Below are 72,089 nucleotides of genomic sequence, written 5' to 3'. Positions count from 1 at the left end.
AATCAAACATATTTTATTCAACTTAGATCACTAGTAAAAAAAAAATGGAGCCCTCATGGGGAACTTTACAAGATGCAACGCTGGTACATATTATATTGTAAAGGTATGCCAATCTTATCCCACAGTACGTCTTAAGGATTGAAACCCTTTAACCTGTCCTCGGCTTTACATAGCAAGGCTTCTTCCAGAGTGACCTTTCAAATTTGCCTTTCTATTTAACTGCTGAATTCAGCTCATTTATTTCAGAATTGATTTCATATCACCTAGAATCATTACCATCATCATCATCATCATTTCAGCCACAGGGCGTCAACTACTGACATAGTCATCCCCCAATAATTTCCACATCGCCCGGCTGGTAGCAGCCTGCATCCAATACCTAGTTAGAATGTATTTTAGTTCTAACAACTAAAATACATTCGCACCCAGAAATATGCCAGTTTAATCTAGTCACACCCTTACGCACAAAATGTATGTAAATAACTCAAATTATTTTGAGTTAGGTATCCCAATTATTGCGGTGTCTTAAATATTAAGAGTTCATGTTTTTAAATTAGTTTATTAATATAAATAAAGTAAAATTCCTTTACCTCTTTCATAATCTAAAATCTTTTATCAAGTCAAATTCCAAATCACCTAGGCTAAAGCAACGAGTAAAAATATAGCGCTCGCGTTGAATTCCAAAATCCCCAAATTAAAAATAAATACCTCTTTCATATGTAATCCATGAGTAGTAGATATTTGAAATGTGCAATGGAAAATAATAATTCCTGACCAAGATAAAAATAAAAATTTTATGTCATTAAATTGCATATTACATAATTATAAATTCAATTAAGATATAAATCGATACAGAGCAATATACTACATTAAAAAAGTTAAAATATGATAGACTTTCTGTTGATAATACTAGGTTGTATTTTATGTAATAGTCCTGGGTTCAAGCTAGCCATACTATCCACATTTTTATTAAGATAACTCTTCCAGTCCTGTTAACCAAATTATAATAGACTAGCGGCCGCCCGCGACTTCGTACGCGTGAATCCCGTTTTTCCCGCTAATTCCCGTTCCCGTGGGAATTTCGGAAATTCCTTTCTTAGTGCACCTCTACGGTACCTAAGCTACGTCCCTTCCAAATTTCAAGTGCCTACGTTTAGCCGTTTAGGCTGTGCGTTGATCTGTCAGTCAGTCAGTCAGTTTCTCCTTTTATATTATAAAATAATAGATGACCAAATGCAAAAGACTATAAGGACCAAAATTGCGTGCAAAATAATGTCACGCTACCAACTAATAGTGCAAAAACATCTGCTCTGCTCCTTACAACAATCTACCGTACTACCGTAACGTGAGAATGATGAGTTATGAAAGATTTTTACTCCCAGCCTAAGTGGTTATTTGTAAGTAGTCATTGCCCAAACATAATGACAATAATTGATTCTGAATATGAACTTATTACTGTGAAGTAATAGGTTTCAATTTGACGTGAGAGCTTTTTGTATTGTGTAGATTTTGAGTAGTTTTTGAGGTGTATTAAAGTTGTAATTAAATTGACCTTAATAAGTAGCTACCTACGTGTTTGGTTTGGTTGATTGTATGTTTGTGAGATGTTTTCAGTCAGTTTCCTACCTTCTGAAATCACTATTAACCATGAAAGTGTTTGGTTGATATTAGGTACTAACATGTTTTCTTCTCATTAATTTCGTTGTGGGTCCAATGACAGTATTTACAAACTTGTTGTTGTTGACAAACTTGACCTTCACTGGTTGGGTTTTTATGGCGGTCAAGCTGTAGATCCTGGCTACACAGGAGTTGCAGCGGTGGGAACGAGAGGTGGGAATAGTCCCATTACATGTTTTCTGTCAGTTTCTTGCCTGCTGAAATTATTCGAGTCTTCAAATACTTATATCCACAACTGGGATTTTTTTGGTTAGCTTCTTACCTGAGAAAGATATGATCAGGCCCAAAGATGAAAGCAAGCTTAAACTGGAAGTCTCAATCACATGAATTATGTTTGCTAGGAGGAATTATTTTAAATCAAATGACAATTTGAGCAGTAGCATTCTTGGAATTAGTTTTAAATAATAGATACCTACTCTTTTCTTTAATTTTATAGAGTATACTTTTTATTCCCGAATATTCACCAGTTTTAAGAGGTTCAATGATTAAATAAAATTATTTGATTTGAATGTACAAAACAATATTCTACCAATATCCTGAAACATGCTCAAATCCACGAGGAAATCCTCAGACAGAAGGCACTTTACAATTACATACATAAATCACATTACATAAAGTAGAACAATAAATAATATACTGACATTTGATCCATTTCTGAAATATTCACGCTTCGCCTTGAGCTTATACATTCCATCACGACTGCCTAAAACTTAGACAAATAAGTACCGAATTTCATCGATTGGCCCGCGGGGGAGTCGAACCTCTGACCTTTGAAGAATACCATAGAACTTACTGAATGGATGGGAGGATTTTTAATTGAAGATTGCTGTAATAGAGCACCATAGAGCTTACTTGCAAATGTATTGCTTGCGACTACGTGTAAAGGTGCAGTTACATGATGAGAAACCTTTCATTATACATATTATATTGTTTAAAAATTTAGTAATTACTTTGTGTAGGTAAGCCCTCATCAAACAACCCAAGTCACAAAAACCATCAAGTCGCATTCAAAACGTTTTCCAGTACCTCCCAAGTTCCCAACCCCACATGTGATGTTGAGGTTAGTGATTTAAAAATTACGATGTGTAGGTATTGCCAATGGTAAGCAACCTGCCATTCATAAGCCGCTATACAGGGTGTTAGGTAAATGGGTATATGAGCCGACACTTGCCCATGTTAACATGGGCATATAAATTGTATGGTGAAGTCAGAAATTTGATATCAGCATTTTATTTTTTTTAATTTTCATTCAAAATTAATTTTATAAAATCCGATTTGTATGAAAATTAAAATAATTAAAATGAAGATATCAATTTCCTGACTTCACCATACTATTTATGTGCCCATGTTAACATGGGCTAGTGTCGGCTCATATACCCATTTACCTAACACCCTGTATACCGCTACATATTTTATTTACTGCCAAGAATTTGAAACTAGTGATGCATGCCCCTGGGCAAGCTTGCTCCACCATAGATCACATCTGCACTCTACTAACCCTAGGGTGAATTTTTTCGGGTCATCATCATCATCATTTCAGCCATAGGACATCCATCTCTGAACATAGGCCTGCCAAGAGTCCCCATCAATGATTTCTACAAAGGCCGGTTGGAGGCGGCCTGCATCCAGCGCCTTCCTGCTACCTTCATGAGGTCGTCGGTCCACCTTGTGGGTGGATTTTTTCTGGTACTTAAATATTATATTTCATGCTAGTAGGTACTAGTGAACAATAGTTCAATTTTTATGAAGAATCGACTGATACTAAATCGGTGTCGACCTGTAGTCCTGTAATCTGCGGGGTCTCTTAGTTGCACCACCTAACTTTAACCGCTACTTTAAGGTAACCGGTGTTTTGTGTATGGAGTTTCACAGATTTTTGACGTTTGTCAAAGTTAAAGTAAGATGATGCAACCCAGCCTTAGGGAACTAGTCTGTAGTTGAAAATTACCAAGCTTTAGAAAATTAATTCCTTACCGCAACTAAATGATTCAAGTTGATTCGATCCGTCAAATCAGGTGCTAAATGCACTTGCAAATGCTAGAAATGATGACAGAGGTCGCGTCAATCATCCAACGAGCCTATTATCATTCTTATAGTTCAGCTCACTGACGGATGTAATAATCATAACGATTCGCTTCTCTGTTGGAGAGGTATTTATCTACCTGGTGTGCTAGTTTGTGTATTGTTATAGAATTATAACTTGTGTTGCAGGTTCGGATTCCAAGGTCAATTCTTAGTGTAATGAGCGTAAGATTTTATGCACTTTATTATGGGTCTCAGTGTATTATGGGTTAAGTGGCGACCACGAGCCGGAAGACGTAGCGTGAACAGGTCTCCCACTAGGTGGGACCGACGATCTGGTGAAGGTCGCGGGAGGTGCCTGGATGCGAGCGGCGCAGGACCGATATTTATGAAAATCCTTGGGGGAGGCTTTTGTCCAGCAGTGGAGGTCTTTTGGCTTAAACTAACGTTCGTTCGTTAGTTTAAGCCAAAAGATTATGGGTCTCATAATACTTCAGATTTATTTGTATTTCCTCAAGATTTCAATTCAACCATTATGATTAACATTTTATCATCATTTAAGCCCTTGCTAAACATAGGCCTCCCTCAATGATTTCCAGATTGGCCGGTTGGCAGCGGCCTGCATTCAGCGCCCTTCTGGAGTCTTGTAACTTCCTACAAATAATTTTCAAGCTGAAGTTTCATTGAGCAAGAAAAAACCAAACGCAGAACTGAGAACTGGCGGTTGATTGACAAATAAATTACATTTTGATTTTACCTAATAAATTGGGAACAAAAGTTTGTTAAATCTTCATGTAACGACGTCGAAAACTCATTTCTGTGTTTCTAATGAATGACCTAGGCTTCCAATTACGTTGACATATTATAGTTCGTTCATTATTCACTATACATTCATTTACATACAAAGTCCAGTTTGTAAACAAACTACCTAATACGTAAAGCGCTATTAGTTAGGCATTTAAGATGCAGCGACTGTCTAAGAAGAACTACTTTATGTCAACCGCTGAACAGTCGTGACTGCTCCGACAAAGACAAATACAGGTGGATTAGCGGATAAAAACATGCCAAGTTTAATATTATTTCGTACTCAACTGCAGGAGGACGAATCTACTTTCGTTCGTTCATTCGTTTCAGCCAAATGACGTGAACTCACTGCTGGACAAGGGCCTCCCCCAAGGCCAAATCAAGTGGCAGTGGGCGGGGCACATAGCTCGTAAAGACGATGGCCGTTAGGGCAGAAAAGTTCTCGAGTGGCGACAACGGGTTGGAAGACGTGGTGTGGGCAGGCCTCCTACTAGGTGGACCGACGATCTGGCACAGGTCGCGGGAAGAACCTGGATGCGGGCAGCCTAGGACCGTTCAATGTGGAAAACCTTGGGGGTGACTCTACTTTACCTGAAGCAAATGGGAAAAAAATCTTTATAGTTTCCCATTTGGGGAGACCGAGGTGAGTTGTAACAGAAGAGACTTTATGACATTGTCGATTTTTTGGAACTCATTAACTACTAGCGAGCTCGTAACAGTGCGGCTTTTTAGTTCAAGTCTCGAGCTAGCAAAATATACGCGCTGTTGCGAGCTCACTAAAAGTTAAATTACCGTGTAAGATAGCTTACCTACAATATTATCTAAAACTGATTTGAATAGCAAGAAATAAAACTATTTTCTATTTTCCTTTCGCGTAATTTTGGTCTTGATTGTACCTTTTAGAGATTGTCGATTTATGGAAATAAAAACAATGAAATAAATAAATTGCGTATTACATATGTACGAGTACTTACTACTTTCTTATTATTACTACTTACCTAAGTCAACAAAGTAACTTTTTTTTCAGACCTTGGCTTGTCACTACCGTGCGCCGGATTAGTAATTATAATCCACGGACTAAGTGCAACACACATTAACCTTCTTCTGTCTGCATTTGAGTAAACGTTTCTCATTTAGCAGTTAGTTGGAAGCTACTTGATTAATCTGAAAACGCAAAACACCTATATAATAGTACTGAAAGGGTTGAATTATTCTTTAAAACTTTTTTCAAAGGAATATAAAAAATACAATTACTAACTAATAACCCCGATAACCCCTCGTGGTAAATAACAGCTTGTGTTACGAGTGGGTGGCGGGGATCGAACCCGTGTTCCTCGGATCACGAGTCGGCCAGTCCGACACCTTCACCATTCGGCTATCGACGCTTCTTTTATTATTTAAATGTTGTGTTAATTTGATATGTAAGTACTATTCTTCACATAAACAAACATTCTCCTGAAAAAGTGTCAATAATATGAAATACCGAAAGTATAACGCTGTATCCCACTAGGTGGACCGACGATCTGGTGAAGGTCGCGGGAAGTACCTGGATGTGGTCAGTGCAGAATCGGTCGATATGGAAATCCTTGGGGGTGACTTTTGTCCAGCAGCGGACGTCATTTGGCTGAAGCGGTGATGATGATGATGTTAACCGATTAGGTTGCTGTTTACCGATGAACGTTTCTCTGCCAGGCCCTTCTATGGCGTCAAAAGTGTTAATATGAAAAGTTTATGACCAAGATCATCATGAAATAAATGAGAGATGAAATTGTAAATTATTACTCAACTTATGTTCATATTAGTACTCGTACTTATTAAGTTGTTAAAGTAAGTACGCAACTAACTACTTTTAAACAATAGACACAAATTACTTAACATAGAGTTTAGACGTTTTGTTTCTTAATCATATTAAAACTAACGGTTTCCCGCTACTTTGCGTGAAGTTAAAAACTCTAATTTATAATGCTCTATTTATTTTCCTTTTTATTTTGATAACTAATAAATATATAAGTTTAAAATTACATTATTATTACAAAACGTGTAAAAATTATCCTCTTTGTTTTTAAAGACTTGTCAATGATTAAATAAACGACAATCATTATCATCAGAAATAGGCATTATAAATGTAATAAAACAACATTGTTTAGGTATGTAACACATTTACTATGATTTCAATAAAACGTAAATACGTTATACTTATTTTAATAGTTTATACTCGTCGTATTTACTCGCTAGGTTAATCCCGTGGCTCTGTCTGTTCAATCTCGAATTTCCTAGAAATATAAAAATATTATAAACCATATTCCGCCGCTACCAACCGGGTAACATGGAAAGCATTGGGGGAGGCCCATGTTCAGCAGGGGACGTCCTATGGCTGAGATGATGATGATGATGATGATGATAAACCATATTTACCATGGCAAAGTAAATCTTATTCTAAATACATTATAACGTAGATACTAAAAACACTTAAGAAGAAAAAGAGGGAACTGATAAGCGCCAATTGCAGTTTTCCGCCCCAACCAATATTACAGGACACATTCATGCACTCATGTTTGTTTTATACGGGAATCAAACGCTCTACTCCGTAGCAGCTGATTTCTCAACCACTGCGCCAACTGTCTACATTATTACATACGCACAAAACCAAATATATTTACTGTAGACAAATAAGATTATGGTCAATTATTTATTATGAATGTCCAACGCACTTTAGTGTCCATACACAGTAATAATCTTATAAGTGAATATGTATGTTATATCCATATAAACAGATGATGCTTAGTCAAAAACCTGAATCATCCAATTAAGTATGATAGTCGACAAAAAGCAGATTCCTCGAGTTTTATTCTTGACCCTAGAACTTCACTACTTAGACGAGTAAATGATTGAACTTGGTTCTTTCCACTATGAATAAAGATTAGGTTTACTATCAAGATGGACGGACTGGTTTTGACGACACTCTTAAGTATTTTAGCTCCATGAAACTACACAAGCTGAATAGAAACTTAGAAAGCTATTTCCAAATGACATTAACGAATTCAATATTTTGGAATACACTGGACATTATTTTCATATTTTCTACCTAGTTAATGTAATACATAATAGTTGTTGCAATTTTTTTTTTTTTNTTTTTTTTTAAAAAAGATTATTAGTAATTTGTTATTACACAAATTACTAATACTCCCGTTAGCCCCTCGTACTAAGCTAAATATGCTTGTGTCACGAGTGAGCTCACCACAATAGTCGAGCGGCGGCGGGGACCGAACCCGCGTTCCCCGGATCACGAGTCGGCCAGTCCGACCCCTTCACCGTTCGGCTATCGTGGCTTCAATTCACGAAGGCGAGTGAGCTTCACATGTGTGGTGACTCGCTACAGAGGGCTGAGTGTGAGTTTACATAATTAAAAAATGTATGAAAATTTTAGTTCTTGAATATTTCCGCTAGGGGCGCTGTAAAATCCGTCATACATTTAATGTCATTTTTTTACGCGTTCACGTAAACTCACACTCAGTCCTCTGTTTGTTTTTCAAAAGTTTTGATAGACATTACACTAGCGCTATGTGCTTGTCTACCTACACGTACATACATAAGTAAAGCTCACTCGCCTTTGTGAGTTGCAAGAACTATAACTACATTTTATTTCAAATAGATAAAAATAGAGCAGCTATTAATGATCTTTATAAACTGCCACAGTGGGAGAGTTTTTTGGTTCATCTCTTAAAACGATTCACTAAATACCAAGACTGGAGAATGGCGTAGCGAATAGCCTTGTCCATGGGGAGCCTTGTCTCATCATGATTTCAAATACCATCTTTAAAAAAAGTAGGTCAATAATGTCCATCTCAAAATCATTTCAGTCTTCTTTCAGCACAAAGCAACAATAACTGACCTTTAATACAGGGCGTTACCAAAAGAAACATTTCAAACCTCGGTCCATTAAATCATTGATGATTACTCAAGATCAATATAGCACATGTTACTATAATTATCTTGGATCAAGACATCTGCTTACTTTATATGGGCACTCATCTTCAATAGGCAGATACGATCTACATTACGCTGCGCGGGCGGCGGTCTAATGACATTTGAGCTAGTGATGGGAAAACATCGATAGATTGATCGACAGAGACTTTTACTCGTACTTATAAACGACTAGTTGAAGAAACATAATATTAATATGTAAACGCCGGTGTTTAAGAGGTATAGAAGAATCACTATTTGATGTGATTGAGATAGTTATTAATCTTCTTAGATATAATTTTCAGACTCTTATTAATACTCAGTATTACTCAGCTCAAAAAATAAAAAAAAAAACATTTTGCATCTACACATGGAAAGCGCAGGATCGTTTTCTGGAAATTTTGGGTTTAAACAAGAATTACTTAAGTTTCCGGCCCGAATAATATACATATTATAATAAAGTAAAATACTCGAGGACATTTAAATAATCACAAAGGACACCGTTTTAGCCTACCCAATAGATAATGAAAGGCAATTTACTTTAAGTATAGCGTTGATTAAAGAAACCAGGCATAAATTGCTATTCGTGACTATTTCAATGATAGGTCTTAGCAAATGTCTTGTTTAGCTAATAACTTCATAACCTACCACTTTTTACTGCTTCATTACAGGTCTAATAGAGCCAAATCTGCACCGTGATCGCTAAGGCCGACTTGAGTGTGAGAACTTTGAACTGTCATGGGAATACTTCAGTTTTTTAACACAAATACACAGTATTTTATATTTTAGGTAATAATGTGTAAGATATTACAATTTTGATTCCAGAGAGACTCTTATGAATCTGCACAGCATAGTACTGAAGAAAGAAGATTCAATGTAACTTCGTAAGTAATATTTCTTAATGACTCTGTCCCTGATCGATTTATATTCAAGCCCTAACGGACCATTTGGATTGATTTAAGCCTGAAATACTTAGGTTTGTAACGATTTGATTATCAATCGCAGATTTAGGCCCAGAACAGACGGTAAAACGCAACTGCAACGAAACTGCAACTTTGTGATGATTCTGATGAATGAAACTAAAACTGAAAGTTTCAAACTGGTCGCGTCATGTGTGGTCTCCAACGGACGCTATGGCAGAAACTTTGATGCAACTCAAAAGTAACTAGCAGTTGCAGTTTCGTTGCAGTTGCGTTTCACCTTCTGTTCTGGGCCTTAGTCTTTCAAAGAGATCCCAAATATCGACTTTTCTAAATTTAAACAGTGACAAAACTATCGATATCGCATCTATTCCATTTGTTACATCACTAATCGAAGTACATTCCCGTGGTGAATGCAACGCGTAAATGTATCAAAGTTGCAGATGCCAAAGTTAAAAGTAAGGTCAGTCTATGCGGTTTGGAAGGCAGAACAACTGGTATGATACATCATTAGGGAGTGGAAAGGCGTAGAAGTGATGTTGGACTGATGGTCTGAAACCTAGACTAGATTTGGAAGGTCAAATGTCAACCGGACTATCTGCGAAGGATGCTAAAAATGTAATTTTAATAAAAGCGTGTATTTTTGATTATTTTATTTTGTTTTTATTTTATCCACAACGAGAAAGCTCTTGGCTTGTATCTCAACTGATGGTAAGTGATGATTTTTATGGACTGATGAAAGAGATGGAGTTATGGGTTCTCGAATGAATATTATATCTCAGTAAGATGATTCCCTTCTTTGTTCGATGAACTGACGGACGAGGCCGATGCCGATGAGATGTTCTCTAGGTGGTGGATAAACGAAAAACTCAGGCAGTGGACTGCTATAGGCTGAAATGACAATAATTATGATTGTTACAGTTTTAAAAATTACCAAGACTGCAAGATCGCAAAATTATACAAACATTAAAATGGTATTGACAGATGCCGTTTGATTATGATAAGTAATGGTTTGTAATGCATCATTAATCATCATAGCAGCTGCTGACATAGACATTGAACGTCTCAGATATCTCAAATTATAATTATTCGCAATCCAAAATAGGTTTATGCATAACACTTGACCTTTTCAGCAACAATTAGAGTTAATTTTCAATATTCTGCAGACGTGTGTGGGCGTAGACATTCGGATTGCTAGTTATTGGGCAACTAAGAGCTTTTAGTTAGGTGGACAGATGACCTCATAAAGGTAACATGAAGGCGCTGGATGCAGGCCGCTACCAACTGGGCAAAGTGGGCAAAGTGGAAATCATTAGGGGAGGCTTATGTTTGGCAGTGGACGTCCTGTAACTGAACTGATGGTGATGATACTAATAGCTTCAAATTCAAATTATTTTAATACAAGTCACATGAATAAGGGTTGACAGAAAGCATTAGTATTGAAACATGTGACGCCCATGAAGGCGTAAAGCTTTATAACTCAGAAATTATGAAAATTAAGTAGTCTTTTTATTAACGATTTCAGTGTCACTTTTATGATCACTATGAACTGAATTCAAATCGGATGGGTGTTTACTTCTATGCTTTTTTCTGTTTACTACTACGTGTATCCTGGTAAGTAATACGAGTGCAATTAATTTAATGTGTATTACTACTATTATTTATTACTAGCGTAATTATTTCCTGGGAATCTAGATTGGCGACTGTCTGATTAATTTGAACCTATTTGAGTTGGACAAGTATTTGAGATAAAATGTCCTTGGGTCACCTTTATAAATAAAAATGCAACTTGTAATTAAGATAAGGCAATTTATTATCAGATGGGATCTAAATAGTAAAAGTCAGCTAAGAATGGGGTCACATGACCTTTTTAACAACATAATAAATTAGGTTGGTGACAGTGTTCTTTAAAATCACTTCTAAATTAAGTAGGTAATGTCCCCAAAACGTATTCAAAAAAGTTATTTTTATTTCTATTTTTATTTATTTTTCTATTCATCCATTTTAACGAATCATAGGAACAATGTGGATTATTTTTACTCCAGTTAAAAATAGTTATTGTTAATAGGTTATTTTCTCAAAAGCTTGACTTATGGTCTTATGTCCCCTAGATGGAGCAGAGGGTGTCCACAACAGTCCTCCATCTCGTTCGGTCTTGAGCTTCTCGCTTGATCTCGCTCCAGGTCTTGCCGATCTTCTTCGCCTCGAAGGCTTCTTCTCAAAGGCTATGTGACTTTTTTGTCACCGTGACAGAATATCTTTCTCTTTTATAAAGAGAGAAAAAGAGTGACAACTTTGTACTTATTTTTCTATGGAGAGACAGACTGTCACGGTGTCACGGTGACAAAAATTATTTCATTTTCCAACTCCATCAATTTTTACAACTATTTTAATTAACTTTTTATTGACAATATCCTGAAACATGATCTCTTTATAGAGTAGAAAACCTTAAAGTCATTCCACTGGTCACGAACTGGGAATCCAAGGGAAATGTCTGTATAATAATGCAATGATGTAAATCGCTTCCCAGTCATTGCTGAGTCATATTATTAACCATTAGACTATTAGTTACGGTAAATGATATCATATGTTAACCTTTATGTGTAAATAAAGACACGGTAATAGATATTTAAGTATAGTTGAAAGTGTTGTATCTTTATTTATTTACTAGCTTTCCGCCCGAGGCTTCGCCCGCGTGTAATTTTGTCTGTCACAGAAAAACTTTATCGCGAGCGTCCCTGTTTCAAAAACCGAGATAAAAACTATCCTATGTCTTTTCCCGGGACTCAAACTATCTTTATGCTAAATTCCATGGTCTCAAATTCCATGGTCTTGGTTCCAAAATCGGTTCAATGGTTTAGGCGTGAAAGCAAGACAGACAGACAGACAGGCAGAGTTACTTTCGTATTTATAGATATAAGTATAGATTTACAAGTTAAGTACAATAAGAATGAGTGCCTGACATTAAAGTTGTAAGCTTACATGACTGAAAGTCTTGTACTATTTCCATTCTATTCAAATATCAAGTAGGTAGGTATTTAGATCGGAAACATTATGTAAATGTCAATCAGACTAGAATCAAATCAGACCACATAAAGGTCCTATCTATGTTTACATAAAATTGAAGTGTCAATTATATTAAATAGTAGCATTAAAACGTAAACAAGGTCAAGTATGAAACGATGTCATGTCGATCCGGCAGTGTAGATTATGTAGGACTATCTCACTCTTACCGTAAGAGGCGATAGAGGGACAAATATGCGAATATCGAGTCTGCCCAACCCGTCTGGCCAGCAAGGGGGACTTAGGCCAAATCCTTCATTTGTTTTTTGAAAATAGGTTGAGTCGTGCTCCTACAGTGGAGACCAAAATGACTTATGATGACACACGATGGGTGGATTTCAACGATAATTTTGACTGAACTTCTAGTTTAGTTCAGTTTCAAGACAGCAAGGTTGTAGTGTGGGTGGATTATCATAAACGTCTATCACACTTAAAATCCTCAAACACGTCTTTAAAAAATGTTTTGACATCAATATAGTTGGCATAATGCCTTTCATTGACAGTTGTTTGGCCTTAGCCCACGCTTCTTTTGGCATCAGATGTGCAGTGTAGATGTCTAGTGATCTGAGTCATTCATTAATAGTAAGGATATGCAGCTTGTAGGGTTCGTGTGTGATTAATGTTCGTCTGTAACATTAATGAATGAGCTTTACTCAAAATATGATAACAAAACAAATCCTTAAAAGTATCACCCCGAAGAATGGCCGTGTTTTTCAATATGAGAGATTTTGTGCGTGGTATTTGTTACCATATTTATAATCTCATTAATGGTAAATGATGGTCAAATCTAAGATCGAATACGCATAAAACCTTAGAAAGCTTCGTTCGTTCGTTCATTTGTTTCAGCCAAATGACGTCCACTGCTGGACAAAGGCCTCCTCCAAGGTTTTCCACAATGCACGGTCCTACGCTGCCCTCATCCAGGCTCTTCCCGCGACCTTTACCAGATCATCGGTCCACCTAGTAGGAGGCCTTACAAAGCTTAATAGAAAAAATGTCTTAAAGACACTCAAGTTGTTGAAGAGCTTAGTAGGTTTGTGGACAAATTTTCCAAATTCTCAAATAAATAAAAGTACTTTCTAAGCACTCGCTCCCACCGCTGTGGCTTTGGCGTAGCTAGGATCTATAGCAAGCGTAAAATTACTTTTTAAAGAATTATTGAATATGACTAAAATATTGGGAAATATAAAGTAAATGGCGAAAAAAGTGCAGCAGTGTACTTTTCTATGGCTTTGTCTGCGAGCCGTCCTCCGGAAAATCGACCTGAGTGCTAAAAGCACACAATATCTACCTATTTGTTGCGTTGTAGTACACGCATACCTACACGTAATAAACTTTACACGTCACGTGTACATACATTACTCTTAGGCCCAGAACAGACGGTGAAACGCAACTGCAACGATACTGCAACTTTTGAGTTGCATCTAAGTTTCTGCCATAGCGTCCGTTGAGAGACCACACATGACGCGACCAGTTTGAAACTTTCAGTTTCAGTTTCATTCATCAGTATCATCACAAAGTTGCAGTTTCGTTGCAGTTGCGTTTCATCGTCTGTTCTGGGCCTTACTCGACAATCTCAATAATAATTATATCTACATTCAGCTGTTTGTACGCGATTGAATACGATCCCTTGTAAAACTGTCACCGCTGAGCGAGTGGCAGCCGCGCTGATCTTTGACACACACTATTAGTGGTAAGGCTGGGTTTACATGGATTTGGATTGAATTAAATATGTCTTTACGAAGCAATTTATTGATACTAAATTATACTGTGTTAGGGCCGTAACACAGTGGAGACACACTTAAGGATATAGAGAATAGTAGTTTTTAGTTTTGGGAATACATGCTGCGTAGCTATTTATTGGTTTTATAGGCACAATTCATGTTTTGGAATGCGGATATTTAATGGTAGGGTCGTCAAGTTTTCTCATTAAAATTTGTACCCAGTCTGTTTAAAAATGGCATTTGTGTCAAACCCTATTTTTAGCACTTCGCCTTTAAGTGATTTATAACTTTGCTAAGCCATCACAAAATAGGATCTGCCATAAATATTATTTTTTCTACAATAACCCCAAAACCAAGAGTGTTCGATAAGAGTATATCAAGTCATCCACAAAAATACGCAACACTCAAGCATTTGAATCGACATTTCTCATTCAGAATGCCTCAACCGTATTGTATGCCATAAATTTCCCCACAGTTAAAACTTATAACGTTCTCGTACGCGCACTGAAACGCTAACACATTATAAATCTAGTATTACAATGGTTTAGCCAGGAGGCGCACATTATAGCGTGAATTGCTCAAACTGTAATAAGTGGTGACGCCTCGAGCCACAGAACACTTACTTAAGGTGCACGCCAACTATCGTACCAAAAACTTTTTTCACATACCTTACACATACGTTCAACTCAGTAAAAGTAGTAAAATGATCTGCCATGATCTATTTTTCCGATCGAATACAACATAGACTTAAAATGCGTACATTAAAAATTGTACTCATTTTTAATTTTGTGCATAAATATTTGCTCTATCATCATCAACAGCCCTTTACAGTCCACTGCTGGACTATGAGCCTCCTCCACTATAGTGGAGGGTTTTGCCATAATCTCCACGCTTGGCAGGCGGGTTGGAGATCGCAGTTTAAAAGATTGATGTTTTTCAGAGAGCGCTGCTGCCCATTCTCTGTTTGATGTGTAGTCCCTAAGTCGCCTCTTACGACACCCGCGGGAAGAGTAGGGGTTGGTGACAAAATGTATTCTACTCTGCCNACTCTGCCATCACCACACGGCAAATTTGATGATTTGCTCTATATTGCAAATGAATTCTGCCCTGAAAAATCCAAAATTCATCCCAAAATAAAAAAAATCATGTATGAAAGCTCTATTTTCATAATCGTAATTTAATCTCTCTAATTAACGTAATTAAGTTGTTTACTTTGGGGCTAGCTGGCGCTGTGTGAAAGTGTCCAAAGATTTATTTATTTATTTATTTTATCTTCGTGTCCAAGTTTTTATTTTTATGAATATGTATTACCGCAAATAAACGAGCTGCTCAAATCAAATGAGTTCTTTTAGACAATTAAACACTTTCTATCTTTAATTTCAGTTTAACAATTTTTTTTTGTTTTAAAAGATTTTATGACTTTTTGTTCACAATTTTAAGATGTCTTGTTAATCCGTCAGCGCAGTGTATAGCAGCCCTTACACATTGCACAAGTGAGAATCTGTGCAAATATCCAAATAACCATATTACAATTGCTGTGCATCGTTAGAGCGATCAGGACCGGTGTTGTAAACCACGAGCAGCCCTTTATTAGAGATGGTTTGATTTTAGACCTAGGCATAACCTTAGACAGCAAGCTACATCTTGATTTACACGTCGATAAAATAATTAACAAAGCTTTCAAAATGTACGGCTTTGTTATGAGATCCAGTAAAAAATTTACACAACCTTACACATTTCTTTGCCTCTATAATGCCCTCGTCAGATCCCAATTAGAGTATGCCGTGCCCATTTGGAATCCTTACTATAGTAAATATATTGAAAGTCTGGAAATGGTACAAAAGAAATTTCTACGTGCACTACAGATGTTTTCATAATCGTTTGCCCTATACTCAACTATTGGAGAAATATAAAATTCTTAAGCTTGAGGATAGACGCAAACAACTTGAAGCAATGATGTTATACGATATATGCAATAATAGATACGATTGTATCCCCATTGTGAACAGTCTGTATTATAATGTTCCTACTAGAACTCATAGCCGATATATTTGCTGATTATTTGCCACATCCCGATGTCGTACAAACGCTGGTAGACGATCACCAATGTATCGTCTAGCTCACTCTTATTACAATACATACTTTAACTCAATTGATATTATGACACTTCGGCCTTATGCTTATAAAAAATTATTGCTGGAAGCACTGCGCAGTGATTAGTGTTTCCTAAAGTCCGATTTTTAATTCGACGGAATTCTGACAGCTGTCATTTTTTGACAATTCAGATGTAATAAGCCTTTTTTGCTTTGAATTAATAATAAATAATATGAAATTAAATTTCATCAAGTACAACTTTTAAGAATGAACTATTGTTTGTTTTGTGAATTCATAGTTCACTAATTATTATGTACATTTTAAAGACTAAATAGAAAAAAACGTGTTTTTAACACAGAAAAACGACATATTAACCCTTAAGTAACATCCTTATTTTTGGTTACACTTTGAACACCCTGGGGCAAAAAATTACCCCAAACGGAAATTGAAAAATTTTAAGTAAATATTTAAAATCAATTTAATTTTGTGATTTACAATGTATTAATGGACTCACTGAATTATTCGATTGCCTTAAAAGAACGTCTATCTAGCGTAAAGAAACACCTTAAATCAATAATAACAAAAAACAAATAATTTGTCATTGGCGACTAATAGTCTCCACAATGGTCTTCTAGAAAAATCTTGGAAAGTTATTGTGGGAACCAAAAACTTACACTAATTGGACATTAAATAGATGTTTTATGCATATTTTAAACACAAATTGAAATAAAACGAAAATTTCTGGCTTTATAATAAATCAAAATAAAAAAAACTTATTTTTTTATAAAATTATGAAAAAATATTTTTTATTTATTGTATTCCTAATTATTTTTTTCAAAACACATCAGAAACGCTGAATTACTACGTAATTATCACTTTTGAGCCCTATTTCTGTGTCGAATTTATGAACGCTCTGTTCTGAAGGGATGTCTTCAAAGTTCGAAAAGTATCATGTAAATCAAGCTCTAATTATCTCTCTGCATTCTAGAGACAATGTGCTACATAATCGTCATATAAATATTTACTCATTTTGTTTCAACGTTGTAAAAATCTATTAATAACATGTTAGGTGATGATAAATTAAAGTATGCGTAACTAACACCCTGGGGTAAATTTCTGCCCCACCTACCTGTACAAGCCAAACGGATGATTTTTTTCACATCCCGCATCTACGAGCTTAAAGCGCACACTCTGGATTGAGAATACACAAAATGACATTGCACTAGCTACGCTAGAAAAAAAGATATGTCAATTTTTATGCGCCTGGGGTAAAAAATTACCCCACGGTGTTACTTAAGGGTTAACATAAACGAAAATATATATTAATCATCAATCATCATTATCGTCATCTTAATCAACTTGGATTATAAAATTGGCATCTTGTTAAATTGATTATTTTATGAAGCTAAATTTTATTAACAAAAGGATTTTCATAAAAAAGGTTTGTAACCCATGGATTATTGGCCAGGGAGTCCAGTAATAGAAAAATAATTTCCCATTTTTTTTTGTAACTTCAAAAATATGATAATAAAAATTCAAATGACCATTTTGAAAGGATCAGTACATTTTTAAGCCTTAGTTTTTCAAGTGAAACCTTAAATTCAAGAAAGGATTATTTTTTTATTGGTGAAAATGCTCTCCATTCTTAGTGGGAATGTTTCAATGTTGACAACACTGAAATGTCAAAATTCCGTCGAATTAAAAATCAGAGTATAGTTTACATTATTATTAATTTACGTAGTTTAATGCATGGGCCTGCGGAGGTAGGTGCCGCACCGTTGGGACTTCAATTTTTTTTTCTCTTTCCCCTTTTTTTGTCTGTTTTTTGTTTTACACAAGATGTACCTACTCGTATTACTTTTGTAATATGCGAGTAAAGCATTTTTTTTTAAGGTGTGATGCTTGGTTTTGCAGGCCACTGTATATTTAGGTTAATAAATAATATCATCCTAATGTGTGATCCTTCTAAGTAAAGTCTGTTGCAGTTTTTATCACTCTCAATGACTTATGTTATAATATAAAGTAAGTAAGCTGTGGTAAATGATGCTGATGTTGAATTTACTGATTTTTTGCAATTCGGTTTCTTAAGCAACATTGTATTCAACATTGTTTTTTTACCCTAATAAAGTAAAAAAAAAAAAATGGTTTAGGAAATATTAATTATGTAGAAGTATGGGAGAAAGGTGTTCTCAGATCTTTGCTAATGTCTAGTAAAAATAGGTTAGTTCACTGATGGTGCAAACAATGTCACCTGACTTCCAATCTTTATTCATCATCATCATTTCAGCTATATGACGTCCAGTGCTGAACATAATAATATGCCTCCACAATGATTTGATTAACCGTTCTTCATGTTCTTTCCGTGTTGACAACAAACCTACACAGTGTCAGCCCAAAACTCTGCCACAAGAGTGGCGTTTTCAGTACCTAGCCTTCATTAAAATAATCTTCCTGCGTGCAGTTGCTTGGGCACTCAGGGCACGACATCATGTGCTTCGTCGACTTGGGAACTAAATCACACTTGATGAATAGCGGCCTGCATTTAGCTATTTTCAACTACATTTATGTCGTGGGTCCACCTTCTGGGTGAAAGTCTTAATTTTGTACTGCCAAAAAGATAATCTCAGTATGGATAGATTATACATATATTATTATCTTCGCCAATTCGGTACAGACTACATAATATTATATTAAATCTTAAAGCTGAATAAAGTGCAAAAGCATAATTTTAGTCTCCCTAGAGCATCGTGTTAACGGATGACATGGGGCGTCCAGTTACACGAATAAGCTCGCCGATTTATTGCCTCTAGCTGTCTCTTTCATACGTCCCAATACTATTATGTGTGAGTGAGGGACAGATGTATTGCAATGATTTGTAGTCACATAACCGCCGGGTGCCCGCGTGATCTAAAACCACGACGTGTTAACTGGATTGTCAAACGAAACCCATTAATAAATAATTTGTTATTATACGTGTGAGATTAATATTACATTATTTATTTCAAACAATAGGTATTTCAATCGTTACACCGCAAATACACTAAAGATTCAACAATTTATTACAGATCATAAAAAAGTTACCAAACAATTATGATCTCTTTCTTTTTCTAAACAAACCACACACTTCTTGCTTTCTTCGTGCCTTTTTTTATGCTTTCTTGGACTCTACTTTTTCTCAGTGGTTGAGATTTGCGTAGGTTATTGATTTTATGCAATAAAATAAAGTAATACACATTCCGTCATCTGACATAGACCTAATGAAAGGTGAAGTGGAGTTCTCTATTGAAGACATCGCCAAGAGACCACGATATGGTTACTCAATAGACTAACGACCTAACTGGCAATACTAAATGAGAAAAGAGGAAACCTACTACGCCCATCAGACTAAAATCATTATTAACATTGCTTGCTACTTTTTTATCTACACTAATATTATAAAGAGGAAAACTTTGTTTGTTTGTTTGGTTGTAATGAATAGGCTCAAAAACTACTGGACCGTTTTTAAAAATTCTTTCACCATTCGAAAGCTACATTACTCACGAGTAACATAGGCTACATTTTATTTTGGAAAAAAATATGAAGTCCACGCGGGCGAAGCCGCGGGCGGAAAGCTAGTGTCGAAATAAAATTATAATAATGCAAATTAGTTATTTGGACATGGTATACCTACTCGTATCATAGCAGTAATGTAACAGTTGGTAAACTTTCATTATTCCCATCAATCAGCGAACAGGCTCATCAGTCATGGAGTCATTATACAGGTCCTTAGGCACATGATGACAGTGAGTTACAAAATTAATATCGGTAACGGTACAGCATTATACAGGGTGGAAAAGTTCAGTGATCTCATTCGATTATTTCTAAACTATACAAGATATCGGAAATATGGTTACTGATCTTGAAAGTGCTTCACGAGCTCTATCCAACGGTACCAATAATAGGTTACAGAATTAACTGGATCTATCCGAAAATTAAGTGTTTTTAGCCTTCATATTAAATGTATGCCAGCCAAACAATATTAGAAGTATTTTTTTTAATTAATAATAAACACTGAAAATGAACTCGTAAATTACATTCCTATTCAAAATTATTCATGGAAAACATTGGTTTTAGGCTTTACTTGCTATAATTTAGCAAGACTTGAGTGCCATGACTGTGGCTGTACTAAATGCATGGAAGCTGGAAACATTGAATTTTTGGATGGATCCAGTTTATTTTGTAACCTATTATTAGTATCGTTGGATAGAGCTCGTGAAGCACTAAGGATTAGTAACCAGTTTTTGAATATCTTGTATAGTTTTTAATATTTTGTGGTTTTACTAAATGTATGGAAGCTGGAAACATTGAATTTTTGGATGGATCCAGTTTATTTTGTAACCTATTATTGGTATCGTTGGATAGAGCTCGTGAAGCACTTTCAGGATCAGTAACCAGTTTTTGAATATCTTGTATAGTTTTTAATATTTTGTGGTTTTACTAAATGTATGGAAGCTGGAAACATTGAATTTTCGGATAGATCCAGTTTATTTTTAACCTATTATTGGTACCGTCTGAAAGAGCTTGTGAAGCACTTTCAGAATCAGTAATCAGTTTTTAGATATCTTGTATAGTTTAGAAATAATCGCGTGAGATCACTTAACGTTTCCACCCTGTATTTGCTGTGGTGGTGTTATGAAAGAGTGCAATTTTGGGTCAAATTGTTGAAAATGTTTGATGGCGAAGACTAATAAGAGATGGAATACAGGGCTAGTAATTTAATATTAATTTCTAGAACTAGATTTTTACTTATTTTAAATTAATGTCTCCATAATTATAGTCCTGAGTACAAAAGGGCTGACCACAGACAGATAAACAAAGACAGGACAAAGGATAGAATAGGTCGCTGTCTCTGTCACTTTTCTATTAGAGGTACAAATTCTTATGAAACATACAAACAAACTACTCCACGTACGTTAATACCACCAGACACGTATTAGTTTGTATTGCTCGATGATTTGTTATAAACCAATATCTTCAACAAAACTAGCTGGGTATCTATCTCACGGTGCGATTCCTACCTATCAGTTTAAATTGTCTGTTACAAATCAATTTACCATTACAAAATTGATACCTAACTCGACCCAACTACAGAAAATCTTCTTTCCAATATTCATCATTCTATTAAACTACTTCATTTAGTTCATTAATTATATGGTACGGTACTAAAAAAGCTCTGAACTTTTGCAACTTGACCGCACGCAAAAACGCCTCTATAACACTAATCATCGGTAAATTGGCGAGTTTGGCAACCGATATGCGATCACGCCCTAGCACTGCAGTAGAAAGTAACGTAAGAGCTACAACGTTGGCGTATGAAATCTAAATATAAAATATATAACTCAAAAGTGGCTGACTGACTGACAGTGATCTATCAACACACAGCCCAAACCACTGGACGGATCGGGCTGAAATTTGGCATGCAGATAGATGTTAATATGACATAGGCATCCGCTAAGAAAGGATTTTACGAAACTCCACCCCCAAGGGGGTAAAACGGGAACCACGCGTACAGTAAAGAAAAATGTTGCAAAAACGAATTATTCAAACTACAGAATTATTTTCACGCGTTTCACGAAGTCGCGGGCACTAGTAATTTTACTGTTCAGTTCGTTTCATCTTCACCCTGATCACCATTTTCCATCAGGTGAGATGCCAGCCAAAAGCTACTTCATTGATAACGATAACCACGGTTGTAAATTCAGTTAAGTAATAAATTTAAAGTATTTTTATTCTTTATCTAGTCACAAACATACAATTAATAATTGAAATTTTTAATCTCAAATAAATTATTTATATATCCTAAAACTGTCCATGATAGGGCCCTCCCACGCTACAACTCGTGAGTTTTAACTGTAGAAGGGACCACTCAAGGATGCCACTCGTAAAGATTTCAATTTACGCTAATTACTACCTCAAGAGCTTCTTGATAATGAATGTGGACTGGTTGCACTATCCTGATGGGGTTCAGTTTATTTCTTAATCTATTACCACACTAACATAATATAAAAGCATAGAATAACCTAATAACGGCCCCAAAGAATTTATGAATCGCCATATTAATATGCATTTTAAAAGAACTTACATAAAGTGCCCTCCAATGGACTAACGTTAGGCACTAGAGAGTTCGCTGTGATTTTGGTGATTTTAATTGTAACTGTTATTTGGACGTTTTATCTTTTGTTATATTATTATGTACGAAATATAAGTGGACCGACGACATCATAAAGGTAGCAGGAAAGCGCTGGACGCAGGCCGCTACCAACCGGGCAACATGGGAAGCATTGGGGGAGGCCTATGTTCAGCAGTGGACGTCCTATGGCTGAGATGATGATGATGATGATCATGACGAAATATAGGCAAGATACTAAAAGCCATAGCACACGATGCGTTGCGGCGCCGGAGCGGTGTCGCTGCGTGTCGTCTCATAGAAATATCAGTGGCGGGCTCACGAGCGGTGCGACGCCGCAATCGTGTGCCTTGGCTCTAAGTAAGATTATTCGTGCGCAACAATTGATGTCGGCTTGACTTTTGCTGCAGGTGACAGCTTAAAATCTACTTTAAAATAGGTTCTGTACGATACGTGCCGTTGTATCACGCAACGCGCCGACGCGAGCGCATCTCAGCTTGACGTCTTGGAGGATTGACGTGACATTCTAACTTGACAGCTTCTGGTGCCTGCAGACATTTCAATCCAAATATTTAGAAGTCTTAGTCTACGTAACCTGTCAAGTGCCAACAAAAGGATATCTACTCAGTCCCATGCTGCAATCCAGGTCCCCATGCTTGATCACCAACTAAGGACTTTTCCCACCTCTCGTTCCCACTGCTGTGACTCCTGTGTAGCCAGGATCTCCACCGTCACTGTCACTAAAAACCCAATCAGTGAGGGCCAAGTTTGTCTCAGGCGAAGTTAGACTGGCATTCAACCCTTATTCAAACGCGAGCTGGTATGCATTTTTTTTACAAAGTTGAAGTGGATTTTGGGTAATTGTGGGTCACTTATTTCATATTTTTGATCAAAATTTATAAAAAAATAGGGGAAGGGGTAGTTTTTTGGGTGGTAAATAATTTACCATTATCCATTCATGACTACAAATTATTAGATGTTGGTGGTAAAATAGTTACCATTGTCCGTTTTGGTTTATTTTTGGTTCTTGACTAGTGAATTCCTCTTAGTTCTGCCTATATTTTATTAAATATTTTGGGAATGAAATAAATTTATTGTTTTTATAAAAAAAAATATTTATTAATATTAGTTATTATGCTTACAATTAGGATGCTTACCTTGAGTCTGAAACTAACAATTCACTAATTACGTAACGTCAAAACGTTACGTAAATAGTTATCAAAATAACTTAAAATTTCTCCAAATATTTATTTAGTTTTATTTGTGCACATACAAAAAACAACAGTTTTTTTTATATATCATCAGACTTTTGTCAAGACGGGATCGGACAATGGTAAACTATTTACCACTTCTTTAAAATGTCTATATTATATGAATAAATCAATTGCAGACGTTGCCTATAAGAGAGATTATACAATAAATGTTATAGTTTAGGAATTTGAATCGAAAAAACACTTACCAGAATTTTCGTTGAACAAAGTTTCAAAAATACTAAAAACGCGCGCTAAAAACTTGAAATTTTTCACACCAAAACCGTTTGGTTGACTTTGACATTATCTGACAGTGACAAATGACGTTGAAAAGTTGTAAAATGGCATAGATAAGTAAAAAAATATATTTAAAAATATAAATAAGTGACCAAGATATCTTTAAGTATTACCATATCGAAAATTAGGATCCTTTTTTAAAAGTAAACAAAGTGGTAATATATCTACCATTATTTGAATAAGGGTCAACTCACACAAAAATTAATTAGACGAACATAGAAGGAGTTTGACAACGACAACCTTATAAAGGTAGCAGGAAGGCACTGGATGCAAGCCGTTACCAACCGGGCTATGTGGAAATCATTGGGGAGGCCTATGGTCAGCAGTGGACGTTCTGTGGCTGAAATGATAAGAAGGAGTTTGAAGTTAAGGATATGTCTACTTCCTTCCAAGTAGAGGTTAGATACTTTCGCTTCTGTGTCGTCACTTCATCTTAATAAAGTACATATACAATAAGTATAACCAAGACAATAGTTCACACGGTCTCATACAATGTCAGTTGTCTACAAGTTAATTATTTATTCTAACACGATATTACTACTCATAATTAATAGAACGATACTAAAACTAATATTAAACAAGCTGTTAACCAATATTGATTCATTTTGTAACTGGATACATTCCGCGGGTCATTTTATAACCCTAGTGCCGTCCCTTCTAATTAAAATGACCAATTTATGGTCGCAGTATAAGCTTTAATTCGCAGATAAAATATTGTACGTACGTACTTCATCATATTCATCAACAGCCCTTTACAGTCCACTGCTGGACTATGAGCCTCCTCCACTATAGTGGAGGGTTTTGCCATAATCTCCACGCTTGGCAGGCGGGTTGGAGATCGCAGTTTAAAAGATTGATGTTTGTCAGAGAGCGCTGCTACCCGTTCTCTGTTTGATGTGTAGTCCCTAAGTCGCCTCTTACGACACCCGCGGGAAGAGTAGGGGTTGGTGACAAATGTATTCTACTCTGCCGTCACCACACGGCACCCTTCTAATTAAAATGACCAATTTATGGTCGCAGTATAAGCTTTAATTCGCAGATGAAATATTGTACGTACGTACAGTCACCATTAAATAGTTCTTGACACCCATAGCTCACAGAAAGGGAGATGTGACAAGGGGGCGGGGCCGGTGTCGCAGCAATATGCCCAAAAACAGCCCCCCTAGACAAAACGCACTTTTTGATCGAATCGAAAATCGAATCCGTCAAAACTCCATACAAAAAAGGGACTTTTCGACCACTTTTCGACTGGTTTGCGATTATAATTTGCACTTTGTCTAGACCCACAGAACAGACTGCTGCAGACGTCATTATGTAAACAGTTTACATTGCTTGCGTACCTAGTACTAAAGATTATTCGAACGTTGAGTACTGATACCGCAGTAGATAATGAGCACATATTTTTATTACTTTGTGTGTGTCAATTTGTAATGCGACACTGAGTTTCGAATTCAGCGCATTAGTCGGCATCTCTCTATATCTGTATGGTGACACCCAAAGTGGGAGAGAGATGAGGAGATCCATCTTTACGAACTGAAGTCGCTGACATAGCCCGACGGATTGGCAAGCTGAAGTGGCAATGGGCAGGGCACATAGTGCGCAGAACTGACGGCCGATGGGGCAGCAAGGTTCTGGATGGAGGCCGCGTACCGAACAACGCAGCGTGGGACGTCCACCCATTAGGTGGACCGACGACCTGATAAAGGTAGCAGGAAGGCGCTGGATGCAGGCCGCTACCAACCGTGCGATGTGGAAGTCATTGGGGGAGGCCTATGTTCAGCAGTGGACGTCCTGTGGCTGAGATGATGATGATGATGACTAAACGGGCTTCTGCAAAAAACAGTCCCTACAAAAAACGAGGGTCTCCATGGGAGTAATTCCTTGATGACATTTAAACATACAGGGTGTCCCAGAATGGGTGAATTAAACTGATAGGGAAGGTAGCTCTATTAATGTACTATTAAAAAAAATATGAAAAAAAAAATTTCGAGTTCGGATTTTTTTAAATAAAGTGCTCTAAACTCGAAATTTAGTCATTATTTTTACAGATAAACGAAGCGATCATGTACAATTAATATTCTTAAGAAAAAACTACAAATAAACTCCAAACGCAGCAATTATAGCCAGATACTTAGGCAAAGCTGATTTATTTTTACTTTAAAAAAAATTTTTTTTTTGTTTTTTAAGCGCTTTATTTTTTTTCATATTTTTTAGGGATAGTACATAAGTAGAGCTACCTCCTATTAGTTTGATTCACCCATTCTGGGACACCCTGTATATTGTTTATCTGTAAGGTTCCCATGAGCATAAAATAGTACAATATTGATTCACTGCAAAATCGAGGACCTAGTTGGTAAACCAAATTAGTTTAAGCAACGTAATTTCACAGTAAACGGTTGCAACGCTAAGTGCATACCAATTTCATTATTTACGATGCATTTAATTATTAAACATAGCAGCTGATTACCATAAGTAGGTATTTTATAATTAACCTTTATGATAGTGGCCATTGTAATTTTTGTGCTTTTATGGGTTGGAGCTATTTCCTGGTGGATCAGACGCTATTATAACACTAGCCTCTGCCTGTGGCTTCACTCACCGTCAAATTCACCACTCAACTCGCATTTAACTGTCGAAATAAATACTTTTTTTAACCACAACGAGGAAGCTCTCGGCCTGTATCTCACCTGATGGTAAGTGATGATCAGGCCGAAGGTGGAAGCGAGCTTCACCCGGAACCCTCAACCACGGAGGAACTGGCTATCTTGCCTCTAACTGCCGGAACACAATGCTGTTAACATTGTTGTTATGGCGACAGACTTAGGTAAGATGATGAACTTTTTATACATTCAACATCACATCAGATTAAATTGTTGTTACGAAATAGTAACTATTAGGTCTAGCTAACTAATTTATTCAGTCAGTAACTGAGGTGTGGCGGCATGAGAAGGGTGACATTGACATAATGTCGTGACAGGGCATACAAACCTGAAGGAAATCTGAAGTCTCGCTGATGTTTGAGCGTTACAAAAACACCCTTCCATGCCGCTTCTATAGGTAACTCAAACACGACTAAGTTAGGCTCTAGCTAAACCAACCACTACAAAAAATGCTTCAGTATAAGATTGAAATAAAAATCAAAATATTATACTTTCAAAACGGGCCCACCCTTGAACCGTGCGAAATTATGCATACAACATTATGTAATTTCAATCATCTGTTAGAACCAGTTTTCAAATACCAAGCTAGCTTGCTCTATCTAGACCGACAAACATTTTTATAGTCTGGTATTTGTTATAAAGGATAATTAAAGAGGAAGTTTCTAATTAATATTGACAAGTCTTCGTGCCACGATGATCCTGATATCCGTCTGTGTAATACATACATAATACATAATTATATTGCGTGGTTTAGTAATTATATGGAAGTAAATGTGTTTCCCGGTCAGCGTTGCCAGTTTTTTTTTGCCAAGTCGGGACTTTGGTACTTTTTGAGTGAAAATAGCGGGATTCTTCCGTCAGAAGCGGGACATAGTAAAAAAACGCATATAATCAAAGGTTTTCAAATATTTAATTTAATTTATTTGACTTAAAATTACGTTTACGTGACAATAGATAGCAAAAGTAGCCATAGAAAATGTATTTAACAAAAAAATAATATTAAACCATGTGCCACGTACGGTCGAGTTCTCTCCGAAAAGCAGGACCAAGCCTGTCGCGCCCGCGCGGGACATTTAAATCTATCTATCTATATATATAAAAATGAATCCCGTTTTCCGTTGTCACGACATAACATGGAAACGGCTTGACCGATTTGGCTGATTTTTTTTTTGTAGTTTTCTAATACTCTGTACAAGGTTTTTACGGAAAAAAACATAAAGAAAATCTCTACGCTAAGGCGGTACGAAGTTTGCCGGGTCAGCTAGTTTGATTTAAAAATAGGAACGTCCCGCCAAAATCGGGACGTCTGGCAACGCTGTTCCCGGTAGACGTAGTGTTGGCAGGCCCCCTACTAGGTGGACTGACGATCTGGTGAAGGTTGCGGGAGGTGCCTGGATGCGCGGTCATCGGGGACGGCGCAGGACCGGTTGTTGTGGTAGTCCTTTTCTCTAGCAATGGACGTCAAAAGCAGTGGACGTCATTTGGTCAAACCAACGAAATGCGTTTGATATACGATCAATGAGGAGTATCTACTAAGGCTGAGTTGCACCACCTATCTTTAACCGTAACTTTGACGTTAACCGGTGGTTTTTGTATGGATTTTGACAGATTTTTGACGTTTGTCACAGTAAAGTAAGATGGAGCAACCCAGCCATAGTAATCTTTATTTTACTATAACATTGTATAGGTACTATTATTGCTCTCTACCTACTGTCCATTCTATTACTAACAAAACTCTATCTGTATAGTACTTTTCGGGGTTACGCCGGAAATCATTCCTCAAAAAATCTGTATAAAAATTAATAATATTAATTGGATAAGTGATATTTTTTGGCATTGAGATCGAATTTTGAAGAATTAAGCCTTTCTGTAAAAGACTGAAACTCTCACGACTGAAACCATGAGCAAAACTAGTTAATGCATTTGTTTCAGTATCATCGACTACATCGATATTTATCTATTTGTTTATGTTTATTAAATTAGCAGCTATTTCGCAGTGTAAGATGTATAATGGCATCATTAGTCCTATTGTCTCATTACTTGCGAGCGTTAGGTCAAGCAGTAAATACTGTAAAGCTGCAGTCACATTTGAATGTAATACAGTACCTATTTAAAACAAAGTTGATTTTCGAATGAAACGCTTTTCATGATCTGAGACAGTTCAAGTTTTTTTTTTATATTGCTTCTAGGCCTACTATCCACTTATTCATAATTTAAAAGTTTTTTACTTATCGGTAGAGATATTTCCACTCGTCTCTGGCCTCTACCACCGTCTGAAGATATTTGTTATCACCACGGCACACCATTGCAGGAAACCATGTAATTACATGGTGTCAAGGGGAAGCTACTGGACACAAAAAGTGTCTCATCTGCTCATCATCATTTCAGCCATAGGACGTCCACTGCTAAACATAGGCCTCCCCCAATGACTTCCACATCGCATGATTGACAGCGGCTTGCATCCAGCGCCTTCCTACTACCTTTATGAGCCTTCCTACTACATTTATGAATTCGTCGGTCCAAATTGTGGGTTGACGGCCTACGCTGCGTTTTCCGGTACGTGGCCTCCACTCCAGAACCATGCTGCCCCATCGGCCGTCAGTTCTGCGTACTATGTGTCCTGCCCATTGCCACTTCAGCTTGCTAATCCGTCGGGCTATGCCAGCGCATCAAATGGGTGATATTTTCACGTTGATATGAAAATAAAATATTCACTGGTGCTTTATACCACACAAGAAAAAAAATGTAGGTCTACGTCTACCCAGCCTCCTAATCAAAATTTAAAAGTATTTGACCACGTTTCTGAGTCACAAAAGGTACCCACGCGTTTAGTAAGGTTAAAATCATAATAGTTATAGTTAATATAGTAACCACTTCAAATCCACGACTCGTGTAGACCATACTATTACAATATGCATTCCCCCTTCACATTTTTCGACGCCCAGTCATGTTTAGCGAAAGATTGCACGCCATTCACTATGCCGCAGGATGTTATAGTAAACTTTATTGTCTGATGTGTCCACACTATACGAGTTGGTATAGGACAAATCTGAGGCTGAGTTCACCATCTTACTTTAGCTTTAACAAACGTTAAAAATCTGACAAATTGCATACAAAATTCACTGGCCATTGTTAAAGTTAGGTGGTGCAACTCAGCCTTAATATTAGACTAGCTTTTGCCCGCGGCTTCACCCGCGTGAAATTTAGTTTGTCACAGATCGTCATAAATTATGGCCTATATGTTATTCTGGGTTATAAACAATAATACTGTATAGTTTCATCAAAATCCGTTCAGTAGTTTTTGCGTGAAAGAGTAACAAACATCCAGACATCCAGACATCCACACACATTTTCGCATTTATAATATTAAGTAGGATGATTGTCAGAGAAATTGACGTTTTGAATAATATTTTAGAGATAACTTAATTTGGGAATTATTTTTTACCCGACTGCGCCAGACGGAGGGATTATGTTTTGAGTGTATATTTCACATATTCGAATCGAATTCAGTACGCAGTCCTTCAGAGTGTAATCTTTTAAGTATAAATTCATAATGTGTAAGAGTTAAGTCCTGAGTCCTGAAGCCTTTTAACATTGTCATCGGAAAATACAATATTTTGATTTGATTGACTTTATCGTTAGACATTTTCACTTGAAAGTTCTGGGTTCGAATCCCAGATGCATGAGTTACTTTTAAGAATATAATAATGGGTTCCGTGCGAAGGTAGAGCTTGCCGTGTCTTCTGACACTAGACTGTTGTAACTATAGTCTAGTGTCAGAATTATAGACAAGGTTACACTCCCTAAAAATAATAACATGTTCTAAATTAGTATTTAAATGAGCATAGCTAGAAGCAAACGCTCGTCATATTTTTATTTCTCCTGTAATAATCTAGTATATAAATCACATCATAAACTAATACTTCCCACGTTCAAAAACTAGTTTTAAATTACATTTGATAACCTGTTACAGTAACAAATATTTGACCTCTCAACTAGCGCAATTTCTCAATATAAATACAAGTTATATGCAACTATTATGTTACACGTAACTGCGTGACCTCTGTTCATCTAGTGTGCTACTATTAAATCTATCTAGGAGTGCCTAATTAGATCGATTTGTCTACATTGAATTTGATACTGTATGTCTGTTCTGTGTGAAATGACAATTAAAACAAGAATTAAATAAAGAAATAGATAAGATGGTCGATAGATTCATAGGAAATGAGAGATTAAGGTTCATAAGATCCATTATGTGTAATAAAACATAACTTTTATGAATGAACACTAAAATAGATTCAAAATAATTCACAAAGTGACTCGGTACTGTTAAATTAGGAAAATAATGTACAAAATTGGATCAATTAGAGTCGAACCTACAAAATTCAGTTTTCGCGTAACTATGACATAAGCTACAAGTATTACATACAAAAATGTGTAAAAGATATGTAACTAAATAACCTCCTACTTATCGCTGAAACAAATCCAATGGTTCCTATACAACCATCAGGGTAAGATGGTCACTTGTTTTAAATCAAAGCTGAAGATAGTAAGTGTAGACAATGTCCTTAAAATTTTAACGAAGTTTGTAAAGTACCTACTCGTACTTACATATTCTATTGGTAGTATAATCAATTATTTACTCTTCAAACCTGGGGACAACAGAACCCACGGTATTAAGTTAGTTAGAAAGAAGATCAAGCCCAAGGCTGCGAGGGCTCATCTAGATCACGTTTGCAAGTGTAATACGTTTATTTTTTGTTCTACATTAGATTTATTCTAATTAATGTCTAAGTGTGGCAGCTGGAACGTACATCTCTGTGCTAAGCTCCTTTCTCCAAGGTTGGCAATTTAATTATTGTAAACTAGCTTTCCGCCCGCGGCTTCGCCCGCGTGGAATTTTGTCTGTCACAGAAAAACAATATCGCGCGTGTATTTGCTCACGGTTTAGACCTACCCTGGACTACGACAAACATTTTAAAACCAAAATCAGCTCAATCGGCCCAGCCGTTCTCGAGTTTTAATCAGACTAACGAACATCAATTCATTTTTATTTATATAGATGGTTTTAAATAAATATTTAAATTTTTATAGTAGGACGAGTTCAATTAATGATATAATTTATGAACAACTGTTTTTTTTTCGGGTTTCAATATATTCCGACGTTAATTAANAACAACAATAATTAACTATGTTCCACAGTATTTCAGTCGTTGTTGGATAACTTAGCACGCAAATATTTGATTTTAGTTATTAGAAACTGTGGTACTGAAATAAAGTTATTTAATTTTATTTATTTAAATATCAGCAAGGGCACAAATGGAGCTTTTGGCCGCTTATGCGACTCAGGAGAGTTTCAGAGTTCAATTTCAGGAGATTCAATATACGAGTATCTCCTGAAAGACCGATCTATTACTGTGCTATTTAGGTATATTTAATAAGAAAATAACTAGCAGTGGCTAGATTTGCCATTCAATTAGTATTACTATAATAAAACACGATTTACTATGTAGGTTTTTTAGTGTGATAATGATAACAATACGTGCAATCTATTAATGTATTCTGTGGTACAATGGCATCCCCAAAAGGACAGCAATGAGAATTATCAGCTTTTTTTGTCCAGCTACAGACAGTCTGCTATCTATAAGGTCATCAATCCATCGAGAAGTTAAATGAATGCACCTCAAAAATGCGTCCGTCCTCGGCCCTTGATTCGCTAGACAAATAATGCAGACTGATACCTGTTATTCCCTTTACGTCGAATTCAAACAAGGTGATCACAGATGTTAGTTAGGATGATTAATTGATTCTGATTACTGAGATAATTAGTTTTAAATAGGCTTGAAGCATCTCTCTTCAGTTTTAGTTTACTCATTAATGGGCCGCGAAGATTTTGATGGCTTAATCATAGGTATGTTTTATACAAGCGTAGCGTAATTTAATATTTATTATTACGAGTACAACTTCATCACTAGGTCATGTATACCATCAATCCCAAGTTTTTAAGTGACCCCTTTGAAAACAAAATTTCTGTTATGTGTTACCATAGGGGTCACTTAAAAATTAAGGGTTGATTGTGAAAACGGGCACTAGTCTCCAGTGCGAAATACGACCTATTTCGAAAGGCAGGATCTAGCTTACACGGATGGGTTGGGAAGGACTGATGTTCGCATATTTCTTTCTAAGTCGCCTCTTACAACATGCACGGGAAAATTAGGGGTGATCCCAGTCTACTGTACCGGAACCACATGGAAATAGAGCTTAGAATATTTATGCTGGGTTGCACCATCTTACTTTAACTTTGTTAAACGTCAAAAATATGTCAAACTCCATACAAAAAACACCGGTTATCGTTAAAGTTACGGTCAAAGTTAGGTTGTGCAACTCAGCCTTACTCTATAACTGATAAAATACCAAATTAATGGATAAGTAAAGCTTCCCTTATAACTATTTTAGCTTATTTAAAAGCAACTAGATAAAAGTACAATCTGAACAATGTAATGTGGTTCTCTATGGAAATTGGTTATCCCAAAAGCAAACTAATTTAGGTCTTATAAGATGAGATAATAATAATATTTTTCGCGTAAACCAAAAAGACCCCATTAAGTAAGTGCATAGTTACTCTTAATACAAAATCGTTCACGACCGATCCGACGCAAAACCACGAAATGTAATGAAGGCCAGAAATAACAAATGTGATTATGGTAATGTTCCATTAACCATGCCTTCATTATCGCGGAACATCGATGCTCTAAATGGCTCGCCGCAACATTGTAGATCGATCGAAAATCAACAACTCAACACTTACGTGATTTGCGGACTGGCGACTTTTGATTGCATTTTTTCACGATTTTTGGTAAAAGTAATTTTAATGTTTTTTTTTTACTTTGGCGGTTAAAATTTAACGTGTGACACTATCTTAGACACCATGAATAAAATAAAACAATTTTTAACGTATCTTTGTAAAAGTATGTTTCTTCTTCAGGTCTTCAAGAAGGCGCTGGACGCAGGCCGCTACCAACCGGGCAACATGGAAAGCATTGGGGGAGGCCTATGTTCAGCAGTGGACGTCCTATGGCTGAGATGATGATGATGATGATGATGATGGATGTTTCTTCTACGATTTCTTCTCAACGACAACTGATACGATATCCAGAAGTGATGGTAGAACTAATATTTGGGAGATGTAAAGTGGCCCAAAAAGGCTTTACACTAATAATGGATTTGAATTTAACTTTTGAAAAGAGAGTCTTTTTCTAGAAAAAACTGATGTTAAGCTAGATTTGCCTTTGCCAGGTGCATGCGCCGTTACCTGAACTTCAGTGATTTAAAAAGTTTTAGATTTATTTAGAAGTCGCTCGTCTACACCGCCCTCACTACCAACACGCCTGAGACTAATCGTTCAGCCTAGAATTACTCAACGTGACCTATTACGTCACAGAGCACTCCCAACAGGTCTGGACCATTGTGGATCCTCTCCTCTCGAATAAGACGTAAATCAACGATCGATTTGAACTTAATCGATGTAACAATCGAAATATTACTTCGACATGATGCAGACATAATGGAAAATGTATTGTCTAGAGTGAACATAAGGGTCATAAGCTGAACATGAGACTTGAAAATGTTTTATAATCGTCTCACTAAAATTAACATTTCTGGGATCCGATGTCTAGCTTTCTTGCTAGTCATAACTTTTCATGCTTTTATAACATGATTTTTCACTTGAAAGATTTTACTGCTTTGGGAAGGATTGAAACCCACGAGGTGGACCGATGACATCATAAAGGTAGCAGGGAAACGCTGGACGCAGGCCGCTACCAATCGATCAACATGGAAAACATTGCAGGAGGCCTATGTTCAGCAGTGGACGTCCAATGGATGAAATGATGATGAACCCACGAACTTTTGACCACTGAGATAACGTCGTTTTATCTATACAACCCAGTTTTAATCCTTCCTAGTCCAAAATAAATATTGTTATACAAGTAAGTAAAAGATTAACAGAGGAACAGTTAATTGATCATAATTAGTAACTTTTATGGCGACCTATACCTTTACTTTTAAGGGGTTCCTATGGATTAATTGAAATAGTAGACAAAGTAGACTGAAGAGAAGAAAACTGGTAATGGAAATCATGAAGCATCATTAGTCTAAAGTTATTCTTAGGCTGCAGCTACAATATTTATGTCTAGTTTGGTAAATTCTTCTCTATTCCACGACAATAGGCTGCTATAATAGCAACGTCAAAATGTTATGACATGTGGGTAGCCCTGGACCTCTTCACCTTAGTTCAAGGGTCAAGCCCCAGATTCTACAACTAAAATATAACAATGGAGCATTGAGTTGTCCGACATTTTTGTTGCCTTGATATTTCAGTATCGGTTTGTCTTAACTGCCCATTATTCTGGTATTGGTATTGGAATAGAGCTCATTTCTTAATCTATTGTGCCAGTAATGTCATAGGTGGGTACTTCTCATTTACACTCAAATTTGATGGTCACACAATAATAGTTCATAAACGGTATAAGTTAGAACAATAACTTTGAAATCAGATGATAAAATATCTATTTAGCTACATACAAAATGAATTTTATCGTAATAGAAGCAAAAATAATATGAAAAAATCACATGAAACGATAAAAAACGGAGTCATTTTTTGCGTTCTCATCGTGTCACACCTTCGGTTGCAATGAAACATTTGGTTACTGCATTCACAATTTTCATTCAATTTGTGTGTAGCATATACTAAAATCATCGTAATTAAATATACTTTCCACACAATAATCAAAAAAATATCTTCTTATAATTATTTTGAATTGAGNGGTAGATTGGCATTGACGGATGGCCATAAATTTTCTCGAGTTCCCATTTCAGCATGGATCGTTTGCAAAAGTTAAAATGAATCATCGTTATTGCTTTTACAAATACAAGATGGAACTTTTGCAATGTTTGAGTTGAGCTTGTTTATAGTCTATCGATTGTAAGTAAACTTAATTATTAGACTAAGGCCCAGTTTTTTGATTCGTAGTTAAAATAACAAATTGTTAAATTTTGCTACTAATGGTTAACAAAATGTTAACTAATAGTTAAAAAATGTACTAAAAGTCAAGCTAACCATTGTTCGAAAAACATTTTTCTCTGATATTTAACCACTTGTCATTTGACATCTGTCAAATTTGACTATTGGTTATTTTAACTACGAATCAAAAAACTGGGCCTAAGAGCTAGTGCACCTAAGTTATTTTATAAAAGCTGAAAATTTTTCTTAGCTGAAAGTAGCTCTTAGTCTATGAATAACGATTTTGAAATGATTCCACAAGGAATGTAAACAAGAACAAAATAAAAGCTGTATGTAATTCCACTACGTCACTCTCTATTAACGTCTCTATTTTCAACTGAATTTAAACAACTACCAAAGAGATTTGCTTAAAGCCATTTTGCATGTCTTACTTGGGAATTGAATTTAAAAACTAGTTCTGTATAGTCTTCTAACCACTAGATAGTGCTTTGAGTCAGCTGACTGAGTCGTATAACCATAGTTAATACAACTGAAAATACCTACCTACTACTTACATTATTATGTAAATGCAAGAATTTGATTATAAGGGTATTCATAGCTTCAGGCGGTTGAAACAAAACACTCAATCTTTCGACACATTAGTATCATTTTGTCGGGAGAAATAGGAGCTTCTAAGTACGTGATATGCTTGCCACTAAAATCAGTGGTGGTACCTAAAATAGTGAACCCTTTTTTATCAGAAGCTAGCACATGTTTCGATCGTAGAGGTAAGTACATTGACCGAACTTTTTTACGATCAAAAAGCGTTGAATAATCGTGATTCGTTACATAACCCGTCCTTCAAACTTTTGACCTTGAGCGCTACCATAGCGATCATCTCTCTGGCCAAGCACCAAATGGATTTGAGATCCGGGTACCCTCTGACCCACAGCCATTAGGGTGCTACAAAAAACCAGACGAACAAAAAGTAGCATTAAGCTAATTCTAACTTTTCATTTGCTATGGACATTATATTGATTGATTATTTTTTTATTGTAGGCTTTAATGTCTATATTTTTTTGCTGTAATCGTTGTACGTGGTCCATTTAGTTTTCTATGGCTACCAAGCGCCATCTATGTTGTGACCTCAGAACTAAGTGTTCAACGTCCAGTGAATGGCTTTTATCGATCCAGCTTTAGTGATTGTAAATTTTGGTCAAGAGTTACGAGTGATATTCATAGATGCCGCTATTCGGGATGTTTAACGTTTGTTTAGTGTTATTGTTACATATTTTCTTATTTCAATAATAGTTTAAAAGTTATTGAATTCATTTTAAGTAGGATATTAAATTATACTTATGTATTGATTGAGCTATTCTCGCCCGAGGGTAAAAGGTTTATATATACTCCCAAGCCGCTTTCGGCTATGGTAACTGCGACAAAATTCCTTTAGTCCGCAATAAGAGGGCTACGCTGGGCTGCCCTATCATGTGCCCTCACATGAAAAAGGGTAAAAGGTTTATTGTTATATTTAATCAATATACAACATTTTCAATTCTGCATAAAGGACTAACTCGTAGGGCGGACCTAGTGCCATTTTGCTTTTCATAAAGGTTTCAATAATGCATTTCAAAACTTTGAGATTGTGGAATTAAATAGGTTTATGATAAATAGTTGAAAACACAGTAATGACGTTGACTGTTTATTTAGTTTTTCATTTACATGCTCGTGCTTAAAATTAATTAGAATCAATTTCAATAAATATTGAGGTAGTTTTCTCTTGGCTAATAATAGTATCCAGTTTCAGGATCGAACTTTTGCTGTTGTTTGGGACCACTGAAGTCTTCTCCATAAATCTTCTCAGTGGTTGATGGGAAGACTGGAGACACTCGCTGACCAGAAGTACCAATAGGTTGGTACCTCTGCTGACCTTTGAACTGATCGCTTGAGGGCTTACCTGGTTGATATCCAACCTTCACGTCTTGACCCTTAATAGGTTGACCTTGGTCATCAAAAGTTCCAGGTGTGTAATCTTGAGCAGTAGAACTAAATCCAGGTCTAACAGGCCTTCCAAAACCATCAACTTGACCCTTAATAGGTTGACCTTGCTCATCAAAAGTTGATCCAGGTGTGTAATCTTGAGCCGTTGAACTAAATCCAGGTCTTATAGGCCTTCCGAAACCATCAACTACTACTCCAGGAACTGCAGTAGCAGATGGTTCATTTATTCCGGGGATCTTGTAGTTAGGACGGTACGTTGTGCTGGGCAGGTCACTTCCATATTGAGTATTTTTGTTAGATCCTGCATTAGATGGAGAATAGGTAGAAGAAACAGTTGGGAATCTTGGAGCAGTAGTGCCGTCGTAGTATCCAGTTGTAGGACTTAAAGTACCTTCTGGTCTGAATGTGGTTTGGATCTGAGGTCTGTTAGTGTTCTGTTGGGAATATCCACCAAAGACAGGCTTTTGGGAAGGTATAGGAGTAGTTGAGGAAACGATTACCTCACCAGGAGTATAAGTCCTATCCCCATTGACATAGTTCTGTTCTCCTGGTGTAGTTGATCCATAGTATGATGGTGTGGATGGCAACGGGGTAGTAGATGAAGCTCCTTGATAAGGTGCGTTAGTCCCGAATTTATTTTGATTGAAATGAGAACCTTGGGTTGGTCTAGGATAACCTGTTGGTGTCACTCTATCATTTACAAAACCAGGAACCTTTTGCGTGTTCTGATTAAACTGAGGTCTCAAGGGTCGGCCTGTTGTCGGGGATGGTCTGTAAGAAGTACTTGTGAATTTTCTAGAAGGTGTAGTAGATGTAATGCCTTCTTCAACAAACGTTTCATCGGGTGTGGTTCCACTGTCTGGGTACTGAGAGGAATCGTTGTCAAACTGATCCTGGTTTTGATTCTTTTCAGATACAAAATCTGGGGTTCCTTCTTCTTGATCGTATTCATCGAAGCCTTTGTCGTTAGGTGACACATTAGGAGTCAGGAATGGTTTACTTGTGATGCCTTCTTTTTTATAAAACCCATTTTGCTTAGTTGGTTCGATGGTGGATGGCACTCTAGTTGTTCCTGTAAATTGATTAGGAAATCCTTTAACCTTATCTTGCTCAAATTTCGTTCGTGGTGGTATGTATTGGTAGCCAGTTTCATTTACAGGTTGGTCATTATAATTTCCAGATTGTTGGTTAGTTGTTGGCCTAGTTAGCTTTTGACCAAACTTGGCTCCCGGCGGACTAGGCCTTTGGTCACCAATCAAAACTTGATCACGATCATCTTGAATTACAATTTGAGGTCTGCCGCGAGGTCCTGAGGTTTGAGGTCTGTCATATTTCACTGAGGATGTAGGCTCAGGCCTATCGTAATAGCCAGTTTGTGGACTAGTTTTGTCATAGATCTTTTCATTTTCTACATATTGCCCACCGAATGTCCTGTTAGGTTTGCCTGTTACTGGTTCATATTCCTGTGACTGACCTTTGGGAATGCTAGGTCTTACTCGAGAAGCAATAGTTTTATCACGAGAAGGTAACGACACTGACGGTCTCTTACCACCAGGCCGAACTCTTGTAGGTAACTTGGTAACAGATTCTTCACGTTCATAGTCATCATTCTCACTGCTTGCGTCATTGTCAGGTTCGTTCGTGGGCACTCTGTTCTCATAACTTTCAGTGTAACTTTCTCCGGGCTGATACTTATCTTCAATGTTTCCAATGGCTGGTCTATTTTCAGGACGTCTACCAGGCAACTGACCCGTTGGTTTCGTTACGTCATAGTTATCAAATGCTTGAACATTTTTATTTTTATCCTGTATTGCTGGGCGCCTGAATGATCCTGGAGCCAAAGGTCTCTTTGCGTTGTCATCGTATTCTAAATCATCTGTTATACTTACATCTTCCTGGCTATACTGTGGTCGTTTCTGGTTGATAGGACGTCTTGAGACACCTTTGTTCGAGGCACGAGTATTGTTAATATCATCTTCATAAGTTGGCTCTTCCGAACCGTATTCTAAAGATCCCTGATCTTCAATTTTAGAACCAGTCCTGTCACTAGGTCGTATCCGTACACCGGTGGATCCAGTTTTATCAGTGCTCAGACCTTTGATTGGCTTAAGCAATTTCCTAACTGGTTGCTTCAAAGGTCTTTTTGAAGACACTTCAACGAACTGATTTTCGTCATCACCATCCTGAATGTAGCTATCCTCTTCATCACCTTCTGGGATAGTCACACGATTGATTGGACGCTTAGTAGAAACTTGCCCAGGTGCTTTGTCATCGTCGTTTTCATACTGAGCTTGCTCTTGATTAGATTCGTCAGTAAAGTCAGACAAATCACCTGATGAAACTACTGGTTTCCTAAAACCGGTAAATGGTCTGCGTAATTTCATATCTTTTTTAGTTTCAGTGACATATTCCTCAGGGATTTTTGCATCACTTGCCCCTTTTTGAGGTCCATAACGCATTGCACCTTGGTATTTCTTGTATCCATACTTGTCGTCGTCATAAGACCCTGCAAACACAAAATAGAGAAAAAACTTATAATGTAGTAGAATTTTGTAACAGATTATACCCATTCATACACTTTTTCCTATTCAATTAAACACAAATTCATATTGTACCTAATTTTGGTACCCTTAATAAGCTAAACAGTGATTACGTTATTTAATTAATGACAAAATATACATACCATCGTGATAGATCCCAGCTTCTTTCTCTTTCTGCACTTTTTCTATAACTTCTTGAATAGCTTTTGGAATTGGTGGAGGAGTGGGCAAATGATCACCGCGTGGTTGGTAGCCATTTTCATCCGCCGTGTAAACAATCGAATACAGTTTTCCATCATCACCGATGTACGAATATGAGCCTTCAGCTTTCACTCCATCGGCAGCTGTTCCATTCTCATCAGCATGGATACCATTGGAAGTGTCAAAACTGTACGCAAAATAACCTTCTGGAGTGATGATGCTATCGTAATTCAATATAACAGCATTTCGATCAGCTTCAGCTTGGGGTCTTTCTGGACGTTGAGAATAAACACCTGGTGCTCCATTGACTTGGCTATTAAATTGACCCTCAGGGTATCCAGGAGTTGGGTAAGAAGCACCTGGGATAACAGATGTTCCAGTAGGGAATTGTTGGTTGTCGCCATTGACGTAAGTCGCAGGTGCGAATGTCGTTGAAGGTCGGAATACATTTTGCCTATTCGGTCCAGTTATTAAACCACCTGGTTGTAGTCCAGAATTCGGCACTTGGTAAGCTTCTTCGTTGTTTATATTTTGACCATTGACTTGATTTGGGAAACCAGCTTGAGGGGAATAGGGTCGAGGTGTTGACGATCCTTGAATGTTATCGAATGTGTTGCCATAAGGAGAGCTTGGTTTAGTAGTTGAAATGAAACCCGGTGCTACAGTTGATGGAACAAAGCTTGGCTGGTTTACGAAACCATTTTCGTTCAAAGTCTGATTCTGGTACTGATCTTGCCCAAAAGGTGCTTCAGGGCGAAGTCCTGACACGATTTCCGAATTTTGTGTAGGCCTGACAGGGTATTTTAATCGGCCAGAAATTGGACCTAGAGTAGGGTTTTGTTCCCTAAATTGATTTCTGTTCGCGTCATATCCTGGTCTATAAACATTGAGATCTTGAGGTTGGGTTGTAGATCCAGTATATTGGGAAACTGGGCCAGATGTAGGGGTAGCAGGTCTTTGTCCAATGAATTGTTTGTTGTTAAGTTGATAGCCTGGAAGGTTTTGAGCCTGCTGGTTATCAATAGACCCGTAAGGTTGATCAGGATAGCCAGTATTTTGTGATACTGATTCCGCAGTGGGAGTTTGGCCTCCAAATTGAGTAGCAATTCTGTTATCTTGGGGACGAGTAAGTTCTTGAGGTTGATAACCATCTTGGCTTGGGATACCAGGGCTGAATGTTTGTGGTACTATAGTAGTTTCAAAACCTTCAGTAGGAGGATGAGTCGTGGTCTGGGTGAATGCGTAAGACACTGTTGTTGTAGGTACTCTATGCGAAAACGGTCCTCTTGTTCCAGGAGCTACATCACCAGTAACCAGAGTTTCCGCTGGCACGCCTCGATTGATCCCTATAGTTGCTTGGTACTCTTCAGGGTTCGTTACTGCACCATCGAATCCCTGAGGTCGTAACGTAGTAGAATAGGTGTCTTTAGGATATTCTAACGGGACTTGAATATCCTCAGGTCTACCGCCAGAATATTGAGACCCTGGAGGTGGTAGGTAGGTCAAATCCAGCTTTTCAGCGCTGGCATAAGCCAGTGCTAGGATGATCTGAAACAAACGATTACTTTATTTCCTCACTTTCTCTTTCTAAGCTTGAACTAATCTGTATTGTCAACAAACTGTTGTCACTGAACACTAATCACTTTCATTTACTAATTCACTAGTGTACACTGAAAGCCAAGGAAAGAACACTAACCAGAAAGGTCTTCATCTCGATGGGTGTATCCAATGCAGGATTCAGATGAGATGTGTGATGATACCGAAACAAAAATGTTATTTATACCATCCTTAAAATTAACTTCTAATGACTATTTAGGCGTACGTACGTGACAGACGTCCAGCGTGACAAACCCTAATTGTTGCTGTCAAACGCCTGAACAAGTTATTAAGAGTGTTTATTTTTATTATTTCATCACATTACGTTCCGATTGATCATGAGGTGGATATTATCCAACCTTGACATTTCTGTGGCCGGCAGTGTAATTGGTGACAAACGTGGAGGAATTAGGCACATTGGTGACATAATGTATCGAAAGCGAATAGGATCTAAGAGTGGACTGGAGACTGATCGCTTTTCTTTGTGTTCACATTTCATTCATGAGTCATGACCACTCGGACAGATTTTAGACTTAAACTCGTTCAACTCGACTAGTAGAGCGCAATCTTAATGAAAGAATCTTTTAACTTTTGTCCAAATTTTCACTAAACTAAGCTATTGTCATTACATAAAAAGTATAAGGAAAAGTCATTATTTGTTGTGAATTCCATCAAATTTTCTATACTAATATTATAAATGCGAAAATTATTCTGTTTGTCTGTCTGTCTGTCTTGCTTTCACGCCTAAACCACTGAACCGATTTTTATGAAATTTGAGATAGTTTGAGTCCCGGGAAGGGACATAGAATAGTTTTTATCCCGGCTTTTGAAACAGGGACGCGCGCGATAAAGTTTTTCTGTGACAGACAAAATTCCACCCGGGCGCAGCCGCGGGCGGAAAGCTAATAATAAATCAAGTTAATTTCTACTTCGTTTTAAGATATATCACCCAACCTAAAAACAAGTTAAGTTAAACAATGCATTAAATGTACGATCATAAACTCAGTAGTTCCAGCCATTAGCCGATTCAGAAATAGCCCTACCAAGATTCGAATCAAGGCAAGACAACACCATAAACCATAAATTTATCAAGGGCACATAAAAAGGGCAATTTCTTCGCCAAACGATTATTATTAATAGCTTTGAAGACCACCCAAAATTCCTAGCAAAGGTACTTCAAATATCTTGTCATGCACTTGATAATCTTCATTTGAGGTCGCACAGACCACGAGCGCAATCAGTACACCAGATACATGACCGCCATTGTTCAATAATTACTTTTGGGGACCGTGAACTGTGATCTTGTTAAGGGAGAGATCTTTTTGTGTTTGGATAGTAAATGTTTTCATATAAGAAACGCCTTTTGTGATATTGCTATGTGTCTGTACAGCCCTTGGAACGTTATTTCTTTATCCACGACTTAAATTGTTATAATGCGATGTTACATCCGCGAGTATTGTGGTATGTTATAGAAAGTACCTATTTATCAAGTTTTAATTTAGACGCAGGCTAGCTATGGAAGTCAACAGGTGACTAGTAATTGTCATAAAACATTCTTTGTTTATCAGTAAAAACATATTATGCAACTTGGAAAATTATTTGATTTTCATCCCTAGGGCCAAAAAGATAAATAAATAAATATCCTCGGACATTTTCGTCGCTTGCCTCTCTAACTGACGTATCTGACATTTTTTTTCGAAACTGAGTTAGGTATCTACACCATCTTAATCAATTTCGCAAGACGAATCGATCTGTCTAATCGCCTGAACATTTTGCAAAATGTCAGTTATGTCAGTTAGAGAGGCAAGCGACGATTTAACACTGCGCCTCTAGTCCCAAACTAAGCAAAGCTTGTACTATGGGTACTAGACAAGGGATATAAACATACTCAGATACTTTTTTTTGTTAATTTACTTATGTCTAATATTACAAAAATCACAATTGGTTAGGAAATTATTTTAACTAATTATGATAGTTCCCAAAAGAAATACAAAAAGGTACCCAGCTAAGTTACACCTAATTGAGAAAGTAAGTGCTTACTCTATTTTGCTTCCCCTTAAGTAAGTTATGAATGAAGAGCCAATAGGTCAACTCATAAAAGTTATAAAAGAACAAAGCTCTGTCCATCAAGAGTCATGTGCATTTTATTCTTCGGTGCGATTTGTATTGTTGGCTCGCCTTTTTGTTTCTTTAACAATATCTTTAAATATTAATTATTATAATTAAAAGTACGAGTACAATGAAATAGTTGGAATTTATGTTACGTATTGACATGACAACATTACACAATAATTGCTTTGGAAAACCGTCATGATGTTGAGTTTTCTTCTTCTTTGTATTGGCTAATTTTTTGTATAGAGTAAGTATTTCAATGACTCTGCCCACTTTTAGCTTGACCCATGGGCCAAGTCGCTGGATTGATTATTAAATATTTTTTGTTCTAGTAGCTGGCACCTTCAATGTTTTACTAATAAATTAAATACCAAATCAACATTGACCTCTACAATCTTAGAGTGGGCCCAGTTGCCGGGAAAAAAAATATTCAAAAATTCAATTCAGCGATTTCGCCCGTAGACCAAGCATAATGCATTGAAAATGTATCTTAATAATACACACTATTCCGAATTTAATTAAGACAACATGAGGGTGAGATGGAAGGTTTAAAATAATAAAAATTTGCGTTTAGTCATTTAAATATGTAATAAAATTTAGTCAAACATTAACACGTAGCTAGCAGTCGTTTTAGTATCTGTATCCATTCCTAGCACTGAAGCTGGGCTGTCTAGTCCTGCTTCCAAAACCGGGGTTCCTCTGGCCAGCGACAGGGGGAAGGTATGCCTTGTTCACACCCTGTCCCCTGCTGAAACCCTGGCTAGCTGGTCCATTGTTGAATATACCCTGGCTAGCTCGGCTGAAACCCTGGTTAGCTTCAGGGTTGAAGCGGTCCTGGTTGGGAGGGAGGTAAGCCTTGTTGGTGGCCTGGTTTCCATTAAGACCATTGCCAGAGTTACGGAAGAGAGCAGAGTTGGTCACAACGGAGTCGTCATCGCCTTCGTAAGCGTTCTGGTTGTTGAAATTGCCGTTGTTGTTGTACTGGTTGCCATTGTATTGGTTGCCGCTGTACTGGTCTTCGCTGTTGCCGTATTTGCCCTCGCTGTAAGATCCTGTAATAAGACATAGCAATATTAACAAAATTGCACACAAACAAGATGACTTTTTTATTTGGATATTTTACCACTATTTACCGATATGGTTAGAAATTCAGACAGTAGGATACTTACTTACATAAACCTATAATTTTGTGAAATAAATATCTTAATAGTGTAGAGAATTGTTTTATTTCACCTAGTCATTAACCGACTTCAGGAAAGTTGATGAGGTTCTCATTTGTAGTTTAAACTTCTGATAGAATTAGGTAACTTTTGTGTAATTTAATGATAGGCTGTTAAAAAAATATAAAGGAATTTTAAAAAACCATACCATCATCGTAGATGCCTGCAGCCTCGTCGCGGGAGTTCTGTTCCAGAGCCTTCAGGATCTCTTCCGGGATGGGGGGAGGGGTAGGGAGGTGGTCACCCTGGGGCACGAATCCATTCTGGTCAGCGGTGTATCTGAAATTGAGAATGGAGTACTTAATTTAAACTATCAGACAATGATTGTTTTAAATTAAATTACAATTAGTATGCGAAACATTTTCTACATTTATACAAAAACGTATTTATTTTAGGTTGCGAAAAACACTAGTCAATGCAAGATAAATTACCGCAACGCTATTATTATGAGACTCTATCTTCCTATTATTTTTATATCTAAACATTGGAGTAATCTTAACAGTTAACTTTGTTTTATCATTTTTTCCATTGCATTGCTGAAAACTTTGATTCTAATCTATGGAAAATATTATAACTTATTAAATTACATAATAACAATTAATTACCTGATGCTGTAAACCTGACCGTCGTCACCGGTGTAAGAGAAGCCACCCTGAGCCTCCACGCCATTGGTAGCTACACCATTCTCCTCAGCGTATATACCGTTTTCAGTTTCATAAGCATAAGAGTAGGTCTCTCCATCATTCTGGTTGTCCTGACGAAGGATGGCAGCGTTCCTCTCAAAGGCAGCCTGGGCGCGCTCAGGGCGGTTTTCGAAGTTGTTGAAACCGTTTCCGTTCTGGGCATAGTCGTTCCCGTTCTGGGAGAATCCGTTTCCGTTCTGGGAGAAGCCGTTTCCGTTCTGGGAGAATCCGTTGCCGTTTCTGGCAAAGCCAATTCCAGCTTGGCCTTGGCCCTGATCTCCGAGTGGGGTTTCAAGGAAAGTTCCTGATCCACCAGAGGTTTGGGAGTGAGAGGGAGGGAGGTAGGTTTTGTCTAACTTGGCAGCGTTAGACAAAGCGACCACCGCTAGTACTACGAACTGTAACAAAAAGGTTAGATAATTAGTAATAATGTTAGTTATTCGGGACTATTCCCACCTCTCGTTCCCACCACTGCAACTCCTGTGTAGCCAGGATCTACAGCTTGACCGCCACAAAAACCCAACCAATGAAGGTCAAGTTTGTCCCGGGGGAAAATTAAACTGTCATTGGACCCGCTACGAAATTAATCAGAAGAACATAGGAGGAGTTCGAAGTTAAGGTTCGACTTCCCTCCATTGCATAGCGGATGACAGGTGACAAGCAAAGGTTTAGTAATTAGGTTAGTTATGTTAAAAGTTGAAATCTTGTTATGGACAAAGATAGTCATTAAATAAAATTATACTTTCACACTTCTTTTCTTGAATTTTCACTGATATCCAGATACAATCTTGAATCCGTTTAATCTAATATAATCTAATTATTTGTAAGAAAGAAAGTTAATAAGTGTTAAATAAAGAATGATTTTATAAAAATTGCCTTGATAATAGCCGTATCAAAGGCAAAATCGTTTTAATCAAGATCAACTGATAAACTATGACCTCAAAAGCCTAAATCGGGCATTCATCTATAAACTCACCAATTTCATTTTTGCAAGTGTATTTTTAGACCTCCTCAGATCATGTACCGACGTGTACTGATAATGTCGAATGGCTATTACAATATTTATACTAATGCTTACTGGTATCGATCTACATTTGAAGATGCTCTCGTTCAAAAATCGTGGCTGGGTGTTGCTTAATCAAAATATAATTCACGAAGATGGACCCCTCTAATTGTGCCGGACGGTGGTATGCAAGATGGCGTTTCGAATCTAAATATATAAACTTAAGGTGACTTACTAACTGACATAGTGATCTATCAACGCACAGCCTAAACTACTGGACGGATCGGGCTGAAATTTGGCATGCAGGTAGATGTTATGACGTAGGCATCCGCTAAGAAAGGATTTTACGAAACTCCACCCCTAAGGGGGTAAACGGGATCCATGCATACGAAGTCGCGGGCGATCACTAGATTGGAAATAAAGACTTATCAAAGTAGTAGGTATGTTTTTAAGTCACAAGAAATGTTTTTATGATTATAAAGTTGTTATTTTTAACTGGTAGGTGTGATATTTCATGTATGATTTGGATCATACTGAAATTATCATAATGTTTTGGTAAATAAATTTTTTTATTTACACATTTTGATAGATTAACATTTTGATAAATGTAATTATTTAATAATTACAAAAAAAAAATGCTTCAACATTGTATTATCTTTCTCCTAGTTTATCTTTTCTTATGTTACATACAAAAGACTTCAACGCGCCAGCGCTACCAGCACAGACTAAATATTTTTTTAATACAAACTAAGAAGAACACAAACTACTGGACTTGTTTTGCTGATTAAATAGATATTTATTTTATTTTTTGTTTTTAAAACCGACTACTTGCTATGTTATGATGGACATAATATCATTAAATGTAATTTCAATTAATAAGCTTTCTTGCAAAATATTAAGTAAATAAAAAAATGATCATTCTTATTTTCATTCAAAGTTATAAAATGTTTCATGCCTCGCTCTCGCATACCGCCGCCCAATCACTTGAATGGCCGTATTACACACAAGAGCATTCCATATCGTCTCGCCCTTGGGTGAAACATTTTACTTAAGCGCGACCTTAGCGTTCAAAAGTAATTAGAACAGCTTCCGATTGTGCTGATAGCTTTGTTTGTAGGCTTCTTTTAGTTTTGTAATTGCGTGATGATGATGATTTTGAAGAAATTTTTCATTGTAATGTGTTCCGATGAAATATGAAATCTTTGCGTTTATGCTAGGTAATTAAGGCCTACAGTGTCGAAAGATATGCCTACTTTATGAGCATTGCAGTGATATGATCTGTATGAAATATCATAGCCTCAGTTGGTCTAGTTGACCGAGATTTGAACTCTATTGAATTGAATCTATCTATGTATACTAATACGAAAATAACTCCGTCTGTTTGCCTGTATGTCTATTTGTCTGTCTTGCTTTCACGCCTAAACCACTGAAACGATTTTGTTCAAATTTGGCATAGAGATAGTTTGAGTCCCGGGAAAGGACATAGGATAGTTTTTATCCCGGTTTTTGAAACAGGGACGCGTGCGATAAAGTTTTTCTGTGACAGACAAAACACCACGCGGGCGAAGCCGCGGGCCAAAAGCTAGTATTGAATATACTATTGCCGGTGTAAAATCACATCATGAATTTTCTTCTTTGTGAAAAAGGCTTAAAGCAATCTAATAGCTCAAAAAGAGATACATTTTCCTGATTCAGATTTGTTAAGTTATCGGTTGAGGTGAACTATGTTAAATGCATGTGGTGGCTTATAAAGTTTAATACCAGCCTAAAAAAATACTCCAATGAAACGGTCATTAATTGCATGTGTGTAGCGTAAGATGGACAATAAAGATGTTGGCGATCTATTCATTATGAGCACTGGATACTTTTAATTCCTCATAATGTTAAAAATAGGAAGTAAAATAACTCCTGTTGCTAAAACTAAACACACATCCTGTATATGTCTAAGAACACTAACAAACGTGCTTACCTAGGGTCATTCTAATTACGATTAGATGTCCAAACTAGTATGCATTGAATGCAAGGCAAATTGCAATGATTTATAACATCAACGTGAGCTGAAAAGTCGATCCATAAATGGAGCGTATAAAATAGATCCTTAATAAACATGTGCTTTATTTTTATTTATTTTTATTTCCTTGCAAAATCGGATGCTCATAAAACATGTCTGGAGGTCTTATTCAATGCTTAGTTGGTTTTATTTTGGTCTGATCTGTTAATTAAGATTTAATTTCTGTGCTCTCTTAGGTATTTCGACGCACCTTGTTTAGAGTGATGAGAAATTAACGCTTACAAAATCTATGTTCATAAATGGAGAATTGAAATATATGTTTACAATTTAAAACCTTCTTCTCGTAATTTTGATACAATCTCGCTGCAAGTTGAGTTATATCCGTTGGACAAAAAGAGTTTGTAGCTTTGGTAATCATCAAGTATTTTGATTATAAGGATTCTGAATAACATTACATCCACAATTTCCTTTTAAATCTTAATTATAAACTTAACTCCATTGCTCGATGTTATTTTATAAGGACTAGTAGTGCCGAGAAGTCCTGGGTTCGATTCCCGGCCGGGAAAAAATTGAAATGATGAATTTTAATTTCTGTGATGGTTCTGGGTGTTACTATGTATTTACAAAAAAAAGTATTTAAGTGTGTTCCTAACCGTTGTCTAGTACCCACCCATAGTACAAAGTTTTGCTTTGGGACTAGAAGCGTAGCGTAAAATATCCAAGGCTATTATTTATTATTTCATTTATTACTTCACAACAAAGACTATGACGTGATACCAATGTTTTCGATACTTGTTTGATCAAAGATCTGTCAAAAATTACCATTTGGTCATGTTAGTTTAGTTACCTAACATTTACTACCCAATATCATCACATCACATCTAAATTGTAATCTAGCTATCATCAACAGCTACCACCTATGAGCTGATCATATCACAGTCTTAATAATAGCTTCCTTTATTAAACGTCTTAATCGTTTCCCAACTTGTCAGAGAACCTCATTATGAAAGGAAAGTGCCAACGGGTCGGCGCTACAATATTATTCGAGTAATCATCCACGAGTGTTAGAGTATGCGCTCACGATACCGTATAAATTTGGTGTTTTGGTATCAGTATCGAGATGGTAAATCATCATCATCATCATCATCATCATCTCAGCCATAGGACGTCCACTGCTGAACATAGGCCTCCCCCAATGTTTTCCATGTAGATGGATGGCGTTATCTATGATGGGCGTTATTACCTACATTGCTGCATTGAGACGTTCTCCATTGAATTCAATATAAAAAATAGAGTTTTTAGTAAGTTCCTGTATACTTCCGAAGTTAAATTGAATTTATTACTGCTGATATAAATCACTATAGTCTTAAAGCTGAGCTAAAGATGGCTCAGTAGCATCCGATATGAATTTTGTTCACTTGTTCAAACCCCTTCTTAAATATGATCCCCCTTATTAATAATAGTTACACCATAGTTGAACCCTGTTTTAAAGTGACATTTAGTATGGAAATATCACTTTAAAATAGAGCTGAACTAGGATGTAACTTTTTATTAATAAGGGGCCTTTACCTCTTATAACCCTTGTAGTATGACAGTGGACCCCGACCACCATTTAAGTGTATTTTCTAATTAAAACGTTTGTTTATAGAAAGGAACTATCTCTCCAAAAATATAATTCATCTCCCTAAAATATAAAAACCAAAAGAACAATTATTTAAGCTGCACCGTCTCCACCGTCCTTTACATTTGATACCTGCTGGTACGATCGACACCGATGACTATTATTAGCGCGGCGCTTCACGCCGGCTTCGTTCAATTATACGTGTATCTTTACACGAACAGTCGAGCCGGCAAGTCTTGGCATATTATGGGATGATAAATTTTGGTACTAATTTATAATTTTGTTATAGTGGAGGCCACGTACACCCACAAGGTGGACCGATGACCTGATAAAGGTAGCAGGAAGGCGTTGGATGCAGGCCCGCTATCAACCGTGCAATGTGGAAGTCATTGGGGGAGGCCTATGTTCAGCAGTGGACGTCCTGTGGCTGAAATGAGGATGATGATAATGATGAAATTTTGTTGAAGGCAAAATGTGTTTTAGCCGCTTTGAACCAAGTTGATATGCTTTAGAGAGTAATCCATGAAGTTGTTGTTATAATTTAAGAGATATTTTCATAGCATTTATTGCTGAAATAAAACTGATAAAGAAATATTTATTTTGAGACCTATACGGGAAAACTTTTCGTAAGTTCTATTAAAAACTAGAACAGAATTTTATAAAATAACGTTTAGTCACTGAGCACTACTTTTTCCCTTGACCATTAAAAATAACACAAAAGGGCAATTTGAGTCCAAATTAAGTGTATTTTATTTACAAAACAAATATTACGGTAAACTGGTACATGATTTGTGTATTAATAGTTGTTTACTGCAGTTTCCTTCAGTCTTCACATAAGGCTACCAGTGTACCTACCATGAGTTTACGTTAGGTGTGCTCGCTAGTGATTACGTCAAAAATCTCTATGAAGATTTTGTTTCTTGAAAGTAGCCGCTAGGGGCGCTGCACAATATGTCATACTAATTAATGTCATTTTTTTACGCAGTCGCTAGCGAGCACACCTAACGTAAACTCATGGTAAGCACACAAGTTTATGTTTATTGTCGAAAGCTTTACATAATGATTAATCAAAAACTAGTCACTGATTGACTGACTCACTCATCACGAAATCCCTGAATATGAATCCTACAAGTGCTAGGAGTCTCAGATTTTGCATGGGGGTTCCTTTTAGAACTCTAAGAACTCACAGACTCACTAAGAACGGGGTAAAAAGGGGATCGTACGATTGATTGCCGTTAGTCACAAATTGTTATAATGTGTTTCATAGAAACGAAACCATGGACTCTACAATTACTTAAAAACCAGGTACTTTGGACATAGACCTTTCTGCCAAGTTTTACCGGGCCGACTATACCAAGTTCACACGACGTTTAGTTTCGTCAGAGCCGGCCCGGCGTGTCAAATCGTTGAGATCGGTGTTCACACGTTGTCTGACCGATGCTTGTTTCAGCCTAGGAAACATAAATCTTTCGCTACAAGTCTGTTACCGATCTACCCTTTAGTTTTAGCTGGAACGAGTTGATTTATAGAATCGCTTGTTGTTTGTATGTGACTTATACTTTTCGAGGAAGACTCAACTTTTCTGGGTATAAACTTTGGTTAAGTCTTTGGGTCGACTATGGTGTTTTTTCCAGATGGGATTAGCATATAACTATATGTTTATTTAAAGATATTTTTAAAAGAATATTAGAAATCTTGTGTTACGAGTGGGTTCACCACAATTTATAGTCAAACGCGGCGGGGTTCGAACCCGCGTTCCTCGGATGTTAAGTCGGCCAGTCTGACCGCTTCACCGTTCAGCTATGGTGACTATTTTCGCAGTTTATTTGGGACGTTGTTTTTCTACAGCGAAGAAAGTGGAGGCCAAATTCTCCATTTTCTTCTGGTAAATTAGAGACGTGTATTGACCTGTAAACGTAGTGTGGGCAGGCCTCTCACTAGGACGATCTGGTAAAGGTCATGAGCAGTATTTGGACCAGCTGTTATGGAAATCCTTAGGGGAAGCCATTGGCCAGCAGTGGACGTCATTTGGCTGAAACGTAATTTTAGAGGAAGAGGAAATCAAATGACCAGATGATGACATTAATGGCAAATTAGAGGCTTGATTCATTAACTCTATTAAGTCATATTAGACGCGTATAGCAACATCTGATATCAAAGACCTTAGAGCCCACATGGTTAAAGAAACATAATTTAAAATACTTATTGCATTAGTATAATTTACAAAATACTTATAAAGCTATCCCGATCTGACCCCTGACATCAATTTTGTAATAGCATTAAAACAATTTATCAAAACTGTAGCAAGATCATGTAGGTAGGTGTTTAGAGAGTCGTAATTTGATCTTATTACGAACGCGCAGTATTGTTCAACGATCCCATTTGGTAACGATTATTTATTATTATACCACATCGTTATATGTATACCAGTTGGTGCTCCGACTTTGTCTGTTTAGAATAATTGCATTGTATTCAAGTGGCCTTTTCTTTAAACAATACTAAATTGTCATGAAAAAGTAAGGTTTTTTTGAAGTAAAAGTGTTAAAATGCATATTTAAAGCTTTTTTATAAAGTTTAANCGATAGTCTTGTTGGTGTTCTAGGAAAATCGCAAAAAATATATGTAAAAGCCTTGTTTCCGTATCTATCGGAGTCATGTATTCAGTTTCCAAGTGTTCAGCGACAACCGAATACTATTGATTGTGGTTTGTTTGCCATTGCTTTTGCCACCTCTTTAGCTCGGAATATTTATAAATACATATATAAAATTAATATTCATACATAAAAGTACAAGGCAAAATATCGGGAGAGTTTAGGCTCCATTCACCAGGTGTATAAATTGACATAATAATTTATTAGGATATGTTGTCAGCTAATACACAAACAACGTATTTGGTATTTTGTGTAACTTAAACCTTGCATAAAAAATTATCAAGTACCCACTAGAAGACACGAAAAAATCACTGAAACGAAATCGCAAAATACCCCCTTAAGATTGTATCGTTATGGTCTGTTTCATCTCAGGATATAATGCATAGACCTTTGTTTACCGATTGTAGTTATTTCCAGAGTAAAAATACCCACTAAACCAGATTTATCGTAACTTAAAGTTGTGTACTATTTATTGTACGGCGGGCGTTAATGGGTTAATGACAAGACAAGAAAGATAAGATTAATCAACGAATTACTATTAACGCTACAAACAAGAATTTATTGATGTCTTGTATTGCCTTATATTGTAAAAAATCGCGTAGGGATATTAATTTGCTACCAAACTAGCCTAACTTTACTAATACTAATTCACAAACTTTACTATGAGGTCTCACAGTGCGCGTGAACGCACAGGGTAACACACGAACCAATCACAGAGCTCTATTCAACGCTGTGCGTTCGATTTGCGCAAGCGTCGTTTGTGAATACGGGTATAACTCTAGACTATGGCTACCAAAACAATTTATCACTATAGTTGACAACATTGGGTTCGAATCTTAGGAAGAGCACACCAAGCGCTACAAAAATGATATTGCAAAGCAACGTATTGTAATTCTATTACATTATAATAGATTACAAATATCGATTTTATCTCTAATCGAGTGTCTATATCGGTGTATCATTTTATATCAAAGAGTATTAAGGTCATGTAGTTCATATATCAATGCTCTATTGGCTCAGTTATTATAACAACAATCAAAAATACGACTCTGTTTAATAAATGGTGCATTACCAAACAAAGCCTCTTTGTAATTAGACCGTCATAGCTCGCAGAATGGGGATGTTGCCTGGGTCAAAAAGCAAGAGTTTTAATTAGTCCGTCAGTTAACTAATCAAAAAATACTCTACACGTATTTTTCACTTTTTCAAACTAATGAAAATTTAAAGAGATAAAGCGCCCCAAAGTTCATAAGAAGAGGCCCGTGACGTCAACGCTTGCTTAAAAATGCCGCACGTTGTGACGTCGTGCGCAACTTCAACGCACCNAAGCAGTCAACGCAATTAAGAACATCAGGCCTCATCATAGACGAGACGAAGAAACGGAAGCCCAGGATTATAGTACTGGGAGTTCCTGCTTCCATGGATGAAACTGAGGTATTTAAATGCATATACCATCAAAACCTAGCCGACAAACTTCAAAATACGTCACTGGAAGCGTTCATGTCCTCTATTAAGCTAAGCCATAAATCAGGGAGGAAAGACACCGAAACCTGTAANCAATATTTTTTGATATTAAACATTACGGACTAAAAAATTTTTTTAGGCAACTAGCCTATTGCTAAAATCAAGTGGCAGTGGGCGAGGCACATAGCTCGTAGAGACAATGGCTGTTGGGGCAGAAAAGTTTAATATTTGTACATTGTGAAGTGAATAAAATGAATATGAATATGAATATGAAAGTTCTCGAGTGGCAACCACGGGCCGATAGACGTAGCGTGGGCAGGCTTCCCACTAGGTGAACCGAAGATCTAGTGAAGGTCGAGGGAAGAACCTGGATGCCGGAAGCGCAGGATCGACCGTTATGGAAATCCTTGGGGGAGGCTTTTGACCAGCAGTGGACGTCATTAAGCTGAAAGGATTGGACAGCACACCAAGCTACGCACTTTGGTGTCTTATTATAGGTCTAAATAGTAGTCGCTTTGCAACGAAAATGTATGTCTGGATTAGCTATTGTTTGTACAGTTCAATGCCATTAATAAATAAAATGACTGCTAAAACGTAATGGGTATTATAATATCTCATCTTCCTATAACGCAATTTAAAACATGCCAAATTGATGAGGTCAAGAAGTAAGGAACTAACATCATTATTTTGTAATAATAAACAAGTCTTACTTACCTATTCCTGTATTACAAACGGCGTTTAATCAAATACAATCATAATTTTTCGATTAATTTAATAATAGACTAATTACAGGATAACAGTTTACTATTCTTAGTTTTAATCGATATTTTAACATTTTTTCAAATTACTTAGAACTAACACTTCTCATTGTGGTGTGTTGTTTTAAATAACTCCAATGATAAGTATAATTATTAACGTATACACACTAAAAATACGCATTTTGAACAATCTTACGTGAGATTATAGGAAAGGAGGGGTTCGAGCCAAATCTCAAGATATCTCACCAAAGGGGGAGAGGGGGTCCAAAAATCTCTAAAATCACCTCACGTAACTAATTTACACCCCTTAAATTAGCCAATAAATTGATTGACCTGTAGCTCTATATCTAAATATATAAAAGGAGAAACTGACTGACTGACTGACAGATCAACGCACAGCCTAAACGGCTAAACGTAGGCACTTGAAATTTGGAAGGGACGTTGCTTAGGTACCGCAGAGGTGCACTAAGAAAGGAATTTTCGAAATTCCCACGGGAACGGGAATTAGCGGGAAAAACGGGATTTACGCGTACGAAGTCGCGGGCGGCCGCTAGTCTTCCATAAGTTCCATAACTATGCGATACCCATTAAATAAACTTAATAACATAATCAGTGCAAAATCAGTCTCTCAATTAACACCTAGGTTAATTACCGCGGTAATCAAGAAAAGTAACGAAATAGCATAATGGCGTCGCACAAAAAATCGGTTAGCTTGAGCGATCTATATGTCGACATTTACTGTAGGGGTGTCGCTCGTCCGAATAATCGGACACGGCTGTCCGGGTCCGGTCAAGCTAAGGCTAATTTGCATGGACTATTAAAAATAGTGCTTACTATAAAATAAAAATAAAATCGTACAAAATAAAAAGAAAAGACTGATAAAAAAAAAACATTAAAGTTTCGCTCTTATGGAGTATTCACATGTACCAAAATGTCCATAATCCTTTTTCCGTACCAGCGCTTTGATACCAACATTTGGCAAGTGCTGAGAAGAAGCACAGCAACAAACTCAGTCACCACTGTCTGCCGGTTAAAATAAAACCTTTCTTAATCATGATTCAAACCTGGTACCTCTTAGATGCCAGTTGATCAACTGACATGTAGAGTCTGAATGTTAATTTAATTTTATAAAACACGGACGGTTAAAAGCATGCCAAACAATGTGTTATTTTATGAAGTTGTAATTGGTTTTATTTTGGAACGTTTTTTTTAGTTTGATGCGATGTCAAGTGAATCTCTGACATTATCAGGTGTCCGGTGTACAACTCGTGCATAGGCAACCCTATGCACATGTCGACATTATAATTACATATTAAGCGTAAGTATATGGGTCGCGATGGCAAAAGACGGGCCGGTGGGTCATGTGAAGCTCGCACAATGGTTCAATCGGATAGCGCACTGTGATTATTTTATTACTGAACTAGCTGAACGGAAAGATTTTATGAAGTTTTAACAATATAAAATCTGTTGGCAACTAGAAATTGAATCCATTAAACTTTTACTTTTGTCTAGAAACAGGTTAACTTGTATTGTATTTGAGGTTAAGCGCAAGTTTTATTATGTTAAAGTAATTTTATTCTATTTTTAATGTTTAACAAAATTGAACTCATTCAATTAGGGTTTTCGCGTATGAAAGATCCGCTAGATGGCGGGACGTGGATGTGGGGTCTTCTGACTGCTGCGTGATTGGTGGATTTTGACATATCTGTCAATGTCATGTCAAAAATAACCAATCATGCAGCATTTGGACCTCGCGTCTACGTATTGCCATCTGGCGGATTTTTCATACGCGAAAACCCTCTGATCATAAATTAAAATTCGTTGATTCAAATGTTTTTAAATTGAATATCACTTAGAAACTATCAATTTTGCGTATTATCTTTAGAATCCTTCTCCTGGATTCAAGCTATCTAATACCTAAATTGATGTAATTTTATTTAGATTAGGTAAGTATGAGCTACAGGCATATTGATTAAATAATGTGATATAACATTAACAATCAAGTCTACGATCTTAATGAGAGAATAAATGAGTTAGCTTAGAGTACTAGAATAGGTACTACCTAAATTGCATGAGTACTTAATTTTTATAATTATGAAAACGCAAACTCAAGAAGTAACGATAAAAAGATAATACCCACTACGTATTTTCACAAACCAATTACCTAGCATCCTAACTCTATGTCCAAATAGGGTTCTAAAGCCATGATTTCATTTTAATGACATGAACGTTCTCGGTGATTTGCTCTACATTATGTAGAGCTTAGGCACGAAGCAAAAACTCTAGGTGGAATCATCTAGATTCTAGAGATACTTAACAGTTAGGTATTCAGATGTAAAGAGCTGATTTAGGCTGAGTTGCACCACCTAACTTTGACCGTAACTATAACGATAACTGGTTTTTCGTATGGATTTTGACAAATTTTGACGTTTGTCAAAGTTAAAGTAAAATGGTGCAACCCACCTGTTTGAGATTGCGTCTATTATAGTTTAGAAAATAGTAATGGAAAATGTCAAAAGTCATAGGTTCTGAAATTGCGTAGCTAGATGGCGATGTGCTTCGTTCAATCGCGATATCATTTGATTTTTTCCTGGCTATTTAAGTTAAAACATTAAGGTTCAATATACTTCACTTTACTTGGATCAGTGTTTTATTTTACAACCACGGTCCGAGCTTTTTGGGACACTGTACACCCCCCTTAAGTTCTTTCGTTATCGTTATCGTCGTCTTTTATTGCTTAAGCTATTATTTCAAAGTTTTTTATAAACTGGTAGGTAGGTAATTGGTAAAAAATTGGAGTCTAGTTACTATTATGGATTGTTACGTAGTACCTATGTCTAGTTTCTCTTATGGTTATTGCTGCATAGTTGTCTTGTCTTTATTGAGAAGTTGCTGTAATTAGTTATATTATTATTTACTTCTAAAATAATAATACTTAAGTGATTGTTACGAACTTGCCTATCTAAGTATTACATTTTCAATTGTATTGAATAATTTTTATCATTATGAAAACGCAAATTCAAGAACTAACGATAAAAAGTTATTACTCACTACGTATTTTCACAAACCAATTACCTAGCATCCTAACTCGTACTATATTTTTTTAATATTAGGTCAAAATAAAACATATATATAAATACATTCTCGTAATTAATTTATTTACATTATATCACACAGTGACTCTTGCTTATTTCTATACATTACTGTACAAAATCACATTATGCTTGAATTCTTTTTTTTACATTTTTCAAATGCCTCCTATATTTAATCGTGTATTTCTCTAAATAAGATCATTGACTTTGGTTTAGTATTTGTATCCTTCTTGCTCGTCGAAGCTGGGCGGCTGACGAGGTCCACCGAACTCCTGTCCAAGTCGGGGCTGGTTGAAGGATCCAGAGGAACCTGGAGCCTGAGACTGTCCAGTTGGTTGAGACCTTTGGGGCTGAGAGCCTTGAGATCCTGGGCGGTTGTAATTGTAAGGCGCTGACTGCAGAGTCATGGTCTGTCCAGCAGATCCAAACGAGCCTTGGCTTGATCCAGAAGGACCAAATGAACCTTGGCTTGACCCAGAAGGTCTGAAAGAACCCTGGCTTGATCCAGAAGGCCCAAATGAACCTTGGCTTGATCCAGAAGGTCCGAATTTGCCAGCTGAAGCCCCGGAACCGAATCCTTGTCCAGAAGGCCTGGAAGATCCCTGACCAGCAGGGGCAGAAGATCCGAACGATCCAGATGGGGACTTAGCAGCAGCTGAGGGTCCAAAAGATCCTTGAGAGGAACCGCTAGGGCGTCCAAACTGTTGACCAGAAGGAGACGAGCCTTGACCGTTAGAAGAGGGTCCGAAGCCAGAACCAGCTGGGCTTTGGGGGCGGTTGTATTGCTGAGGACCTGCTGAGCCAGCTCCAGACTGTGGACGGAATCCATTGCTTTGGCTTGACTGGCTGCCAGGGAACTGAGACTGAGGCCTGTCGTAGTTGTATCCATCATCACCACCCTGAGGTCCACGAGCAGCGGGAGCATTCTGGCCGAACTGACCTTGGCCTGAGGAAGATGGCGCGAATTGGTTAGGACGGTTAGCGGGCTGGTTGAATCCCTGACCACCAGATGGCCGGGCGCCAGATGCACCAGACTGTCCAGCGTTGGGGGCTCCATATTGGGAAGAAGGTCCTTGACCTTTAGCAGCGGGTTGGTTAAAAGCGTTGGATGAGGCAGACGGCCTAGATCCTGATCCAGCCGCATTGGGGGCGCCGTAGAAAGAAGAAGTACCTTGGTTTTGGGCAACAGACTGGAAACCTTGACCTGAAGGCCTGGAGCCAGCTGGGCCAGCGTTAGGAGCGCCGTATTGAGAAGATGGGCCTTGGGCGGCGGGTTGGTTGAAACCGTTGGACTGTCCAGGGGCTCTCGAAGCAGGGGCGTTAGGGGCGCCATATACGGACGATGGGCTTTGACCAGAGGGCTGTCTTTGTCCAGCAGATTGGAAGCCTTGTCCAGATTGGCCAGAGGCTCTGAATCCTGAGCTGCCAGCGTTGGGAGCGCCGTACAGAGATCCTTGACCTTGAGCCTGGTTGTACTGAGGAACGGAAGATTCGTCTTCATCGGGGTTGTAAGCACCTGTAAAAATACATTAGGTACATTAGAGTAGGAATGTCTTAAATTAAATTAAATTACAATGCTATAGTAAAAGTTAAATAACCAAGTACGATTAAAGCTAATTTGAGATGTTACTGAATCCTATCTTATGACATTCTTATATGACATGCAATAAATTATTGAATTTGACCCTTAATAACAAAACTTCATTATCCTTTTGTTCAAATATCCACACTCACAATTTTCAGACCTTCTAAGCCACTTTGGGCCTAACAGTTGGACAGATAGCTGTTGGTTTTATTGATATTTTATACAAGATAAAAATAAACTAATTACTCAATTTTCATGTTTCTAAAATACTACAGTAAAAAAAACAGTAAATTACTCGTAAATCATTAAGCAAAATAATATTTAATATTGTCTATAAGTAAAGTATTGTTAAGTTAATTCTCTTAAGAAAATTAATCGTGTAAAATATTATTGAATCACTTTAAATAATTTTGATTTTTTTACTACTTGTAATAATAACAAAAGTCACAATTACCTTCTTGGGTTCCAGCGGCGGCAGCCCTTGCGTTCTCCTCGATCGACCTCAAGATCTCATCAGGGATGGGCGGAGAGGTCGGCAAATGGTCACCCTGGGGCTGGTATCCATTCTCGTCAGCTGTGTACGTCACTCGGTAGTTTTCACCGTCATCACCAGTGTATGCGAACGCGCCCTGAGCCTGTACACCGTTAGTGGCAACTCCTGATTCTTCAGCAGATATTCCGTTAGAGGTCTCGAAAGCGTATGAGAATCGTTCACCGTCATTTTCGTTTTCGTATCTCAAGATTTCAGCGTTCCTGTCAGCAGCAGCCTGGGCACGCTCAGGTTGTTGGCGTTGTTGACCTTGGCCGAAAGCGCCTTGAGAACCTTGGCCAGCTTGACCGAAAGAGCCTTGGGCACCAAAGGATCCTTGTCCGGCTTGACCGAAGGAGCCTTGAGCTCCAAAACCTTGTTTACCAGCAGCACCAGACGGGGCACCATAGACAGAGGAAGGTCGGCTACCACCAGCTGATCCAGATTGCTGACCAAAACCAGCGGAGCCAGAAGGCTGGTTCTGTCCGAAAGATCCCTGAGCACTTTGCCCGAATCCTTGCTTGGCAGCAGCTCCTGAGGGACCGCCATAGAGAGAGGAAGGCTGGCTTGATCCGGAAGGACCGGCCGCCTTACCGAAGCCAGCTGAACCAGAACCGGACGGTCCAAATCCAGACGGAGCCTGTCCGGCGCCTGAGTTCTGTCCGAAACCGGATCCTGACTGTCCAAATCCAGGCGCTCCTTGTCCGAAAGATGAAGGGGCGGGTTGTCCAAATCCAGACGATCCAGGGGCCCTTATGGCTCCAGGGCTGCCCCCAGCGGTGGCCGCGCTGGCTGGTGGGAGATACGTCCTGTCCAATTTTGCTGCATAGCCACAGGCTATCACTGACAGAACTAATATCTGTAACAATTAACACTTTTATTAATTATCTCAATTTTATTCTTATTTATCTGCACTGAATTTCAGTAAATTGAATTTTAAAAAAACACATTAACGATAAATCGATTTGGAATCGATTTGGAAACGCAACACTGATCACAACCGAAGATAAATTACAATTATTTTGTAATTCAAATAACCGAAGGGACTGCACTATCGTAAATAACCGATAACTTTAATTAACGTTTATCTGATTCCAAACAAGATAAAGATAAATTACCAGCTTCATGTCAAAAGCTGTTATTCGTCTTGAAGATGAGTTTCGAATGTGCCATATTACAGAATCCTACCCTATTTATATGAAACTAATTCGTTCACTGAGAGTTACCCAAAGTACTCCTCACGTTGTAACCTTTGACTGGTCTCTGTCTGTGTGTTGCAACGGAGATCAGTATCGGTACACTAATTATTCGTAAGTAAACATGTGTGCGTGATATCGGCAGATGTGCTTTTGTTTATTTTGTAGATTAGGGTCCTGTTGAAATGTGACAGACCCTTTCTGTCACAATTTACGGACATTGCAATCATACGCATAGACTTTTAAGACATGATACGATTTTTAAATCGATAATTTCAACTATTGTTTTCGATTATGAAAGTTTTTTTTGTATAAAATTAAGGTTAGGGATATTAAAATAAAAAAATAAAATGATAGAGTTCCTATAACGATGTAATTATGTTTTTTGTAAACAATTGCGTGACACAGTCGATTCGTGATTATTTTCATTATAAGATTTATAAGTATCGTGAACAACGATTGTGAATGCGTCTAAAATCACTTCAGATGTGTAATTTTCTTTAAGTATCTCGATTCTATGATTGCCTACAAGTATTTGACCAATGTGATGATTACAATATTTAGAATGTGTTACAAAAGGTCCAGCACGAAGGGTTTGTATATTAAATGTTTAAGTAAACCTTGAATAAGGTATAAAGGTTAGACTTTTGATTCAGTTGTGACAGAATTGAACTTTGAAACAATAGCTAGGTGGTAATAAATATTCACCTGACAGCGCATCATATTTAAAGTCTTGAAGTGAGGAATTGCATCTTCCAGAAACGACTCGAATTCATAAACCGTTATGTAAAAAATACTTCAAATTGACCTGAAATGAAATTGAATCCGTGACCCGCGGTTGTCATTATAGCGCTGTCACGGCATCGGTCGTCAAATAACTTAGATATACCTTATCAGAGATATTATCCCTACTAATATAAATGCGAAGTAACTCTGTCTCTATGTTATGCTTTTATGCTTTCAGGCCTAAACCATCGAACCGATTATGATGGCTATAAAATAGTTGAAAATGAAAATGAAAATTATTTATTTGCAGAATGTGGTACATTAGATGTTACATAATGAAATAGAGCAGAACGCAAATGTTTGAGTCCCGGGATATGAAACAGGAAAGCGCGCTTTAGGCTGGGTTGCGCCATCTTACTTTGACTTTAACAACGTCAAAAATCTGTCAAATTATAAACAAAAAACACCGGTTATCATTAAAGTTACGGTCAAAGTTAGGTGGTGTAACTCAGTCTCACTCGTTTTCAGTGACAGACCAAAAATTCACATGGTTAAATTGACTGTCAAAAATTAGTTACACATAAAATTTACGTGAACATTTTGCACAATTAATTTAATTAGATTTTTGTGTTTGCTATATTTATCAAAACCAGGATTTCTTATTGATGACATAACTCGGAAATATTGGGAGCTTTTTCAGAAAAAGTTGTTGAAAAATCACATCTATTACAAGTAGTTAAGATACACAAATGTTTGATGCACTTTCGTCTTTACTCATACATCTTAGTCTACATATCGTAGCTAAACGGCCTTCACGATTTTAATAATAAAGATTTATACGAAAGAATACATGTACAATAGTGACTCTGTCAGTCTATTACGCTTTCATACAATTTAAACCAATTTTGCATAGAGCTATCTCTGTATGTACTGTTTTTTTTTTGTCAAGAAAAACACAATTTTGTATTTGATAAAGGTTTGTATGGGAAATCCATTATCACAGAGTCATCCCGTTCTTACTAGATACCGTTTAGTAGTATCATGTTTTAAAATTAACATTCACACGAACATCCCGTTTGCAGTGTCCCGCAAAAGCCGATCCGTTCGAATTTCTACACTACACTTATAATTTGGAATTCGAATTTCAACACATACTTTGATGTGGAACTGGACTTCTTCAACTTTCAAAATTCACGACAATACAGTTTTACAGCTCCTGCATCACTGGATCCCACTAAGCTGGATAACCGTGGGACAGGGCCCTTACATGTTGTAGATAAAGGATACAATAATGGATGAAATTTCATTAACAAGACGTCAAGAAAAGGTGGTTTTCATTGGTAGTTTCAAACAATAATTACTTTTTATTACTTTACATTGGCTTAGGCCTGAAATATCCGTTGTACTAAAATGTATTTTTCGCAAAATGTCTGCTATTCAGAATGTGAGCACGTCTTTTGCATAATGTCTGTTTCCAAGAATGACAGTTTTTGTACAATGTTCGCTTTTGGCACATACTGAAATTAAAGAAATGTGTTTATGAAGATTTTCTGAGACTGCACACATTGTAAATAATTGAAGACATTTCGATAAGCTGATAAAATAAGAAAATTGAAGACATTTCGATAAGCTGATGAAATAAGAATGCAAACATGATTAGTTCGTAGACTTTTTGAGAATTGTACATTTTAGGAAAACAGATATTTCAGGCCTAATGCAACTCTTAACGCTAAAAATTGTAATAACAACGCAAGTAAAGTCGCAAGCAGAAGCTAGTAATCACATCGTGTGCACAACACCAAATCGTGTCTAAATAGATACGTCTGAAATGTAGGCAAATGACGCCATCGCAGCATTAGTTTATTAATTGTCCAAGAAAGCCGGTACATGCTTTAGTGTGCATCAAAAGCACGACTCTTGGTAAAAGGGACACGACCGTGCTGTTCTATAGATTTTAGGTCTTAAAACTTAATAAATATACTGGATTTTTGAGTAAAATAAAAAAAAATGCAAAAGAGCAGAAAAAACTCATACAAAAAACATAACCCTCCTTCTGGCGCAGTCGGGTAAATACTGACAAATCAATTGATTTGCGAAATCACTTTACTCCTTGGGATTTTACTCTTTTCTCGTCGTGCTGTATACATTTTTCAACCGACTTCAAAAAAGGAGGAGGTTCTCAATTCGACCCGTATGTTTTTTTTTCTATGTTTGTTACGCGATAACTCAAGGGTGGTCACATTTAAATTTAATAATAGAAAAAACAACCCCCAAGGGTGGAAAATTGGGGATGAACTTTTTTATACACAATATCTCCGCCGATTATAAATCAATTTGAACATTTATATTTTTGTTGAATAGGTATTATCAAAAGGGTGGTTTCATGCGAATTTGAAGAAAATATTTCACCCCTAAGGGTGGAAAATTGGGGATGAACTTTTTTTTACGCAATATTTTTACTTTTTAGTTTTTTTTGTGTTCACGCATTTGAAGTCGGTTTTATTTTTTTAAAAAGGTAATTATCAATACAATAATAATTTTAGGCTGGGTTGCACCATCTTATTTTAACTTTAACAAACGTCAAAAACCTGTGAAATTTAATACAAAAAACGCCGGTTATCGTAATAGCTACGGTCAAAGTTATGTGGTGCAACTCAGCCTTAATGTATTAAACTGATAAAAACGGTCCTTATGCATTTCAATTGCATTCCAAATATACCAAAATATGGTATGAATATTAATAAAGTTTTAGGTAATTTATACAAGTTTAATTGTAACCCATCAAGAACCCTAGAGCCGTGAATACGCCATAAGGAAAGAAAAACACTGCTGTAGTTAGTCAGTTTAGTAAGAATATTGGAGACTAATTGAGTGAGAAGATGACATGATAGCTATTACAGACTGGGAAATCCTATGGTCCCGCCTAATAATATTAATATTTTATGTTTTACACGATATTAGAATAAGTACAAAACTTAGAACTTTTCTGCCCAATCCCATTAAATTATTACAAGCTATTATTTAGCATCACCTGTCTTAGTAAATCAAACCTTGGGAGATGGCTGACCTACTTTCTTGTATATTCGAGCTAAAATGTTGCATTCTTATGTAAATCGAGGATGCAATATCTTTAACGCCATATTTGCCACTTATGATGGTGTTAGACGTCAAACTTTAAGGATGTTTTGACGTGTTTTTCAATTACCTACGTTTTGAACCTAGCACACAAGACGTATGTTACCTACCTACATGAATCGCGACGAACCATGGTTATTGGTTATGTTCCTGATCCTGACTCATTTATATTGAAAAACTAATTAAATAACTAATTTTTCGTTCGTTCGTTTCAGCCAAATGATGTCCACTGCTGGACAAAGGCATCTCCCAGGTTCTACCCGCGACCTTCACCAGATCATTGGTCCACCTATTAAGAGGCCGGCCCATGCTACTTAATAACTACAATGAATTTTTTGTGTTTCTTCTGATGAATCAAAATAACATTTGTATCTGTTGATGTTGATGTTGTTGACTAGTCAGAAAATCAAGCAAAAAATCAACATATTTCTACAGAACCCTTCCAATTGCTCATCACATCTTAACGTGACGTGTACATAAAATCAATAACTGACCACCCAGGTCATAAGCCACACGTTTATCGTGATACTATATTGGTATTAAAAGTTATATTTCCATGCTTAAACGATGCTATTAACGAAGAATGTGGATCATCAGAGCTTAAGTTTAATTAAAGAATCTTAATTGCAAAACCGGTGCGGAGTAGGATACGGTAAAGGATGCAAGCTTATAAAGCTCGTGGCTAAGTTCAGAGTACGCCATTTGTTTATGGAGCTTCCGGTGTGTTAGCAAGAATCTAAATTTAGAATTCTAGGAGAGAGACTCATTTTATCGTGTGTAGTGTAGCAATAAGTCTAGTATAGGTACTTAATCAACTGTCGTGTCTGAAGTCGCTATGGATCAGTTTAAAGCTCTCTTTTTATCTTTTTCTGATCTTACCATTAATATGACGAAGCTAAATCTATCGAGAAATACATCATGGTGTGTGTGTGCTCGACCTAGGAATCGACTCTATGACCTACAGAATTCCTAAGCCGTGGAATATTTGTAGGTATGTTAAAAGAAAATCGAAGCTCTTTCCCAGGTTGATAAATAAATAGCTGTTTTCGCTAAAACTTTGTAACGTTTTAGGGTCAGAAAAACAATGCGTTTGTCCAGTTGTCAACAAAGTAAAAAAAAAACCTAAAATTATCTGATGTTGTACTACTTACTTAAAACATTTTTTGCATTTTGACAGTACTTGTAGTAATGACGTGTCGGCTAACATTTTTTAAGTAAATTGAGTGACAGAGACATTAAGTTTTTTGAAAACGTTTATGGTAGCCCAACTTTGTTGCTGCAGGCCATGCAATTGGTCGCTTTGGAAGACAATGAAGTTTAGTTTCCTTTTGATAATTGTCTTTATTCGTTCGAGCCAAATGACGTCCACTGCTGAACAAAATTGTCTGGACTGATCCTGCGCTGCCCGCATTCAGGTGATTACCGCGACCTTATCCAGATCGTCGATCCTCCTAGTGGGAGACTACACAATGACTCGTCCTGGTTCTTATCTTTATTTTTTTCGAATTAAGCTTTGAAATTAATCCTAAATAGATTATTAACATTGAATGCTTAATTTCATTTGAAATGCTCTTTAATGTAAGCAATCCTTTCAACTGGGCTATGATATTTATCCAAACTGAAGTTTCATTGAAGGTGCTCTCTAATGCAATCTACTTGAATCGGCACGATTTACCATACAATTCAGACAGTGATGCATTATTGCAAGACTAAAGATTTTATCGTTTTGTAACTTTGAATTTCATCGGACATTTAATGTAGTTTAGTTACTAGGCATCAGCCATTTTACATCGACTGAAATTAAGGTCACAACCTCCAATAATGTCAGTTAAATTAACTTCTACTTAAGTTTGATTTACCTCAATCGAATCAAGGACTCAAAGTGCCCCCCGAAGTATATTAGAACCATATTTATTTATAACAAGCTTTTCGCCCGCGACTTCGCCCGCGTGGAATTATGTCTGTCGCAGAAAAACTTTATCGCGCGCGTCCCTGTTTTAAAAACCGGAATGAAAATTATTCTATGTCCTTTCCCGGGACTCAAACTATCCCTATGCCAAATTTCAACAAAATCGGTTTTGTGGTTTAGGCGTGAAAGCGAGACAGACAGACAGACAGACAGACCGACAGAAAGACAGACAGACAGAGTTACTTTCGCATTTATAATATTAGTATAGAGTATAGATCAGGTGGAATTAGGAGTCGTGAATACCCCAACGATGAAAGTTTCAGACTGGCCGACTCGAGATCCGAGGAACGCTAGCCGAAACTCTACCGCTGTACGATTGTGGTGAACCCACTCGTGACACAACGGGACTATTCCCACCTCTCGTTCCCACCACTGCAACTCCTGTGTAGCCAGGATCTACAGCTTGACTGCCATAAAAACCCAACCAATGAAGGTCAAGTTTTTCCCGGGGGAATGCTACTCGCCACTCGTGACACAAGCATATTTTTAACTTACCACGAGGGGTTACAGTTATTACTAATTACTAAGTTGATACAAATTAGGTACTACCAGGCCTGGCTCACTCCGCGCGGTACGTCCGATAATCTCCCAAGACGAGACATCTACACCTAAGTTCTTAATGGACTCTAAGCAGTCAGAAGTAGTACTTAACAGATGTTTAATATCTGAGCTGATTCTGTACTTGAGCTTTTTTGATTAAACAAACGTTTTAAGATGTTATTTACCAAATACCTTTTGTTGTTGTACATAAGCTCTAGTTTTTTCCAGCTGCTTATGTAATTTTCAGCTGAAACTGAAATGTTATTCAAAAGTTGTGCAGCATCTCCTACAAGGTACGCTTTTAAATAATACAACTTTTGTGCTGCATCTAATGATTGGTTATTGTGAACTAGTCCTATAAAAAGCTCTCTGAAAGTTTGCCATTCTATGTATTTACCTGAAAATGTTGGGATTTTAATTTCAGGCAACTTAAACTGAGTTGAGTGTTGAGCTGGTTCTGTGTGCGATTCTAAAATAGGCAATGCATGTAAGTTATTTAATTTATCCTTGATGTGAGACTTGTACTCCATATAAAGCTCCTCAACATCATCAAACACACTTTCCCTATAATAGTCAGATTCCTGCCATTCATCATCATCAATCGTGCTTACAATTTCCTGTTGTGTTTTGAAAAATACTCCCCAATGTTGTTCTAATACCTCTAGCCTGGTCTCAAGATAAGCTTGAGTCAGTCTATCATTTGGAGACTTCTTGAAGTTCGTGAATGCTCTTACAATTGCGGCCTTAGTGGCCTCCTGAACCTTAACTAGCGGTTCCATGGCTACAAATGATATTTACAAATACACAAACAAAAATATACAAAACTACATAAACAAAGAAACACAAAAAAATACAATCAGTTTAAAAATTACAAGTACTAAATATGAAAAATTACAAAGTTACTAATGTAAATGTCCCAAAGTTAAGTTTTAATCTTCGTTTTGTTTTGTTAAGTAAGGTTAAAAGTACTCACGATTTCACCACACACACTCACTATGATGATAATATGCACACCAGCTGCAACTTCTCACACCCACGCTCGCCGTGCTCTTTCTATGTAGCGCTCCCTAGCGCTCCTCGGTTGCCGCCAACCGCTTCCAAAGACTCTCTGCTCCTCCCGTACGCCTTATCCAGCCTTCACCAGAGACTGGACCCTTCCTCTGCCGTGTAGTCACCGCTGACATAACTGCATGGACTCCAAGATAGCACATTTGCTATCTGGTAATTTTGTACGGGCGGTATTCCGTAGTATGGACTACCGTAATTTTCCTACCATTTTCTTCAAAGCCAATCCGACTCGTAGGACCATGAACGAAATACGTCACCGACACTACGAGAGATTATTGATTGAAAGGCTTTGTGGTGTAAAATAAAATTATATTGTAAAATAAAATCAAATTACATGTTGCTTAGTTCAGTAGAAAAAGTCAAGAAAAAAAAAAAGTGACAGTCGATAAAAAACATAAAAAGTAGTTAAAAAGAAGTTTCTCGCCGGCCAGGCGCGCGGCCAAGGAGTTTGGTCACACATTTGTGACCTCTACCATTTTTTTCTAGGCCGTCATTAGACAGACCTGTACACTTATTAATGCACTAATTGATAATTAAACAAATTAGGTGTACCTAAGCCAAAAAAGGATTGGATATCATATTCATTTATAATGAATTGGACCCTTGGATTCATCATTATCATCATCATCTCAGCCATAGGACGTCCACTGCTGAACATAGGCCTCCCCCAAAGCTTTCCATGTTGCCCAGTCGGTAGCAGCGTCCAGCGCTTTCCCGCTACTTTTATGATGTCGTCGGTCTACCTTGTGGGTGGACGTCCGACTCTTTGATTGGATCATAACAATACAATGATTCGACACTGGTTTTCAGTGGGCACCTATGCTGAGGGCGCGAGAACGAAAATAAAAGAAAAAATTTCACAACCATAATCAGAAGTGTGTCATCAAATCAGTGTGCCTACCATGAGTTTACGTTAGGTGAGCTCGCTAGCGACTGCGTAAAAAAATGACATTTAAATGTATGACATATTGTGCAGCGCCCCTAGCGGCTACTTTCAAGAAACAAAATCTTCATAGAGATTTTTGACGTACTCGCTAGCGAGCACACCTGACGTAAACTCATGGTAGGTACACAGGAGAGGTCCAATCATTATTGATTTATTATTATTAGTTAACGACTCTCTGTTTCAAATAATCACAAATAATCTCTAACCTTTACCGAAACGCAATCGCAAATGATACCTTTCAATAACTGAGACATGAGAATCTCAAATTGAGTTCCACTTTGCAAACGAGTCAGTTACAGAAACAAATATAATTTTCGTCACGTATTTTTAAGGCTGGGAGTAGACAAATGGGTGTCAGACAAATCTGTCAGGCGAAATAATTATGTAAATGAGGCTTTTTACCCGACTGCGCCAGAAGGAGGGTTATGTTTTTTTTTGCATTGTGTCTCCATAACTTCTTCATACTTAATCTATAACTGGTCGCTAAAAAGTAAAGATGTTGAAATCAAATCATCATTATCATTTCAGCCACAGGACCTCCCAATGATTTCCACATCGCCTGGTGGTAGCGCCCTGCATCCAGCGCCTTCCTGCTTCCTTCATGAGGTCGTCGGTCCACCTTGAAATATATATTTTTTAATTTATAAACACTTATCTAGCAAAAAAACACTATCTAGATATTTTTTGTTTAGACGACGTGTTTTTCACGTGATGATTATTGAAAATACAGAGCGCTCATTGGAACGGAGGTTTTCGTTATGCAATGTAAAATTTATATTATACCAAAACATTGGCTAGGATGAGCATCCTGTGCATTAAGTGCATTGCAAATAACGTGATTCCCTAACTGCCTCACGTCCTGGTGAGCTCACAATCTACGCTAAACTTAGTAAAGCCGAGACCACACTGGTAGTAACTAGTGATTTAGCACAGTACATTGTAAATCAGAATTCTTTTTCTGTTTGTTTGAAATACATAATATTACAGCAAAAAATATGTGTCCAGGAATTAGGTTTTGTTCAAGAAGTTGTTTTATTATTCTGGATTAGCCTCTACGATACAGTAGCTCTGGCAGTGGTAGCTCTAGAAGTGTTTATTTCTCTCAAATAAGCTTGTTTTTAGTAAAAATTTGAATCCAAAAGCAAAAACAAAAGTATCACAGGATCCATCATAGAGGATTGTTCTACGAAATGAAGGCTACTGGTTTGTTTTTTAATATACTCGTATGTAGTTGATTAATTACCTCTTTAACTATCCAAAAAGAAAATAAATAAAGATAAATTCCCGTGCATATCCCAAAAACCACAGTGTGTCCTGATCCTAACATCAAATCAGAGGCATCGTGAAAATCATTCTGTACGCCTGATATTTAAACCGCCATCTGTTGATGATTTATGGCACCATATTTCACTGTTAGCAATAATCTCCGCCAGTTAGTTTGAATTGTGATCGTTTCTTTCGATTTTACATAAAGCGAGAATCTAAATATTATTGATTTTTATTAAGTGTAGGTAAGTAAGTGTGTACCTACACAGTCTACAGCGCTACAGACTATGATTTTGTTACAAAATTAAGTTTATTACCGCTGAATAAGACATAGTAGTAAATGAAGCTTAATGTACTTTAGTTTTTAAAGAATAAGGTACCAAGGTCAGACTGATAAACGACATGTGTATTTATGAAAACTTGTACGAGACCCCGTAATTCTAAAACAAAAACTATTCATTCGGTTAAATAACATATTACTTTATTAACCTTTAAAGTCCCAGACGGCATACATTAATGCCATAACAATTGATTA

At 37.1% G+C, this 72,089-nt stretch overlaps 2 protein-coding genes across 2 annotated transcripts; both read right to left on the bottom strand.

The window, feature by feature from the left end:
• Positions 1–44,665: 44,665 nt before the first annotated feature.
• Positions 44,666–47,017, bottom strand: LOC114366566 (pupal cuticle protein 36a-like). The gene is made up of 4 exons (XM_028323483.1): positions 46,971–47,017; positions 45,917–46,392; positions 45,460–45,590; positions 44,666–45,143 (listed from the first exon to the last, which is right to left on the bottom strand). Exons 1-4 carry the CDS (start codon positions 46,977–46,979, stop codon positions 44,722–44,724), a joined length of 1,038 nt encoding a protein of 345 aa, XP_028179284.1. The 5' UTR covers positions 46,980–47,017; the 3' UTR covers positions 44,666–44,721.
• Positions 47,018–58,639: 11,622 nt separating this feature from the next.
• CPR12 (cuticular protein RR-1 motif 12) lies at positions 58,640–61,867 on the bottom strand. The gene is made up of 3 exons (XM_028323504.1): positions 61,827–61,867; positions 60,634–61,567; positions 58,640–60,110 (listed from the first exon to the last, which is right to left on the bottom strand). The coding sequence occupies exons 1-3, from the start codon at positions 61,833–61,835 to the stop codon at positions 58,807–58,809; spliced, it is 2,247 nt and encodes a 748-aa protein (XP_028179305.1). The 5' UTR covers positions 61,836–61,867; the 3' UTR covers positions 58,640–58,806.
• Between the last annotated feature and the right edge of the window lie 10,222 nt (positions 61,868–72,089).

This window comes from Ostrinia furnacalis, unplaced genomic scaffold, assembly GCF_004193835.3.
Source record: "Ostrinia furnacalis isolate ACB-3 unplaced genomic scaffold, ASM419383v2 OfSCF0638, whole genome shotgun sequence".
Lineage (NCBI taxonomy): Eukaryota > Metazoa > Arthropoda > Insecta > Lepidoptera > Crambidae > Ostrinia > Ostrinia furnacalis.
Note: the sequence above shows the minus strand (reverse complement) of the source record. Positions and strands in the feature narration are given on the sequence as shown.

Coding starts and splice junctions, on each gene's coding strand:
- LOC114366566 (XM_028323483.1), bottom strand. Junction 45,591..45,916: donor GGTCAGGTTTACAGCATCAG/GTAATTAATTGT, acceptor TCTCAATTTCAG/ATACACCGCTGACCAGAATG. Junction 45,144..45,459: donor TGCAGGCATCTACGATGATG/GTATGGTTTTTT, acceptor GTCTTATTACAG/GATCTTACAGCGAGGGCAAA.
- CPR12 (XM_028323504.1), bottom strand. Junction 60,111..60,633: donor CGCCGCTGGAACCCAAGAAG/GTAATTGTGACT, acceptor GTATTTTTACAG/GTGCTTACAACCCCGATGAA.